Source organism: Drosophila tropicalis, unplaced genomic scaffold (assembly GCF_018151085.1).
Source record: "Drosophila tropicalis isolate 14030-0801.00 unplaced genomic scaffold, ASM1815108v1 contig_158, whole genome shotgun sequence".
NCBI classification, from domain to species: domain Eukaryota; kingdom Metazoa; phylum Arthropoda; class Insecta; order Diptera; family Drosophilidae; genus Drosophila; species Drosophila tropicalis.
Window position 1 is genome coordinate 11444709 of NW_027172602.1, and position 51707 is coordinate 11496415.

At 38.5% G+C, this 51707-nt stretch overlaps 5 protein-coding genes across 9 annotated transcripts in view; 2 read left to right on the forward strand and 3 right to left on the reverse strand.

The window, feature by feature from the left end:
- The first annotated feature begins 5137 nt into the window (after positions 1 to 5137).
- Positions 5138 to 32030, forward strand: Tbh (Tyramine beta hydroxylase). Of its 4 annotated transcripts, none has more exons than XM_068302086.1 (8): positions 5138 to 5280; positions 8665 to 9139; positions 27193 to 27551; positions 27608 to 27762; positions 27826 to 28217; positions 28726 to 29075; positions 29145 to 29332; positions 30140 to 32030. In XM_068302086.1, the coding sequence occupies exons 2-8, from the start codon at positions 8845 to 8847 to the stop codon at positions 30438 to 30440; spliced, it is 2040 nt and encodes a 679-aa protein (XP_068158187.1). In that variant the 5' UTR covers positions 5138 to 5280; positions 8665 to 8844; the 3' UTR covers positions 30441 to 32030. The 4 variants fall into 4 exon arrangements, with proteins under 4 accessions (XP_068158187.1, XP_068158190.1, XP_068158200.1 ...); XM_068302089.1 differs by having other exon boundaries at positions 8720 to 9139; XM_068302099.1 differs by having other exon boundaries at positions 8740 to 9139.
- Positions 32031 to 38411: 6381 nt separating this feature from the next.
- On the reverse strand, positions 38412 to 42829 carry Zw (glucose-6-phosphate 1-dehydrogenase Zw). 2 transcript variants are annotated; one of them, XM_068303253.1, is made up of 4 exons: positions 42460 to 42829; positions 40355 to 40467; positions 39921 to 40285; positions 38412 to 39852 (listed from the first exon to the last, which is right to left on the reverse strand). In XM_068303253.1, exons 1-4 carry the CDS (start codon positions 42476 to 42478, stop codon positions 38793 to 38795), a joined length of 1557 nt encoding a protein of 518 aa, XP_068159354.1. In that variant the 5' UTR covers positions 42479 to 42829; the 3' UTR covers positions 38412 to 38792. The 2 variants fall into 2 exon arrangements, with proteins under 2 accessions (XP_068159354.1, XP_068159355.1); XM_068303254.1 differs by lacking the exon at positions 42460 to 42829 and adding an exon at positions 40651 to 40827.
- A 371-nt stretch (positions 42830 to 43200) lies between these two features.
- Ssu72 (Ssu72 CTD phosphatase) lies at positions 43201 to 44796 on the reverse strand. The gene is made up of 3 exons (XM_068302664.1): positions 44485 to 44796; positions 44135 to 44393; positions 43201 to 44062 (listed from the first exon to the last, which is right to left on the reverse strand). Exons 1-3 carry the CDS (start codon positions 44709 to 44711, stop codon positions 43961 to 43963), a joined length of 588 nt encoding a protein of 195 aa, XP_068158765.1. The 5' UTR covers positions 44712 to 44796; the 3' UTR covers positions 43201 to 43960.
- Positions 44797 to 45574: 778 nt separating this feature from the next.
- Positions 45575 to 49466, forward strand: LOC137571901 (ras guanine nucleotide exchange factor E). The gene is given in 4 exon segments (XM_068283595.1): positions 45575 to 46096; positions 47094 to 48089; positions 48091 to 48206; positions 48265 to 49466. Coding segments are annotated over 3 exon segments (1857 nt in total). The 5' UTR covers positions 45575 to 46096; positions 47094 to 47295; the 3' UTR covers positions 49212 to 49466.
- Positions 49467 to 50786: 1320 nt separating this feature from the next.
- Elys (AT hook containing transcription factor 1 homolog) overlaps positions 50787 to 51707 on the reverse strand; it is a 6543-nt gene continuing 5622 nt past the window's right edge. Inside the window, 1 exon segment of the mRNA XM_068300469.1 lies at positions 50787 to 51707. This exon segment is cut by the window's right edge and continues 1406 nt beyond it. Within this exon segment, the coding sequence (XP_068156570.1) occupies positions 50924 to 51707 (784 nt within the window). The 3' untranslated portion in view covers positions 50787 to 50923.

The window sequence follows — 51707 nt, forward strand, 5'->3', positions numbered from 1 at the left end:
TTCAACTTTTATTATAGTCAACGAGAAAGTGAGTTTTATTTGTTTTCGATGTAAAATTTACTGAGTGGCATATTCTCAATCATTCAACTTGATAACTCCCGGTCAATTGTTTCGACTGCGACCCTTAAACCTGTTCAATTGCAGTGCCCTTTGATGATAGCATTTACCCACCGCCCACTGCACCGTCATAAACTCAACTAGAATTCGATGACCAAAACGGAAATTATATACAATGACCACTATTGGCCTAGATTGGAGCCCAAATCAATTGGTAGCCACTTTCCGTGTAATGGACAATTTCAATTTGCATGCCCAGCCACATACACACACACACACACACACACGCATACACAAAAAATGTGCGAGGTAATGGAAGTCATTGAAAACGATTGCAATACTTTACAGAGGGAAATCTGAGGTCTAAAGCTTTATGAGTTTATCCTGGAATAAACAATTTACTCTTCTTTTCACGAATTAATAAAATTTACAGAATTTAGTCAATAAACAATTCAAGAACAAGGAAATTTGGAAAGTTGTCTTGTTTTGTTGAAACCATTTTCATACTTTGAGCCGCAAACTTCTCAAATTATGACTAAGGTTAAGAAGAAGTAAATAAGACAAGATTATCTAATAAAAAATTTGCACATAGTTGGCAATCAATTTTAATTTTTGTTTAAGAATCATTTGTCCTACGACGATACAAGGACATTTTGACTGAAGCATAAATTAGGGCTAAATGGATATAGAATCGCTTTGTAAGTCTATATAGAGACCAATATATTCTGCATGTACACCTGTGGTTATAATAATATGAACACCTAGACTCAGAAGACAGAGTAAGCATGCTTCGGTGAATTCTTAAATATTGATTGATTTGTAATTGAAAACTGATGAATATGCAACAATTGAAATTAAAGTTTTGTTTGCATTTGAGCGGCTGATGCTGCATATTCGATAAAATTTGATGAAGCTAATAAATAAATTGTTATACATGCATCCAAGTGAAACGGAAACTGAAACTGAGCTCTTTTAGCCAACTGCAAAGCCAGTGCAATAATAATTACTACTCGAAAGAGAAAGAAAGATAGAGTAAGAGAAAGAGGGACAGAGAGAGAGAGACGGAGCAAGTTATGAAGCTAAAAGCTGTGGTTATATGGCATTTTCTTGTGACCACTAAGACAAAGTCAAAGTAGTATATATGTATATATATATATAGGATATGTATTTAGGTAGTATGGAATTGGTTTGAGGTCAGGCGGGTTAGCAGTTTAATTAAAAAGTTACCTGCAAAAATGTTTAGCTATTTTGCCTAGCAGCTATTGGCAAATGTTTGCCATCCACCAGTTTCGTAAGTGAAATCTATACCCAGTTATGTATAGTCAGGTATATACATATATATCTTTATATACATATATATATATTTGAGACTGGCAGAGTCTGCTGTTTGCGGCAAATGCAAGCTGGAAAACTTTCTATTAGGATTCTCATTCCAACAACGTTGTTGTTCGCCCATGCAATTGATTTCAGCGTTTGCCATCCGTAACCGGGTCCGGGTCCGGGTTCGGGTCCAGGTACAGGTACAGAATACTGGGGACAGGGTACAAAGGAGTTACGGGGTAAACTACGATTGACAGCCTGCAGCCAGTCAGCCAGGAATGCTTCACTCAATTGCAAAGCGAACGAGTGCCGAATAGAGGGACATGGACATGGCCCCCATGGCAACCTTTTGCCACATGATTTTATATTGCATTTTAATCAAGCAACTTCAAGATAAAGATATATATATATATATATATACATATATGTATATGTATGTATGTATTGAATGGTGACCCTTTTTCATTCGCATTAGTTGAACCGAATTCGCTTCAGCCAAATTGCTCTCGTTTAGAGATATATATTTTATACTAACTTGCTATGTGGCAAAGTTAGTTTCGAATATTTTAAGCGAAATTCAAGGGTTACAGACTTTTTGCAGAGAATGTCACATAAACTAGTTATCCAACACTATATTTAAAGTTCAATATAAGATATTTAAAGACAAAGTCAATAGGAGAATCTGGAACTCTAAACTGAATTCCCTTTTACTCACATCCCAGAAACTTATTACCCTTCTCAACACTGCATAGAATTGAAATTAAAGTGCAAAACAATCTAAAATTTAACAATAAACATGGAACACACAACTAATTGATATTAATAGTCAAATGTTCAAAGTAGTTAAAACAAGTTTGAGTAGTCGAGATTCCAAAAACACAAAAAGTTAAACAAACAGTTTAGCCCACAATCTGTTAACCAACACTCCATACAAGTGTTATAAATGTTTTCAATTCAATTAGTGATAAAGAGAGAATTCTATTTCTGTTGTTGTTATTGATTGAATTGCATTTATAATGAAAATTCCATAAACAATTTATATAATTTTTGAATAATTTAGTCATAGTTGGTAACAGTAAATAAAAATCTATATATGCATGTGTAAGTAGGCTTCGAATGTGTGTGTGTGTTTGTGTGTGCGTTGTACTTTAATCAACTCACTGTTTCATTCTCTAACCGCAGACACGGGAAATTTCCCCCCCAAACATACTTTTGCTCTGCAATCAATTGAACAAAAAAGGATACGTTGCAGGATTCGTCTATTGCATTTAAATATGCCCATCTATACATACAAAAGTTAGTCATTTAATTATTTAATTTCCCACAGTAAACTTGTTGTAAACTATTCGAACCACTTGCACTCAGTTAGAATTATCTCAGATAATAGTTGTATATTTATTTAAATTTATTACAGAATATTTGAAAATTTCAATTTTTTGGATCCTTAGAGGGTGGGGATATTCCCCTATGAAACTGATCGAACTTCGAGATCCAGAAACGATTTTCCCTTCGAAAAACTCCCTTCTGCAGATCAGAGATCAGCCATGGTTAAAACCAGTTCTAACTCGTATACTTTATGCACAGTTGATCATGTACATGATAGACAAGACTTTGTGATTATATTTAAAGAGCATTTAATCGTTTCATTGGGCTTAGCCCAGCCTTTCATTTTTGAAGTCAAGGAAATTGGAAAAGTGTTGGCAATTGATTAAAATATCTTGTGAATTCCAGGAGTAGTTTGTTAACATTTCTCAACACTCATCGTGAGTCTAAAAGAGCCAGTCAATGGCTGATGCAAATTTCCACTTTACTATGGGAGTACAGATCAGAAATTGAGCCATTAAGATAAACTTAATTAGAAGAGGTCATCAATTTGGTCCTTAAAGTGTATTCAAATAGCTCCCATTTGTAGGTGCTTGGATTGATTTGCATTGGAGTCGTCTCATGTGGATGATTAGCCGCAATAAGCGGCATCACACAAAACACTTGGCATAGTTGTCAACTTGGTAACTCCTTCTCTAGCCACTCCCACATGCAATATCTGTTTGCTAAATTTGAAGATTTTGCCGACATTCAAGTGAGATGTGGCTAAAACTTTGGGCCACAAAAATGCCAGGTTATCGCATTTCCGTTCTCCTCTCACACCAAAAGAAAACTTTGACAATGAAATGCATAAAAACAAAGTCGTAGAGCACGAAGGTAACTCAGCGTTAGTAAATAAATTGATAGGCAAAGAATTATATGCTTGTTTTCGATCATAAAATATTACCATATCTAGATAAACCTACAAACAAATAAAGTGCTATCTCGATATAACGAATCTTATATCTATTGTGTGAGAAATTTAAAAAAAATTTAAGCTACACTTTTATCTATTTGAAGGTAATCAATCTTCGAAATTTGTTCTCAATAAACTTGTCTCTATTCAGAAGTATTCCCTACAATTTGAGCGACTTTAATATACTCATTCACTCTATGGCTGCAGGGTATGAAGGATTATTGGCAATTTCGATCATGAATTATAGTGATTATGTGATGAATCAGTCTAAATGAATTTATTATACAAATTAAATGCAAATTTAGTGCGTTTGTGTGTGTGTATTGAGTATCTATGGCTATGAAATTTGATATTTTTATCGGTCCTTATTAATTTGCTGCTGCTGCGACTGCCGCAGTGCGTCACTTTTGCCGTTTGCCCTATGGGCAAGAATCCAGTAATATTGTCATTTATTTGTAAGTTCTATTAATGAGCTCATACACACACACACACACAGAGAGAGAGAGAGAGAGACACACACTCTGTAAATAGGTATAAATATGTATAAGCTGATAAACATATGTAATATCATACATCGGTATAGCCATTGGCCATATACACACATGTAACTACAACTACAAACAAATAAACATACATACAAAACATATGTATGCCATGAGGTTTATCCTTTAACCTGTTTACATGTAAATTACTTTGCCTGCTCATTTCATTGCGCGCACACACACATACAGATCTCTCTCTGTGTGTGTGTGTGTGTGTGTGTGGGTGTATGTAGGTTATATTCGGTGTATATTTGCATGAATAATTGAGACTCGGACAATGCATTTTTCATATTTACATTTCGCAGACAAGGAAGGCAATTGCAATTGCTATGGCATCCGCATTCGCATCCTCTTCTCTGTGTCTACTGCCAAAATAACGGTAATTATGTGTATGTGAGGAAGACGGACAAACAGTCAAACACACACACACACACACCTGCACACTCACACACACAGGTAGGTACACTTGCCGCTATAGACAAGAGACAGACATATAGTTAATTGAGCTGTAGCAGGCTTACAATTGTTGCTGCTGCTGCTGCTTCTGTTGCTGTTGTCATTAATGCGAGTGTTGGCACTTTCGCACTCCCCTACAATACACCACTCCCGCCTACCCCTTCCATTCATCCCCTTTGACTGTGGGCCCCGCACTCTCAACCCTTTGCCACCTGACTGGCCTCGGTTTGCTGGCCCCTTGTAAAAGTTTGCTGGTAAACACATTCATAAAGCAAATATGCAAACACTCGCACACACACGCACACCCTCTCACACACACACACACTCAGACTGAGGCAGAGGCAGACATATGCTAAAGCGAAAACGAAACTGAAAACCGATGCTGTTGCCGAAGCCCCAAGTCCGATGCCCGATGCCCGAAGTTTATGTTGATTGTTATAAAAGCCGCTGCTCTATCCAATTCGACTAGCATTCTACGTTCGGCTGGCGTAGGAAGCGCAACTTGTTTACTCGCTTTCATCTCTCCTTTCAAATAAATACAAATATATCTCAATTTCCATTAAGTCGTTCAAAAAAAAGCGCGCGCAAAAAACAAACAACAAATAATTTACAAAAAGGAATAAAAAGGCAAATTTCTAAAAAACAAAAGAATTGAAAAAACCAACAGTGAAAAAGACAAAAAGTCACTAGACCCCGAAGCCGACGCTAAAGCCGTTGTAGGCACTGAGTCCTGTTTACTTGGCCATTATCAGAACCGGGAAAAAAACTAAAAAAAAAAAAAGAATTAAAATTGTTTCATTGTTTTGTGTTTGTTTTTTTTTTTTGTTGGTGTTATTATTGTTGTTCCCATTGAAAGTGCATTGAAAAAAAATTAAAGAAATAGAGAGAAAAAGCCACAAAATAGAATTAAAAATCCAAAAATCAAAACAAAACAAAAACTAACTAACGCCAAAGGAAAAGGGGGGGGGGGAAAGGAAATGAATAGTGTTGCACTTATCCTATTTCCGAGTGATTAATGTTTATGTTGCTGTTGTTGTTGTTACGATACAGATTATATGGCCCCAGGTGTCATTAGTCATTTAAGCAAATTGATGTATTAGGGCATTCAATCTCGCAAACTTTTGCCATCAATTGAGTCTGCCCCAAAAAGTAGGCAAGCATTTTTAACTGTTGAATGTTACGTTGAAATTTTCCATACATTTCAATCTAGATTTAGATCGTTTGCAAAAACCATAGAAACTAGCAATAACAAATTATAATATTTGGATCTGAATGAAGATACAGTAGAATCCGGTTATAACGACTCCGCTCATAACTAAAGTTCGATGAGTGATTGGTTGGTTACAATACAAACTTATATGAAAGAGCCTCCGGTTAGTACGAAAATTGTCAGCCCCTTGATCGTCGTTATAACCGGACTCTACTGTAATTTGAAATGAATTAGGACGGATTAAGAATTCATATTACTTCTTACAGCAAACTTCTAGTATGGGTCGGCTTCGCTCTTAAGACAATCTTGTGGAGATTTGGAGATCTGTTTAGCTAAACGAACAATCTACCAACTCTTGGCTTACGCCAGACAGGTTATAAGCCCTGCTGGGCATTCTTCTAATCCGCCAAAAACTGTGGCACACGATCCAAGTGGAACCCATCGGCTCAATCTTATAAGCCAAATATTAGCCGACTAAGAAACTTGAAAACTGCAATGGCCATAACTTCCATTAGTGGAATTACAACCAAATAAAGCAAAACTATCTTAGATAAGAAAGATTTCCTTTACAAAGTAACTAAAGTCCTAACTGGACTTTAAAATACAATCCCTTTAATTAATGCATGTCAATTGTCTGAAAGATTGCCAAAATACTTAATTGCTTAACAAATATCATTATCATATTTTGGCCATATTAGCCTAATGTGGTTTCCTAATTTGTTAACTAATTTCTCATACCCAGAGTGACATCTGACAGATTATATTCGTTTTGTTTGTTTTGTTGTTGGTCTGTGATATTTATGTTTCTCCCTTTGTTGTTTATGTTAAGCATTTTCAGCTGTCATTTTTCATTTGGCAAATGGAGTAATCAAAATGGAAATTGCATTCTTAGTGGATAAAAAACGGAGAGAGAGAGAGAGAGAAAAAAAGTTGGCCAAGTTTTGCTTGAAAAATTTAAGTACTTTTCTAAAGTATTTCGTTTAGCGTTGAGCTGTCCATTCCTCCATACAACTTACCCCCCCGTTCCCCCTACAATATTCTCGTCAAACAAAGTTTGGCATAAAGCGTTTGAAATTTCATTTTAATTTGCTTTCAATTTCGTCTGCAGTCCGCAAAACATGCCAATGCTGGTGGCTGAACAGAAGCAGCAGCAGCTGCCACTCGAAGGTGGGACTAACCCATAGCCATTCTCCATACCATACCATTCCCATTCCCATTCCCATGTTGGCAAAAGAAAGGGAAAGTTAAAGTGGGTGGCAGAGTGGGCGGTGGGGGCGGAGAGCAGGCCTTTTATTTAACTGATAGTTTAAGTTAGTTGGGCAAATAAAAGGCTGGGATTACAACTAGAAGTTGAACTAACAACAACTACTATTAACTATTTACATTCCCCAAACTCTTAGGGAACATTTTCCAAAAGGTAACTAAAAGGTAAAGCAAACTCCGTGTACTCCAGAAAAAGGTGTATAAAAAGGAAACCTGTTAAATGTAGCCCATTCATCACTATGCCCTTTGTGCATTTAAGTTAGTTAAGTTAGTTTCAATAAACCAAAGAAACAATAAATAATCATTTCAATGACACTTTAATAACTATTCTTAGCTCAACAGGCTCAACAATTGTTAATGTGACAGTTCAAGCTGTTACCCTATGACTCAACCAATTTTGGCTTAAAGTTATTAATTGAAGTCCGTTTTTAAAGTATTTGAAATTTAAAGTGAACTCTGCAATAGTTTTTGAGACGTTTTTCCACTTAAAAAAGTTGCTTAAAGATCATGACGAAATTTCTTTTTGATCTAATTTAGGATCTATCCACTCAATTCCTGCTCAACTGATGATGATGGTGGTCTATGGTAAAGGACATTGGCAAAAGTAAATTCATCCAAAGAGAAATATATATGTATACATATATGTACATATGTAGTCAAAGGCAAAGTCAACCTGCTGCTGCTTGTTCATAGTGGCTCAGTGAGGAAGCTAAAGGCCATTAAATTGGATTTCCTTTACCTTCGTTATTTTAAAGGTTTTTTGGGTTTTTTTTTTTTTTTTTTTTAAACACGTAGCTTAGTCACGTTGAGAACTTTTTTAAATTACTTGGTACTACGGCGATGCATGTGATGTGAGCCAGCAAAAAGGCCATAAAAGAACATGGAAAGGCAGGAGCTCAAAAAAAGCGACACTTAAACATTAATTTTGAATGCAATTGGCCAATAAAACTTTGCCAGCGGTGGATTTTCTTCAATTAATTATTATATGACCGCCATTGGCAAGATGCGTTGGCAATTTGCAAGTCAAACTTCCACGAGGGAACGAAAAATGAATCGAATATTCCAGTACATAGAAAGATAATAGATTTTGGAATAGGAATGAAGTGAAAAGGCTTTAACTAAGGCTTACTAGGAGTATTAAATGAGGCTTTCGTAATAATCATACGCCCTGTTAGCCAAAACTTAACAACACCTTTTTAGAGGCAATGTAAGATTTGGGAAAAAAACTTTGAATAAGTCTATTTTAGAGTGGAAAACCTTAAAATATTGTTTTTTGTTAATGCATTCCATTTGACTATCTTTATACCAAGTCAAGAGAAATTTAGAATTCAAACGATCTTTGCAACGGGAAACTGTACGGAAATGAATGTTCCTTAGATAATCATGAAAATCATTTCTCTGCAAGACTCTTATTTTCATTTTAAACTGATTTCATTTCATTTGTTTTTCTTTCTTTTATTTATGCTTTTCTGTTCTGGATATTTTTTTATTCTGCTCTGGTGGCATCATCATCAATAATGTGGCACTAACAAGAGCAGCAACTGACAGAAACTGCAGCAACAGCAGCGTTAAACGATTAGCACTCGAAAACAGTTTTTATAACAAATACACAGAGAGAGAGAGAGGAAGAGAGAGAGAGAGAGAAAACACCGAAGTGAATAAGAGAAGAATAACACAGAGTTTGGAAAAACTAAATAAGACAAAAATAAAAAAAAAAAATGGCACTGCAATTGAGCAGTTGTCGTCCTCGTCCTCGTTGTCGTCGTCTTCATCAAGCAGACATTTGGAAGCAGGATGCTACTGAAACCAAAATACAACATTATCAACAACATCTTCAGCAACAATCACATTCACAGCCGAAGCATCAGCAGCAACATCAACGGCAACAGCAGCAACAGAAACATAAGCAACATCAAGAGCAAAAACAAAAACAGTCACCGCAGCTGCTGCCATTCATGTTACTCCTTGTGATGTTGACACTGCTGACGCGACCATTGAGTGCATTTTCGAATCGTAAGTACAACTGCTTTGGCTCCGGCTCCGGCTCCGGATCCGCCCATCTATTTTCCTCCCCCGAACAGGCCATAAACATCCACTGAAAATGCCAAGTAGTAAAGTAAAAACCATCAACAATCTATTCTTGTGATGTGAAACATTGGCAATGCGAGGTTTGCCCATTAAGTTGTTACAACTCGGCTACATATTGAGCAAATCTTTTCCTTGCCCATGATAGGATATGGTATTTGATTTCCATAAAGTGTGATAAGCTCCTGAGGAACTATTGATAGGTCTGCTGTGGTATATACGAAAGGACATAATTTCCTAATTATCCCAAATTTAAAATCTCAAATGGGTACACCACCAAATAAGTTAGCCACATTTCCTTCAGTGATTAAGACATTAGAAATCTACACACTCAACTTTAGTCTAGCATTCAGATAGATGAACTTGTCCATTCACATTTCTACTACTTTTTTTTTCTCACTATTTGGGTTTCATTTATCCTTTCATCCAGTGACACGTTGATATGTGAAATGTTGAGTTTAATTTGGTTAATCCCCAAATAAACAAGACATGCACAAATTTTAGTTAAATTAAGCAAATAAAAAGCAAAAGGGAATGTAACTTGCGTTTATATACACACATAAAACATACATGTATATATATATATATATATGTATATATGTAGGGAAATGTACGATGTTGGAATAAATTAACGAAATTCGAAATTTGAGTAGCTTAATTACTGTGTATGCAAGTTTTGGGCAGAAATTGCAGATGAATTTCAATTTAAAGCACGAACAGATTTTACAAGTGATGACTGCAAATGATAATGAAAATACAATGAATTGAACTGATTGTTCTTCGATGGCCTGTGCAATGGGAGGGGTTGAACGTTGCGCCTTAGAGTATGCAACAAATGTAGAAGTTTTCGTATGCCTTGTCAATCTTTGAATTTTAAATATCTCTTAAAATGATTGAAAAATATGAATGCATGTTCTACTTATTGCATACTTTAGGGGGCAAAGTTCATCACATTTCGAACTGATTGGCTATGCTAGTCCAAGAACTGACTGACAGATTGATCGTGTCACGATGTTATCACAAAATTGCATAGGCAAACAAATCGTTGGAATTGGTTTTTGGTTGAGTCCTTGTGTCATTGGCATCCTTGTTGTTACGTTTACGGTTTCCGTTTGACTCCATTTTTGGCTTACACTCTGTCCGCATGTGAAGGCATGCGTGCGGCATTAAGTTATCATCGACATATCCAGAGAGATGGAGATGGAGATGGAGCTGGAGATGTTGATGGCAAATATGCGGATTTGCAGTGTACTTTCAGTGTTATTATTGTTTGTTCTCCCTGTGTGTGTGTGTGTTGTGCTGTCTTTTGTGACATGTTTTGTTTCGTCTTCTTCATCTTCTTCTTCTTTTTGCGCTCAAAGGCATTAAAATTCACACGCACACAAACTGAAAGGCAATCTTCAATCTTTCGCATCGAGGCATCGTAAACATCGTGGCACAAGATTCGAAATGACTAGACCAATGCGACCAACAGCGTTGGTTTCCTCTTAAAGTTCAAAAAATATATAGACACAAGATTCAAGATTCGGTATGAGACAGATTGAGTGAGTGGGTGGAAGGATGGGAGGGGGTTAAGTCGGGACCCAGTGTCGTCGTTGTCGTTGCCGTTGTCGGTTTGCCAACAAAACGTGTATTAAAAATCAATAGAAGTTACAAATGTCTTCTTCATTTGAGACGAGACGAGACGCAAAGACCCGGCGGAACACACCGACACACACACACACACACATACACATACACAAAAACACATTTTGTGGCGCCGCGCCATTTGACTGGGCCTGCAATTTTCTCTAAAGGATTGGCTACAAATTTCTCCGCCACCTCCTTTTCTTGTTTTCCTTTTTGTTCTTCTTCTGCTTGTTGTTGTTATTGTTGGCTTGTGTAGGTGATTCAGTAACAGTTTCACACAATTCAGGTATGATCGATAAATTTAAGAAATTATATTTTTATTTGCATTTTATCTTAAGCAATAAAATGCAATTTGTTTAAGATTTAGCTTAGACTAGTCGCAAGATAACTGCTAGAAACTGGGCCTGGAATAGATTATTGAAACTGAAACAGAAAGTCAATGAAAGCATCTGACTTTACATTTACTAACTAGCTAGTTCCCTTTATCGGGGTCACCAATTGTCAAGGCCGTGAGAAATTATAACTTCCCCCTCTAAACCGACGTCTGGCAATGCTTTTGCTTAGTTATCCGACAGAAGAGCTGATAGAAAGTAGTGAGAGTGAGAGCTTGGCAAACAAATGAAAGACATCTTATTACTGGGTCTGGAAAATGACTTGAATTCCTTGGAAATAATATTGAGGACTGCCCTCGTTTAACATTTCAACATATTCATGCCCACTAAATCTGATCTGATGTTTCAGATGATGATTCAACTAATTTTGTTGTCACTTCGGCTTGTACTTCAACTAACGACAATGGGCAACAATATGAACATTTTTTTGCCCAAATACAGGGAAAACAAGAAGAAAAACACAAAAAACGCACACACACATAGAGTGTTAGAAAGATAAGTGAAAGGAGAATACACAAACACACTTGAAGTTCAGTGGGTCTAGCTTGGTTTTGGTCTTAATATGGTCTGGACACTTGCCTTGTAACGGTTTAATGGCCTGGTTGGTTCTTTTTTTTTGTGTTGTTCTTACTGTTGTCGTTGTTGTTGTTGTTTTTCTGAAGAATTCAATTTATTTAATCCAGTCGCCTGGTCATGTTAATATGCCAAAGGCAAAAGCAAAGGCAAGGCAGGAGCACATCGATAAAGCCAGTCTAGGGCCATGGCTCACATGAGCGTGAATTTCACTCACAAATCCATCGTAACCGGACACGGACAACAACACAAACACACACACACTCACACTCACACACAGATAGAAAGAGAGAGCAAGCAATTTTCATTTTGCTACCATTCTTTGCTTTTCAGACGCCTTTTATTTGCTTCACCTGGTTTTTGTACTTTTAGCGCCAACATTTTCTATGGTCGCTAGCTACATTCATGTTTATTTAATTCGCGTAAATTTTTATTAATTTTAATTGAAAGCTTTACGAGCGTTTAGTGTTACACTTTGTTTATTCAATTCTTCTTCCCTTTAGTTTGCCCTGCCTTTCTTTACTTTTCTGTTATTTTAATTTCATTTCTAGTTTTTCCTTCTTTTGTGTGTTTGCCCAGAAAGTTCTCATTAACAGTGATTCCAGACCCTGAAGAATTATATAAGGCTTTAATGGATATCAACCGATTGTGGAGATGAAATAATACTAAAATTCCAAAATATTTCAATTTGGAAAATTTCACGAATGTTGTTGTCGATTCATAAGATTTTCCAAGTTCTTTCCGATCAAGTCGAAACTTCGATCATAAAGGTTCAATTCGTGGTGCTTAGTAGTAGACTAAGCTTATTGAAGTGACGATAGAATAAACGTTTTAGCTATCGATACTATCGGGGGTACTATCGTAAGTTTGACATATTTAATTGCTATTATCGTTGCAATCGTTTGTAAAGTGATAAATAAGATAATGCCTAAGCTCACCCTCAGATACATATGTATACATATTTGGAAGGAGATAGATGGAGAAACAATAAACAGCTGATTATGCCAAGATATGGCCAGAAAAGATATATGCAAGAAAGTTCTTTTGATTATATAATACATAAAATATATCATTTGCCATCTGTCAATTCGATTCAATTCATAAAAAATTACAAATTAAGCAAGCGTAGAATCCCTCCCGTTGTGTAGACCATATCCGTATCCGTTTCCGTGTCTGTTCCTCTTACTGTTTCTCTGTCTGTTTCGGAGTTTGTGTGTGTCCGTGTCCCTCGTCTGTAAGTAGCCCGCAGCGATTTAAAAAGTTATTGCCATGCTTATCATTGTGTTCCATCGTTCAACCGCCTATGGCCTCCACCCCCTCTTTCTCTTTCTCTTGCCGATTCTCTGTCTTACCGAAATCCTTGGCAAATCCCACGTCAGGGTCGCATACGCCATTCTAACTCCTCCGTTGTACTGTGCCCCCCTTCCTGTCTACCAGACCTATCTACCTCATTCACCAGCATCCCCTTGAGAGAGTTGATGGCTCATTTTGGGGGCCACCTTTCTCGTATGCGGTGACGTGACAACGATAAAATGCCGCTGCTCCCACTCCCAGCTCCATCTGGATGCTGTCCTGCCCTGTGACGGCTGCCTACTAATCGAGATCGACTTGTTGTTGTTGTTGTTGTTGTTGGGTTAAGGGAAATCTTTTGTGAATGCAAAGTTTTGCTCTACCCAACAATCAAGCGAACAACTAATGAGAAGGCAAAAGCTGCAGATTTCCTTCATTCATTTCATTTCTCAATCAATAGGCCACAAAAAAAAAAGGAGAACAAAAATCAAAAGGAAGAACTTCTTGCAGATTCTCGTGTGTTTTCGCTGCTGCTGCTGGTGCTGCTCTTGTTGGTGGGTGTCATGCCAAAGTGAAAACTCAACTGAATAAATAATCAACTTGCAACATGAGAGCCCCCACCACCTCCCAACCGCCCCAAAGACTTCATCACCCTCCTTTCCCCCATAGACCCACTAGACAGGAGAACAAACTTTGACAACTTTTACGTTTTTATTTGGTAACAACAAAAAAAAAAAAATAAAACAAACACACACACACTCACAAAAAATGAAAGTAGAATGAAAGAAAAGTTTATACTTCTCTCTCGCTCTCAATGGGATCACTCAATGGAATTTGTTGCTGTGAATGTGTGCGTGTGTGTGTTTGGGCCCTAATACATTTTGACTTATGGAGAACATATATACATACATAGATATATGCTGGATATGCTGGCTATATTGTGTGTATGTATTTGTGGATTTGCGCTATGGACCAGAAGGCCAATGAGTTGGCCAATTCAGCGACGTTTGCCAATTTCGCCTCGATTTATTTAGTGGAAACCAATAAATAACCAATGATGTATGTATGTTCATCTCTCTCTCTTTCTCCCTCTTTCTCACACACACATCACATCTGATTCCCACGAGAATGCATTCTGTATGCACAGTGGTTATAAAGTGAAAGAAATGATAAACTCTCTTCTTATAGTCATGTATATTTTCCCATTTTGTTTACCTAAACATATGGTCAAGGAAAATCACACTAGCAGGAAGACTTTCTCCAAACAACAAAACTTTATACGTTTATTGAAAACACTTTTAACAGCTCTTCTTCCATCCAAGGAAACTTTTTAAAGACCAAAAACATTCATTGCATGAGATGTTCCACTTGGCAAAGGACAGTCCATATATTGATTTCAAAACTAGATTGATTAAGCATTTATTGGCATTCGATTTTTAGTTTTCAAAATTGTGTCACACTGTGCCTTTAATGCCTGCAGCAGTCCGAGAAATCCAAGGATCCGAGCATTCTTTTCTTCATGTACCTAAGTGTGTGTGTATGCTTGTCTGCAGCACGTTTTTGCCTTCATCCGAATTGAAATTCCCTTTAAACATTTTGTCATTCTTTTGCAGTGAACACAATTTAACACTTTACTGTTTGCCATGGCTCTTGGGGATGCTGCGTTGTCCTCTAAAAAGAAGAAGAAAAAAAAAGTAAGCTAAGCCAATTTTGCAAAAAAAAAAAAAAACCCAATCCGTATCAGCAATATGCGAGGTGTTGGAGATAGAGAAAGATATTGAAAAGAAAGAGAGAGAGGGGAGAGAGAGAGAGCAAATATGGCGTCATTCAACGCATTTCCGTTTACATTACACGCTCATTTCCGCTTCGTGTGACTTTATTAAGCATTGCCGTTGCCTGCATTTCTTCTCCTTCAACATTCTACCCCATTGGAGTTTTTCTCACACACACACACACACACAGCTATAACTATACCAACACATAAAAGTATTCCCGCAGTTTGCCACTTGTAGTGCGCTCAGGCAAACGAAAAAGCTGCCAGAAATGTTCTTTGAATTTGCCTTAGTTAGACGAATCAAATGTTGCTGGAAACATGAATATATATATATGTATATATATGTGTGTGTGTGTGTGTGGCTGTGTCACTTAAATTGGGCACATCATTTTGTAGCTTAGTTCATTGGAGCGTTCACGTGTGTGTGTGTGTGTTTGGAGCGATTGTGGTTAAAGCACTTAGATCGGCTTGCCGAGCAAGAGATTTCAATGATAAGCAGCCGGATAAGTATATGAATTTATTTTCTCTCTTGTGTTTGGGTCAAAATAACATACAAGTTAAGCTCTGTGGGTTGAGCAAAAGGACCTTTAGTTAGCCATCAATCAGCAGGTGTCCAAAACCCAAAAAAGTATGCAACACATTTTGAAAACTTTCGTCTGCCTGGGTTCTTATTCATTTTTATGACACTGTTTTGTGCATTTTAGAAATAGAAACAATATTAAGTTGTTGCTTTTATGCTGTCTAAGCCGAAACATTTCATTTGATGAACCAATTTGATGGCCTTGCTTGTTTATGCTACAAAACAAACAACTTTCATGTGCGGTAATTGCGGTTTGTCAAAACTATGCAACAAAATGCCAAATAAATAGACCAAAGAACCTTCCGATTTCATGGGAAACGTAAAATTGAAATAAATCTTTGCCTCGTTTGGACTTGAGTGTTAAATTCGTTATCATCTTCGATCCAACATCCATTTTATACAAGATAAAGAATGAGGTTTTTGAGCCTTAGCCTAGAGCCAAAATAACACACCAATTTCATGTAGTCCAATACAGCTTTTAGTCCTTAATCCTCTTTACAAGGGGAGGAAGAGCACTTAGCTACGTTCAGAGCTAAACTGTTTAACTAGAGGTTCTTTAGATAAATATTTAAAAACTGGCACAAGTAGCAGACTAATATTGGAATTGGAAATGAAAATTCTATCAAGTCAAAAAATATTTATCATCAGAATCCCAAAAATGACCTCCTCAGTTGTAGATAATCTTTCAATTTTCTTATATTTTTTGAAAGTTTTATATTTGTTTACCGAAAGTCCACAGATAATCGTAAATATTTTTATGTTACAAGTTGATTGAACTTAACAAAAACGACTAAAACGACTGTCGACTTGATTTATGTATATTGTGACATAAACTGAACGTATAAATAAATTTCAATCACTGTTTTACAACTTGACAAATAAACCCTTAAGAGCTGAATTAAAATATTTGATGAGCAGTTTCACTAACCCTGGTTAGTCAAGGAGCAAGCAAGAGAGCTTGGATTCAAAGGATCAGTCACATATGGAAGTTGTTTTTTTCTTTCTATTAATTGGAGCCGAAAAGAACGTTTTCCAAATTCGGTTTGCCATTTTCTGTTGCTGATGCTGATGAAGAATTGAAGAGTTGTCAATGGGACTTTTGTTGAGTTTTGCCATTTCTCTTTGGGCTCTTATCCTCCTGTTCCCAACCAGGCGAGCAACCAACCAAACTCTTCTTCTTCTACTCCTTTAACTTGGCCCAAGTTGCTCGGATGTTGGTGGCCACTTTTGGTGCTTGAGTTCTTGCATTCAACTTTTTAACTGCTGCATAAATATTTATATTGAATTCAAATTGGTTTTGCGCTTGTTTTGCTGAATTTTGTGTGTCCTCCAATTGTGGGCCGGCAAACGGGCTCTTGTCCTGTTCGTTGTTGAGGCTCTTGGAAGGCCAATCCCTTTTTGCTGTTTTCTATTTTTGGGTTTTCTTTTTCATTCTTATTTTTTTTTTTTTTTGTGCTTAAACAAAAGCTGTCAATTTGTATTTCAATTAAATTTGAATGTATTTTGCGGCACTTGGCTGCCTCAAATTATTTGTCCAGCTCCTACCAGTTGGCACTCTCTCTCTCTCTAACACTGTGTGTCTGTCTCTTTTTGGCTTGTTTACTGTTAACGCCAACTGGGCTTTAATCCATCAAAAGGCAGCCGGCAGCCAAGTGTCAAAATGCCGTTTCCAAGTAATTTACTTATGTCTAAACTGCTTCCTCGCCTGCCACCTCGAGCGACTCCTGCTCATGTTTAATTAGCTGGCAAGCTCTCTATCTCAATCTATCCCACTCTCTCTCTCTCTCTCTCTCTCTCTCTTTCTCTAATTTTCTCACTGTCTCTCATACACACAACTAGATGAAAATTCTCTGTTTAGTTGGCAAATATTTGTTAATTTGCCGTCGGCATCGACGGCAGCTTCAGCTCCATCTACCGAAGAGGACGAAAGGAAAGGGGAAGGAGGAGAAGGAGGGCCAGCAACGGCGCCGCGCATCCAATTAGCGTGGCAAAGTAAATCTATTTTAAATTGATTTTTGCCTGATTAAATTGCGTTTACCACTTTCGTCTTCAGCTCAACTTCATACATACATATATATATGTATATATCTTTTTCTCCTTCTCTTTTGGTGGGGCATAATTTCATTTGGCTTGTGTATGTGTGTGGGTGTGTCCTTCTATTCGCAGACAATTTTCCCAACAGCTGCGGGGCATAAAAGCCGAAAGCCTTAACGAAACCGACATCAAACCGAAACCTCGCCAAAATTCTCAACTCATTAAGCTTAGCTTTGACTTTGGTTTTCGCTTAAATTTCATGCAAAAATCATTTGTCGGATATGAATCCCCGTTTTTTTCTCTCCGTTATACTCTTTCCACAAAGCTTACCAACACTGGCAATGGGCAAGATTGTTACATTTATTCTGATTCAAAACTCACTAAACCAAACGCAAAAAATACTTTTCGTCTTTGTAAAAGTTACATATGTAATGAAGCCTATCTGACCCTTTCTGTAGGGCAATTTCGTTGTCAACGAGCAGTTCAGAAACAGAATTCATTAATCAGCTTAATTGGATTTCCACATCCTTGCCTGTTAAGTTGAAATTTATGATATAATTGACCAAGTTAATGCAGCGAGATTCTGTCCATTATACAGGGTATAGAAACTACTTCACAGTCAAAGGGAGCACATAATGTCCCCGCCTTCTGCTGTCGGTTCTATGTTTTTCTTTTTCTTTACGTCCTTTTTGGATTGGATTTAGGTCAACTGCATGTACGTGGATATGAAAAACGTAAAAATCAAACCCATTTCGTATTGAATATCATCAAGTGGCGTTGGCCAAAAAAAAAAAAAAAAAACGTTACCCGCATGCAGGATAAGGGGGTGGCTGTGTGGGGGGAGCTGCATGCATTTGAAACTCATTAGTCGAATCTATAGTGAAAGCTATTGGCGAGACGTCATAACGTCTTCTTTGCTAAATACTTTTGCTTTTACATCTTGAAATGAATTGAATCAAAGTGCTGACTCTGAAGCACACACGGATGGTATATATGTACATATATAGAGTTATATATACATTAACATATACACAGTGTGTGCACACACATATGTATGTACCTCCATCGTTCCTTCCTGTATCCATTGAGTGTGAGTGCGTGAGTGTGTGTGTGCATATGCAAATGTTAAGCTATTATTAAGGCACTAAAGCGCACTTGGATCAGCAAGCAGCTATATGTATACATAGGTACATACACAGTGGAGGCCAGATAATCAGGGCATCCTTTTGCAATTACCTACATATGTATTATAGTAGAATGCAGGTGTCTCTTGATTATTAGTCGTAATCTTAAACAGAAGTTTTATATGACATTTCATTTGATTTGCTCAAGGCTAAGCCATATCGAAAAGTGGTATATATATACTGCATTATAGTCTAGGAAAACTAAGAAACTCCATGGGAAAGAAGTAAAGAATCAGAATAGATTGTTATTATTAAGTTTCTGTTTTTGGTCGAGTCTACTCAATATTTTTAGCTTTGCCTGTTGACTGTGCCAAACACTTGCATACACACATTATCTCTCCCTCTTTTATTCTCTCTTTGTCTGTCTCTCTCTCCCTCTCTCTCTCTCTCTAGTCGCACATTTAATTTAATTTAATTTAGTTACATTTTCATGTATTTTCTTATTTTTTTGTTATACACATACATACACACATATACACATACATATTTTTTGTTCCATTTTAATTTTTGAAATTTATATTCCATTTTCATTTTGCTGCGCTAGCTCCCAAGTGGGCAATGCAGGCAATAGCAAGAGGCCAGGGCTGAAAGATGGAAGAACGGAGAATAGGAGTGTCGGCAGGGCCATATGAATGGTGAGAAGGAGAGTGGGTCGGGTGAGGGGAGGCGGGAGAGTGGGGCATGCTGCAGCATTAGCACACAAAACGTTAGGAAAAAACACAAGACAACAGGCATCAGCAACAGCAACAACAACAGCAACAGAATGAACAAGAAGTGAAATGGAATGAGTTAAAATGAAGTGAGATAAGGCATGGAGAGGGGCCAGAGGAAGAAGGGGCTTGCAGATGGAAGGTAGGTGATGCAAAGTATCTGTGACTTGCTCATATGCGGCGGCACACGATGACGACATGGATACATTTATATTTACAAAGTGCCTGTCGTAGGTGGGCCGAAAAACTTTATCAGCGAGTTACTTAGCCCCAAGTCTCCCCCAAGTTGTCCTTTCTCCTGTCGGTCCGTCTGTCTGTTTGTCTGTCTGTCTGGCTGTCTGTCAGTTTGTCTGCCTGACTGTATGGCTTTTGCCGCAGCAGCAGCAGCCACCGCACAATGTCATTAACCAAATGAATGGCTGACACTGCAGATTTCCACCAACACCATCTGAGCAGATGGCATAAGTAGAAAGAAAGTGGGTGAAGGCGTTGTCTTTTGGCGTCGTTTTCTTGTGATTAAGTTGGCTCTCCCTTCTATACGGCTCCTCCACCCCCCCAAGTCCCCTTCTCCTCCACCTGGTGGTGGACCACCCCAAAAATGTTCGACAAGTGCCACAACCGCCATGGCCATGGTCAAATGAGGCTCCAAGGAATAGGTTGAAATTTTGTGTGACTGATCAGGGACGGATTATCAATAAAATGATTGAAAATATGATGTGAAGAACAATCCCAACTACTGACAAAGTCCTGGAAAAACTCACTAAGTAATCGGCAAAGAAAATAATTCAATTTCATCAAATACAAAAATCTTTGATATTATTGTTAATGTTTTGGATGAGTTCTTATTGGAATCTAATTGGTTTAGACAAGGAACAGATCAAAATTTTCGTTCTGGGTTGAGGCAAAATATTATCCCATTTAGTTTGATTTGATTTTCCATAGATCTAAGCCACGGAGAATCTCTAGATTGGAATGGTGTGCAATATAAGATCACCTTTCTTTCAAGATGAACCAAGTATCAACTAAGCTGTCAATTTGCTTTTAATCCTAATCCAGCCCTGAGATGATGGCAATCTAGTTGGAGGAGGCTTGGATTGAGGTTAGTGATGACAACAACTTAGATGAAAATAACTTCGCATTTATAAGTGACAACTTTCTCGAACTGTATGTATATATGTTTGTGTGTGTGTGTGTGTTTGTGTGAATGTGGTCCATGAATACTCTTAAAGAATTTGTGTAATTTATGGGCAAGGCGTGGCAGACAAATGACCTATGTAGGTTTGTTTATTGTATGTGTATGTATGTATGTATGTACACATTTTTGTAGACACACGCACAGTAATAACTAACGGTAAATTAGTTTGCAAATAGAAACAGAGAGAAAACAAAACAGTGATATAGAGAGAGAGGGAGAGATGGTAAAAACCAGTCTAAGAGATGAAAGCTAATTTAGCCAAAACATACTCTTATGTATTTCTGGACCAAACTCAATGAGAGGGAAGTTAGTAAAAAGCCAGTTAGAAGAGCTGAGTTCTCTACGGGAGGTAGATAGGAAGTGGGATGGGTGAAGGAGAGGGAGTCTGGGAGGTGGGGTTGTTTGGTCAACGGAAGATACATACATGTACATATGAGACACACGAACAAAAAGAATCAACAAACAAATTAAGTTGCTACGCAAAACCTTGCAAATGGACACAAGTTTTTATTCTGTCAGCCATGAACCACAAAAACTTACCAGGAAGCTACCAGGAAGCAAAATTCTAATCTAAACATCAATATACATATATGCGAGGGCTGTTTCAGACATACTAGCCTTATGTGTCCTAGCCCAAACTAAAGTCTTGGCACTTCTTTCTTAAATGTTGACTTAGTTTACAAATTTGCATTATAGAGTTACTTGGGAACTATAATCAATTATCTAGGAAATGTTGCTAAAAGCCCCAAATGTTGTGCTACAGAATCTTAAAAATTAGTTTATTTTAAGCCCAAAGAAGATCTTTAGTAGTTTTGTTTCGTTTTTGCATACTTATCCATTGCATACTTATCCTGTTCAATATTCTATATGCTTAGATACCCTGTAACTGACTTTGACTGTAGATATAAGTTCAGTGTAAATTATCTTCAATATTATGGGATATAAAGCCATTTGGTAACAAGCTTTTGCTCAAAAGTTAATATATATGGGAATAATTTGTAGAAAGTTAAAAGTGATGCAAATTCAAGTCCTTCTTCTTACAGGGCATTGACTATTCGGCCTAGATTCATATAATATTTTATCAATTTCAATTTTTGGCTTTTGCGTTTTCAGCTTCATTTTGACTCTTGGTGTTGTTTTTTGTTCTGGTTGCTTTTCGTTGGCCACAAGCCAAACCAAGCAAAACCAATGTGGCTCATCCCACACCACAATCGCACACACACATGCCTAAACCTCCTAAACCAAAGGGGGCTCAGTGCGTGGCCAATGGTTTATTAGATTGGGTTTCAATGTGCCTGCTGTTGGCCGTTTTTGGTTTGCGCTGTCTGTTTTGCGTGTGCCTTTTAATTTATTTATCACGCAGTTTCTGCCATTGCCGGATTTAACTCTACTGCTTTCCGCCTAGTGGTTGGGGGAGTTGGTCTCTTTTTTTCCGCTCCTGGTGACCATGGCAATTTGGTGGGGGTTTTTGTTTATGCAAGGAGAGGTCACCGCAGTTAGGCATGTTTTGTTTTTCAAAAATGCATAACGCATGTCGCTTTTGAATGCATATCATGTGCGTACCATCGGCGTTTCCTTTACACACACCTACACACACACACACGCACACACAGATATGTACATACACCTGGTCGTCCTTCTCGAAATGTTTGCGGTCAAATTGCAAAAGCATTGCCCAAGCACAATATGTTCCAGTTCAGTTCAGCCACTCTTTGGATTGTGTGTGTTTGTTTTTTTTTCGCCGCTCTTCTTCTCCTGTTTCTGCTTGTCGTCTCCGGGTCCATTTCACTGTGGTAAACCATTGTGCAATTTGATCCAAATGAAGAAGTTGTCAAGGTAAAAACGATGTGATTAAAGTGGTCTTTGTGATATTTTAGAGTAGATTAACGAACTGGGCGGCAAATGTCATCATTACTCAAAGTGTCACCGCAAACCGCTGACGAGTCTGGGCAATTACATTAACCTGTGCACAACATCATCCACATAATCATTACCATTATCATTATCCGGTTCATCATTATCATCATCATCATCATCATTTCGAAGGCATAAATGATGGGTGCCAAGTGGCGAACCATTAAATAAACTAAACTTCATCATAAACTAAACGTGAGCTCGTTTGCTGTAGACAATCTGCCAATACATACATATCTTACATATATATATACCTATATATACATGTTTGTACATACATATGTATATGTACGTATGTATGTATGAATGTGTGTTTGCCTGAGTGCACACCATAAATCCTCAATAATTTATATACGACAAAATGCCTCAACCACATTTCTAGAGGGAGGTCCTTGGCGAAATTTGTTCAAATATTTGTCTCAATCAAAAATGTAGCTAACAAAAGGAGCAAAAGAAAAGTAAAAGAAAACGTTAAGCGAGAAAGTCATAGGAGCAAGCCAAATGTGAAAGATATATCTAAATGTGCCTATTATGACAAAGGAAGAGAAGTCAACTCCTTCACTTTAGCAGAGATCAAGATATGAGTAATGCTCACATAGAGAGTTTTAGCTCAAAAGTCGTTTTAAATGTCATTAATTTTATTCTTCATAATAAAAAGCAAATGATCAGCTTTAGTCAAAAGGAATTCACTTTTAAATCATAGATGTTAAAAACAAATTGATTGATCAAAGGACCCCCAAAAAGTAGGCTATGTATTTTTCTCTCATTGGGTAAACTTCTTAAAATTGTTTGTGTTTGATAAATATTATGCATCAAGATATTTGTGAATAAACCCTTTTTCATGAATTACACGGCGTATAAGTAATATTTTTTTTGTATTATATGGCGAAGAGAAATGTAATGGAAAAAAATGTGATTGAATTGTAAATGGGTCAATAAGTGGGTGGTTGGCACTTGCATTGAAGTCCCAACGTTTTCAATGTCATTTCATAACTCAATGTGACAAGGCGAACGGACAACACGAACAACAGGAGCAAACGCAGTCAATTTATATTATGAGAGAAAGACGGAGAGGCAGACGGAAACGGACATGGCGAATACGAATTGGACAGATGAGAGCGGAGGCAGAATGGGTGGGGAACGGATAATGATAACAGAGCACAAAAGGAATTCAATAAAGTGTTAAGTGAGAGGGAATTGGATATAAGGGCAATGGCAATGGCAATGGCGACATTCTCAAGATGCTTTTGCGTCACTTGAACGTTAGCCTAGGGGGAAATAAGAATTCGAAACGTAAATGGAAGTGGATGAAAAGCAAGCAGAAAAGGGAAAGGCATCAACCAATTGACAACGATTTGTGCATATAACATCATTATAATGACATCATCCGGACGACGACGAACAAACAAAAACAGAAGGAGAAAGCACAAAAAAAACACACACACCACACACACACACAGACAAGCTAAGGAAATGCCATTGGGTGGGTGGGCGACTTCTAGGACTGGGGTGGACGATTTCTTGGTTTGGAGTGCTAGCAAATTGTGTGGAAATGCGTCGCAGAAAGAACTTTGAAAGATGAAGAAAAAAACCAAAGGGACGGGAAAAAAATGCCTTTCGCAAGTTAAGTTATTCGCATGCAGTAAATAATAAGAAAATTCCTGTGCGCTTTGGCATGCCACTCATCTAACCATCATGGGCCCATTCCCATTGCCATTATCCAGTCAAACTATGCATACATATATATATATGTAGGACTCCACACTCCAATCCCATTGCCTTATCCATTCGGGCAGCATTGAAGAGAAGCATTCCAGAGCGTAGCGTTAAATGGCATTTCAAGTTCAAAGCGCTCAAACAAAAACTTTTTTGATTAGGATCGGGGTTTCAACTTAGAAGCAACCAGGCGGCAGCAGAGTCAAAGTCAAAATGCAATAAACTTCAAGTTTATTAAATTTACTGTCATATATGTAGACACAAACACACACATATATACTTTAGGTAAGTACGTGTGTGTAAATTCAATTACTTTGCCAAAGTGTGAAAATATTACGTATACGTATGTATGCGTGAGCAGCAGAAAGATTCCAAGCTAAACGAAAAGAAAAGAAAAGAAAAAAAAACACAACATTTAAACTGCAATCCGTTTTGTAATCAAATCAATTCGAGCTGCTGCTTTTTTGGAATTTTAAATTAACTTTCAACAATACAAAAGATGTTACTAAGAAACAATCTACCTGAACAGTGTCCTAACTCAATTTCACTAAAACAGAAACTTCCCAAACCAATTTAAACTTTAACTAAACTTTCAATGAAAACTTCATTTGCTGTGACTTCAACTATTTTCATCTATTGATTTTTAGAGCAAAAAGCTAAACCTTCTTAAAGATGAAACAACCTTCTTCTCTTTCGTTGCTGTTGGTTAATAAGCATTAACAAATATCTTAATCTTAATCTTTGGTTCTCTGATGTTTTCTTCAATGTGTTTGATGATGAAGTTCATTTCAAATTCTTTGGCCATTTGTGCACGAGTTTGGTAACAATGTAACCAATTTGTTGTATATTACCATCATCCCGTTTATTTTTTTCTTTCTATCCCCCGCCCCACACATTCCCTGTGTCCTGGGGAGGACAACTCTGTCAGCTCGATGGGTGGTGAAGAGCAAACACATTCGCTTGGTTACACGACTGTTACGGTTCGTACGTATGTACATATGTATGTATGTAAGTATGTGAGCTTGTTTGGTTCTGAAGTGAGACATATGTAGTGTAACAAATCAATTTTATACGAAACCACCAGTCTGTGTGAGTGTGTGTGTGTGTGTGTGTGTGTGTTTGGCTGTGTGTGTTCTATCCAGTTGAGAAACCAACTCGTTGGTGGCAGCATATTACTTCCGCTGAACTTGATTGAACCTGCTTGGTTGAACAGCATCATGCTGGCAAGCGACGGAAAGCGAAAATTTATTATGGCACACTGGTTCGAAATTTTTGGTTTCTTAAAAAGGACATTCGAACAACTGTTCTTCGATCTCCCCTCGATCCCGTTCTATTTTAACAATTCTGAACCGAGCTCACACTTAGAATTATCGTACTCGAGTTAGTTAGGAAATCAATCAACAGTATCTAGCTAGTCCATTATACATACAATATTATCCTTCATTAAGGTATCCCTGAACTTCCTTTGAGATTCTTAACGAATTCTCATGATTTTCAATCACACAAGTTCCTGGTCAATTTCTTGGGCATGTAAGTAACTTCAGTTTGACATATTTGAGATATTTTTGGGGAGAACAACAATTCGATAAACTTAAGCTTCTAGTTTGAAAACGGAATAGTAGATACCACAAAGTGTTGTCCCACTGTTCCAGCCGGAAGGAAAGCGAAATTCATCATGAGATGGGATAGATTCAACGAGCCCGTTGGCCGTCTAGCTAGCCTGTTCAAGCTCAAACCTAAATCATTGACCGATTCCCCGCTGCTGTCACTTTTGATTGTAATCGAGTGTTTTTACTGTCGCTCTCTTTATCCGTGCCCGATGCCCGATGCCGCATCCCCATCCCCATTTCCATCACTCCGTCACCGACTCCCCCATGTCTAGATTGTTGTTTTTTCGTTCCTTTCGCATTCCTTTTCTCATCTAGCGCCTCCATCATCTTCCATTTGTGTGCACTGTCAAACAATTTGATATACTTGGTGCACTTCACTGTGGTCCACATCTCTCAATTCACATCCACTTCCACTTGCATGTGTGTGTGTGTGTGTGTGTGTGAATGTTTGTGTGTGTTTGCCAATTGGATTTGACATTTTATTGGGTTTTTCTTTCCCTCTTGTTACTGCCGCTTCACTGGCTAGATGGCCGAATGGCAGGACGATTGTTAGTCCTGCTGACTGCTGACCGATTGCCGCAGATGAGCGGTACAGAAAGAGAGAGAGAGAGGGATGGGGGTGAGTGAAAGTGGAATGAAGAGGTAATAGCAGAAGCCGAGTGAAGCGAATCAAGTCGGTCAGATTGAAATCGCGTGTTTCGTTTTTATTTGGGTAATTAGTACAAAGCAACTTGATTATCGTAACGCCCAATACATACATACATACATACATACATACATACATAAGTATGTATAAAGGATGCCATCTGCATCTTTTATATTCTCGCAACTCGTAACTGGAGACCATGCTTTAATTGCCACATTAATTTCAAGAGCGCGTCATAAAACGTGGCAAGAACAGTCTGGACAGATAAAAGTGTCGAAAAGAGATGGTTAGCAAAAGAGGAGTAAGCGATTGGGAAAAGAGGGAATCGGGGAGTCAGAAGGATGCGTTTGCTGGCCCACAGGCCAAAGCCCTCTAGACGTGATTCAACTTGAAATCGAAGAAAAGATGCAAATTACTGAAATCAACTACAACAAATTGCTTCAATAAAATGTTGATTAAAGTCGCCGCTCTGACCAATAAGCGGAATATTACTAGACTCAATGGTCCCACGAAGGCAACTTGTGTTTCTTCGTAGATAACTTTTGTCGCCACAAAGGTTTTAAATGAAAAACACTTAAAACATGGCTGTGGCAGAGTGAAGAGTCGGTAACGGATCTGAGCCTTACATAAATAATCAAAAAGTTTAGCTTGTTCTCCTTTGCCACTCATTCACACTTTGAGAACTTGTGTAACTTCTTTTTACTAAATCCATGGTATATCTCTATTTTCTTAAGGTCTATCAGATACAAAACTTCATGAGATCTATCTGGATGATAAGGAGATAAAACTCAGCTGGATGGTCGATTGGTATAAACAGGAGGTACTTTTCCATTTGCAAAATGCATTCAATGAGCAGCATCGTTGGTTCTATTTGGGTTTCTCGAAACGTGGCAGTCTGGCGGATGCGGACATTTGTTTCTTTGAGAATCAGAATGGTTTCTTCAATGTGGTAACAGACACATACACCAGTCCCGATGGTCTTTGGGTACGGAAGGATTATCAGCAAGATTGCGCTGTCTTTAAAATGGATGAATTCACTTTGGCATTTAAACGCAAATTCGATACATGTGATCCACTCGATTTACGTTTGCATGTGAGTATAATATTCTTTGATATCATTTATCCATTTATTTATGCGTGGTGTGTTAGGAGGGCACCATGTATGTGGTTTGGGCACGGGGTGAAACCGAATTATCTTTGGAGGATCATCATCAGTTTGCAATGCCAAATATAAGTTCGCCCAATGAAGCAGGCATGAAAATGATGCAACTATTGCGTGCTGACAAAATACTTATACCCGAGACGTAAGTAGTTTCCTAACTCTATTCCAGCTAGCTGCACGGTAATCCATTCCATTGGCTTTTCAGAGATCTGTCTTCCATTGAGATCACTTTGAACAAGGCACCCATTCCAGCTACCGAGACCACCTATTGGTGTCATGTGCAACGGCTAAACGACATCACCAAGCATCGCCATCATGTTGTGCAATTCGAGCCAATAATTCAAAACCCACACATTGTGCATCACATGGAGGTGTTTCACTGTGAAGCCGATGAACATACCGAAATTCCTCTTTACAATGGGGACTGCGATCAATTGCCAGCCAAAGCTAAGGTCTGCTCCAAGGTAATGGTCCTGTGGGCCATGGGTGCCAGCACATTTACATATCCGCCAGAGGCTGGCCTTCCAGTGGGTGGTCCGGGCTACAATCCCTATGTCAGGCTTGAGGTGCACTTTAATAACGTTGAGAAGCAAACAGGTGAGTGTCGTATTTCTCTTGTTTTCAAATGTGTAACATATACTTTGGTTCTTTAACTCTGATTCCTTCTATTCGACACACTTTGCTAGTGTTGATTAACTGTGTTAATCATTAAATTAGTGTTAGCAATGAACGAAAATATTTCAAACTGACCTGCTCTACATGATGTAAGGTATATGTATACCCAAAGTTGTCTTTTTTAAATTAACTTTTTGGAATGTTTTATTACTATGGCTGCTGTCAAAGAGAAAAGAGAGAGAGCGAGAGAGAAAGTGTCATCGCAATTTCATTAAAACTTTTATTTATACATTTATGTATGTCTATATATGTACATATGTATGTATGTATGTATGTACTTGTCGCAAGGACAGCAATGTCGTTATCCGGGTTGATTTAAGTGTCCTTTTGCATTTCAAACGAACAACAATTACAACAAAAAGAGAAGAGAATGTTGAAGTGGGGGAAAAATATTAATCATATGCCCACTTTTTCTCTTGCTCTCTTGCAGGCCTTGTGGATAATTCCGGTTTTCGCATCAAAATATCGAAAACTTTGCGTCAATATGATGCAGCTGTTATGGAATTGGGCCTAGAGTATACTGATAAAATGGCCATACCACCGGGCCAACAGGCATTTCCTCTTAGCGGTTATTGTGTGGCCGATTGTACACGGGAAGCCTTACCAAGCAATGGCATAATTATCTTTGGCTCGCAATTGCATACGCATTTGCGTGGACTCCGTGTCCTTACGCGACATTTTCGCGGTGAACAGGAACTCCGTGAAGTAAATCGTGATGATTACTATTCGCATCATTTCCAAGAGATGCGTACATTGCATTATAAGCCACATGTAATGCCGGTGAGTCACACTGACGGAGAGAGAAAAGGGGAGACAGATCATGACAGACTTATTCACATTTCTTTTTAGGGTGATGCATTGGTTACCACTTGCTATTACAATACCACGGCCGATAAGAGTGCCGCTTTGGGTGGATTCGCCATCAGCGATGAAATGTGCGTCAACTATATCCATTATTATCCAGCCACGAAACTTGAGGTATGCAAAAGTTCTGTATCAGAGGAGACGCTCGAGAATTTCTTCATCTATATGAAACGGTGAGTGACTAATGGAACTGGGAGACCCTCTTCTTTATGTTGGCCATTTTTCTTGGCATTTCGGTCAAAAGCATCAAAGGTTAAAAGTTTGTTTTCTTCCCACCACGTTACGGTGTTCATCTTTTGTTTGCTTTTTGTTTTTGTCTTTGGGCACGCAGGGAATTTCACTTTATGTTTTGACGACAGGCTGTATTCAGGCTAAAAAAGGTGTTCGCTAATTGCCAACTTTAATGGCATCTCAGCAGCAACATAGAGATGGAGAGAGAGAGCAGATGAGCAGGGCGGAAAGGAAGGAAGTGCGGTCGTTTTATCAAAGTTTATATTAGATTAGCAAACGGCGGTAACTCGCTGGAATTTGCGGTCGGTTATGAGAATGTGGCAAAAATTTACACATAAAAGCTTAAAAACAAGAAAAAAGAGCAATAATTACTAAAGTAACCCAAAGAAATATAACCAAGAAAGGTCAACTTTTGAACAATTATCAATGATTAGGCTGAAATAAATTTCAAAAAAAAAAAAAAAAAAAAATTATCCCAAAATGTTAGTATACAGAATTTGTTAAAAAGTTTTTACAAAGGCTTCCAAAGGAAACTTAAAATAAGCATTTATTGTTCACACTGATCTTTAGTGTTGATTGAGAAAATATTAATCGATAAAGTAGATCAGTAACTTAAAAGTTAAATCTAAATTCGTTAGTTAACGACCATTGAATTGAGTTAGTGGTTCATGGGGCATTTCGTGGGAATTCGACAAAAGTTTCAGGCAAATTAATTTGACTTCTCGTTTTTCGTTTTTGTGGCGGCAAAGCAAGGAGCATCAGCGTGGCGTACATTTGAATAGGGCACGTTCAGCAAATTATCGTAGCATCGAATGGAGCCAGCCACGCGTCGATCAACTGTATACAATGTACATACAGGAGCCGCTTAGTGTGCAATGCAACAAATCGGATGGTTCACGCTTCGAGGGACACAATTGGGAGGGTGTTGCTGCGACGCCTGTTCAAATCAAAATGCCCATACATCGTAAGCTCTGCACCAACTATAATCCGTTGTGGCTGAAACCGCTGGAGAAGGGTGAATGCGATTTACTGGGCGAGTGCATCTACTAGAATGACACAGACCAGACAAAAGGACAGGAGGAGAGAGAATGAAATGGGAAATGAAAATGCAGGGCTTTAGCCTTGGGCACGATGATGGGCACATGCACGTTTAGCACACACACACAAAGACACACACACAGAAACCCACACAAACATCCATATATGTACGAATATAGTGTTGGTTTCGCTTTCGGTTTTGATTCTTGTTGTTGTTTTTTTTTTCTGGTTTTATATGGTTTTTAATTCCTTTCATTTTCCTTTTTGGTAGTTGCCCTTCATCATCATCATCGTCATTATTACTATTATTATTATTATCATCAGAGACAAAAGGCCACACAAATGTTTTCACTTTGTTTTTAAATATCTAATGAATTTTTGCCTCGCTCTTTTGGCCTTTGAAATTTTGCCGACTAAGGCAAGCAGCAGCAGCCGCTAGGCTATAAAACGTTTAATTCAAAGCATCTGCTTTGCCCCACACACACACACACACGCACGCATACACACACGCACGTAGACAGAGAGATACACATACGCAAGAAATTGTAGCATACTTTTGTGAGCTTGTTTTTTTTTTTGGAAATGGACACCAAAAGAACAGAATATAAAGAAAAACATAAGCAAAAAAAAGAGAGAATGAGAAAAAGAGAGAGTAAATGATGATGCCGCCAAGAACGTCCACTTGTCCTGGGGCTAGATAACGTTTTCAATGAGCTAAAGGCTCTGTTTATACAATATAAATGAGCAAACTTTGAATGCAGCCAACCAGCGGATGAGAGACAAAGTTCTACCTGACTATGGCTATATACATACATACGTACACACCTATAAGGAAATACTGCAAACTGGTCAGAACATGAAGAAGAAGAAGAAGATGTCAACTCTAATTAAGAAAAAAGTGGCTAAATGTTGGTCAAGTGTCACCGAGACAAACAATTTGCCAAGTCGTTTCACGTGTGTGTGTGTGTGTTTGAGTGTGTGTTTGCTTGTTTAAGCACTGAAGATGCATTTCAAATGACTGAATACATAAACGGCTACAGTTCCCATTCCCATTGCAAGTAAATTTATTCACAACTTATTTTGTTTTTTCTCCCTTTCTGCTCTTTGTGGCCGAAAATTTGTAGATTTTTATTTAACAAAGGGACTCAGACCACTTGTTTTTTATTACGAAGAAGTTTTTCATACAAATATTAACCAATTTGAATGAATTTATCTAATTGTGATTAATTTTATGAATTTTGATTTAACATAATTTATGGATTGGTTGTATTACTTAATTATTTACGGTTTTGTTTTATGACAATGATGACGATGATGGCTTTGGCTTAACCACCAATTGTTTAGCACACACACACACCCTTACACCTATACATATGAGAAAATATATAATGGATACGTTTAAGTGTAGCCTCTATATATGTAGATATATATATGTATTTATATATACATATATATGTATGTAAATGTATATTTAAGATGTGATAATTGTTCTATGGCTCCAAGAAAAAAACAAACAAAAAATTAAACAAAAAAAAACCCTAGAAGAAAAATTTATAAAACAAAAAGAGAAACGGAAATGGAAAAAGGAAAAAACTAAACACTGACATTCACGCTGAACCAAGAAATGTCTCAATATATAGATATATATATATTATTATTATTATTATTATATAATTTAAATATATATGTATGTATGTATGTACAATTTATCAAAAGAAAAAAAACCAAAAAGAAATAAAACAAAAACAAAAAACGAACAACAACAACAAAAAAAACGACCACCATACCAGCAAAAAGCAAATTGATAACATTGTTTTATTTATTAAATTTTAACTTTTACTTCTAGTCCAACTCAACTGAAAATCGAATTGAATTCGATTCCACTTTAGAGCCAGCAGATTTAAGCCATCAATGTGGCAATTTTAATTGATTTTTCAGTTTAACAATGCACATTTACAACGCGCCCGCGTCCTGCCCCCCACCATAACCTACCCCGACAAGCCCATCCACCCATCCAGTCATCCCTCCATCACTTGGCACTTGGTTTTTATGCAAACGTATTCTCTGACTCTCAGCGTTATTTGGTTGGGCGTTATGAAAGTATTAAAACGGCTGCAATCCAATTAAAAGTTTTTAACATAACAAATATTTTTAATATTCATTGGCATCGAACACACACCCGCACACACACACACACACACAAAGGCACAAAGGAGAAAGGGGTAGAGGACTGTCTGGCAATTTAGCCAACTAAATTTTTATTTATCTCACAGCGGGTAACAAAAACGATTAAAAAATTCTTACTACAGACTTTGCCAATACCCTGGATGAATTGAGACTTCATTTAGAGCTTTTTTAGGAATTATATTTCTCTTATAAGACGATTATATCAACAGTAACTAAAGTAAGTATTCGGCTAGCAAAGAAAAAGTGTGTAAGTACAAAATGTAAATTCAAAATTGAGTGGAATACTTGAAATTTCTCTATTTAAAATGAGAGATACATATGTCTCATGAGAACTTCTATATGGACATATGTAGGTACTAGGGCGGATCAAGTTAGATGGAGCCAAAGCATTTTGCAATATCAGATTCTACTAAGAATCCTTACAAACTTTCATCAAGCAACATGATGTCTTAGGTGAATTCCTAGCCCCCGCTAAGTAGGATGAAATTTTTGTATATATTGATTTTGATTTTCTCCTGCTAACAAAATATAATTGTATCAACCTATTTACATATTCGTAACGTTAATTCATTTCATTGAGTCGCCTTGTTAATAATTTGTGATACGTTTTAAACAGTTTTTGTTCTTAAGCTAAATATTTGGCAGTCTTTGATAACGTATACGCATCGTGGGCCACACTAAAGATAATTGTAATAATAATAAAAGGAATTTAAGACAAAATTGTTGCCAATTTGAAATGAGATGAAAGTTTGGAAATTTTAAAGGCACGAAGATAATACATAAATATAATTTCGTGAACCTATCTGTTAGATATTTAGATGTAGATAAATGTATGGATATGCATTCCCCATGGAACCTCAAATATCTGATACGTGTTAAATACTTTCATAATTCTCTCACTCTTCTGATCGAAATGAAACTTTCCCTTTAACCGAAACATGCCACAGGAGTCGACCGCAACGAGGAAGAAGATTTCTTGTGTAAAAGGAAAGAAGAAAAAAAGTCGGCTCAACAACTACAGTAACGCACGATAAACCAGCGAAGCATGCTTGAGTGCGAGCAACAGAGACAGAAGACAGTGAGTGAGTGTGTGTGTGGGAGAGTGAGAGCGAGAAGAAAGTTTGTTAAAGCAAATTCGTGACTGACTGCAAAAAGTCAAGTGGCGGCAACAACGACGTATGCGTAACGTAACGTAACGGTAATGGCATACGTGGAGGCAATGCATTAACATGTATATGTATGTATGTGTGAGTGTGCCAGCGAGAGGGAGCGACGAAGACTGTATGTGTCTCTGTGTATCTGTGTGTGTTCAAGTGTAATCGACTTTTTCGGCAGAATGAGAATGGTTGCTGTCACTGCATTTTCACACACACACACGCACACACACACATAAACGGAACATTTAATCAAACCAACCCCATGACCGTCGCCGCTAGCCCTGGCTAAAGAGCACAAAAACGAAGAAAAAAAGTATAAAAACATTCAAAGTTCATACAGGAAAAGGCATATAAGTTCCTTTGAAGATTGGAACCGAAGGGAGGAAACTTTCAGTTCATAGGATTCATGTAAATTAAAGTTATGCCCGATCTGAAGAATCTCAATTAATAATAAATCTGAAGTTTGAGTTGTTGTTGTCGTCCTCACAGTGGCTTGTTAGTCAGTCATACCTTTTCAATACTTTTCAGTGATTTCAACTAAAAATAAAACTAATACTGAATTGAAATCTGAATTTCTGTTTCTTCTTGCTATGGTCTATGGTATCTAAGGTGTCAAGGTCGCTCACAAAACTAAAGTTCCCCAATGGGAATTTTAGTGCCAAATATTTGCAGAGTATTGTCAAGTCGTTTTCTTTTGTTTTCTTTCATTTTGGGTACAGGTACAGTTTGTCTTTTGGGTTTCTGTTCGGGTGGCGGGGTGAACGGAGATCCGTGTCGCGGGGCATCATTACTGTCATCGTGTCATCTTCATTTTGCTAAAACATTTATCTAAGCGCCAATCGCATATGTATGTGTGTGTCTCTCTCTCTCTCTCTCTCTCTCTGTGCGTGTTTGTGTGTGTGTGTGGCGGAAGACAACAAAATAAAAAGAAAAAAACAAAAATTTAATGTCACAAACTTTTGATGTGTTCTAATTTATATACAAACTGGCAAAAGGCAACCTTTCCATTTCACTCTCGCTCTATCGTTTTCTATCTCACTCTTAGCCATCTTCTACGGTGTTGTGTGTGTGTGTGTGTTTTTTTTTCTTGTGCCTCGTTAAAGTAAATTTGTTTTTACGCTTGATGGCAAATTGCGCGAGTCGAGCCCCACCGCTAACCTTTCCAGGATCCTACCCCATCCTGACTGGTCCCTTTCGCTCCTGCCCGGTTGCCAACGTGCGTGCTCTCTCTCTCTCTTTCAGCCATCCTTTTGGTCATGTTAATATTTCATATGTCATCGCAGCTCAGAATAAACGAAACAAAAAAATGAAAAACCTCATCTTCAGCTCTTTCAGGACCCCAGCAGGAGAAGGCCTTAAATCGTTGCGTTTAAAAATTTGATTATGAGCGAAAAAAAAAAAAAACCGAAAACTGAAAGCTGAAAACAAAAAACGAAAATACGAACCAAAATGAACGAAAGGGAAATTAAATTTATACACAGATTCACAATTTGTGTGCCTTTTTTGCTCCTGCTCTTTTCTTGCTGTTTTTTTTGGTTTGTGTCGTTGGTTGCCGCCTCGTCGAGTCTCATTTTTTTATGACGGCTTTTCCGCATTAAAAGAATAAAACAACAACACGGAAAAATAATCAAATAAAAAGTCAAAAGGGAACACAGAGAGAAGATGCGGTTAACTTAACAAAAAAATTGACGGCCAGCTGAGAATACGAACGAACCAAGTCACATTCCATCATTCGCCACGTAATGAGGGTTCATTAAAAATATGCTTGAGTGTTGCCAGATCGTTGGGCGATCACCAGGATATCTATCATCATTAAAAATAATAACAGAACATTCATGTCTTTGTCTTGTGTGTCCTTTATAAGTTAATGATTGTGATTTTGCTTATTTTTCTTGAAATAAAAACAGAAATACAATATTTTTGCTAACGTTAGGCCTATTTTCATTGGAAACAACGTAACCTAACCTAAAAGGTGACCTATTGAATATGAAGTATAAAAAGGACATTGGTATCTCGATGTCCTTCTTTTGTGTTTTGCTTTGTGTGAGCGTGTGTGTGTGTGTCCTATGCAAGGGTATGTCTATATGTAATTCGATCTTACTGTGCGTGTGTGTGTGTGTGTGTGAATGTTTGAGTTGGTTTGTCTGTGCGTTAAGCGACTTAAAACAGCTTAAATGCCGCACTGACTCACTAAAGTATCTCAATCTCCTTGCTGCCTGTCAGACGATCCACAGATTCCGGTGTATATAATGCGAAGGCTATGGAGCTTGAAGTTGATGAAGTGAATGGCAGTGGGGGAAGTGAGTCAAAGTAAGGAGGGGCAGTGACATTTGCCAGTTTTTGGAAGAAAAAAACGTGGAATGGCGGGAGATATGTATATTTCATTGGGCGTTTTGTAAAAATGTTTTGCGTTTTATGCATAATTTATGTAAAGGACCCAAAAACAACAACAACTAGAAATAATAATAACAACAACAACATTGGCAGCAAATTGACATTAATCAGTATGCTTTATTGACTTGAAACTTGCTGGCTCTTCCTTTGCCAGTGATGCTTGGACGTTGGTGCTTGTAGCTGGAACAGAGAGAAACACACACACACACGCACACATACATACACGGAGGAATGAAGCACAAATGAAATGTCAGAGACAGACAATGGCGCGACATTCATGCCGGTTGCTCCGTTCTCTTCCACACCCACTCCCTCTCTCTCTCTCTCTCTTGTGTTTCATTCCATGGCGTTTTTGTCAGTCTGCCTGTCGTGAACCCACATTCCTATAACTTAATCAAGAAATTCTTTCCGTTACGCTTTCCTCTCTCTTGCCTGGCATTATGCTCTTCTGTCTCCTCCTGCAACGGCGCTTATGTGTTTGTAGCTGTTGTTGTTGTTGTCAGCCGTTAATGGTCCTCGTTCTTATTGTGGCTTTGTACCGTTTTATTTTGTTTTGTCTTTGTTTTGTTTCCCTTCACTCTCTCTCTCGCTCTCTCGCTTTCAGTTCCACTCTTTGCAAAACTCCGTACCTACCTTCTTCTTTATACCCTCTAACACTGTGTGAGGAAGAGTATATGCGTTCCATCTCTCAATTATCATAAAGTAATTGTGCCTCTTGAGTCATCCTATTACCTCTTGTTTAGTTTTCCTTTGATTTCGTTTGAAGTTCAACAGAAACTTTTGTTCTCTAACGTCATCATGTTGAATAGTGTTGGAAAAGGTAATTGACATCAAATCAATAATTAAAGAATAGTTGATATCTCAACTTTATTTTGTTTTTTGTGTACATCAACCAACTGAATTAGAACTCCAATTAACAGGATATCCGAATATCCTTTTCAAATCCAAATATCCTTTGCTAAAGAGTAAAGAGCTTCTTTCAGTCTCAAAGCATTCATCCTTTCGAGTAGGTCGAGAAACACAAAGCAACGATTATTATTATATCCTCCTTCGTTCTTTTTTCTTTTTTTGAAGTGCCTCAAGTCCTTACAGGATACTTCAAAGTCGGTGTACCGAAACTCATACATACATATGTATGTATTTTTTTCTTGTCCGATAATGAAAGTGACTTTGACATTCCGGCTCTTGTGGCTCTCGTGGCACACATTGGCTTTTCCTGGTCTCTTTTTATTTTTTTCTTATGCTTTCTTCCTGTGTGTGTGTGTGTGTTTCTCTTTTTCACTTTTTTTCCAGCAAAAGGAATTTCAATAAATTGCTGGCGTGCCAAAATGCCACAGCTGAGCAGAGTACCAAAAAAGCCTAAGGAGACGGGGCAACAGGACGAGTTAAGATTTTTTGGCTGTGCTTCCTGGTCCAAGGATATTCAAGAATTGGTAATCCAAATGTCACTAGTCCGTATTATATTTATGTTGGTACTGGCTTCCATTCGAAATTGCCTAGCAATGTCAATCTATCTACCTATGAGAGGGGCTTATCTTATCATATAGACAACAAAACTTACATATGTATGTAGGTACTTTATGTATGTGTGTTTATGTGTGTGAGTGGGTTACTTAGTTAGTGAATAACTATTTTTTCCCATTTCCGCATGCTCGCATTAATCTGAGAACATTGACAGCTGGTTAAGCTGTCCCTTTTGCACAAAATACATAAATACTAGTACGTATGTATGTACATACATACATATATAGTATACCTACATATATATATATATTTTTTGTATAAACTTTAATGATTTCAGCCGAGAGCTAAGCTACTGAAAGACCCTATAATAATTGCTTGTATATAAAGCGATTTTAAATTTAAATACGATTTAGTTGGTAAACCCAAAAATAGACAGAAGTTAGTAAGAAATTCAGTCTTTTTGACAGTTTTCTAAATGTCAAAAATAAAACTGGTTTTAGTGCGTATCAAAAAGTGACACAAAAATTTGTTTTTTCTATCACATTTTGTAATTTTACAAACGATGCAAGGTTTTAGCAACTAGTCCTAGATAAAATCGTTAAAATCTTCATTCAGGATAACTGACAATGTATGATATAAAATATTAAATGGCTTCTTTTTGTTGAAATTCATAAAAAGTTAATCTTATTTTCACTGAGAGGTCTAATGAATTAATTAAGCAACTTTGAGGAAGACGTCTGAATACCCTAGAAACAAAAATGTTTAATTACATCAATTCTAATTTAAATGTGGGGTATAGAAAAAAAAATTCCCATATATGTATTTAATACAAAATTAATTTGTACAAAATCAAAAAATTAAAGTAGAGTAAAACAAAATTAATAGAAAAAAAAACAAGGAAAAAAATTACAATATAATGATCAAAAGTAATTGTAACTACTAAGTAAACTTAGAAAAAGCCCAAATAAATGAAAGTAACTAAAATCAAAAGGTAGTCAACAGTTATTGGTGTTAAACGTCTGGATTTCAGCTGGGTCTCTTTCATTATCCTTAAAGCCTTTCAATATAAACAAAATCACAATTATCATGTGCTCCCATGTACTAAACCGATCCTCAACAACTTATTCAATCTATCCGATCCGTAATTATTGCTACAACTCGCTCATTTGCCGCCATGCCATTTGTATGAGCCGGAGTATAGGAAGTTGCTGGCCTCGCACTTGCGATCGGCCTCCTTGGGTCCACGCGATCCATACTGATAGGCAATCGGTTTGATGTGCTCCTTCTCAATGCGATGCAAAATGGGCGTGAATATCCGCCAAGCCTCGCGCAACTCGTCGGAACGAACGAAGTGCATTTGGGAGCCGCAGAAGACATCCAGTATGAGACGCTCATAGGCATCGGGCAAATAGGAATCCTTGTAGCGATGCTCATAGGTAAGATCCAATTCGGTTTCCTCAATATCGAATGTAATGCCAGGACTCTTGGTCATCATTTTGAAGTACAAAGCCTCGCCCGGTTGGACACGAATGACAAGCTCATTACGCTTGCTGCTACCCTCGAATATGTCACCGGGCACATCCTGATATTGAATACGAACCTCAGCCTTGCGCTCGTTTAGCGCTTTGCCGCAACGCAAAATGAAGGGTACACCCTGCCAGCGTTCGTTGTTGATCTTAAGCACAGCCAGAGCATACGTTGGTGTGGTTGAATCATTGTCAACAGTCGGATCATCTAAGTAACCAGTACGCTCATCCTCGGTGCGACCCTCTGGATTGCCAACATATTGACCAAGAACCATATCATCCAATTTCAGGGTCTCAATGCTCTTTAGCACTTTGACCTTCTCGTCGCGTATATCATCGGGATGACAGGTAACTGGCTTCTCCATGGCCACCAGCGAGAGTATTTGCAGCAAATGATTCTGCATCACATCGCGTATGATGCCGAACTCATCGAAGTAACCACCCCGACCCTGAGTTCCGAATGGCTCCTTAAAGGTTATCTGCACGGAGGCAATATTCTCGCGATTCCATGTTGAGCTTAAGATCTTATTGCCAAATCGTATCGTCATTAGATTCTGAACCATTTCCTTGCCCAGATAATGATCAATGCGATACAGTTGCTCCTCATCGAATAAACCAGCCAAATGATCACTCAACTCCTTGGATGTGACATCGTCCCGACCGAAAGGCTTTTCCACAATTATACGATTCCAGCCACTAAAAAGAAATCGAAATCAAAAATTAGAAAAGGCTCAACTTAAGCAATTTACTCCAAGTTTACATACCAAACCGACATGCAAATCTCCTTGACATTGGACGTGACCTCATGGAAAACACTCGGTGGTAGGGCTAAGTAGAAAATTCGATTCGCTCTATTTTTGTTCTCCATAATCTCCAGCTGTTGATTGAGTAGCTCAAACCCAGTTCGTCCATCGTAGCTACCAGCGACATATTCATTGAGTGCCCAGAACTGATCATATTTGCCCTGTTCATACGGTTGGAGTTTCATATATTGTTTACAATTCTCCTTTAGCTTCTCAATGGATAGCTTGGAACGAGCATAGCCGCAGAATTTTGTTGGCTTGGGCAAGAGATCGTCGCGATAAAGCCACCAGAGAGTGGGATAAATTTTCTTTTTGGCCAGATCTCCCTAAGAGTTTTTATTCGATCAATAAGCAATTGTCATTTGCAATGAATTGTCCTTCTAATTGACACTTACCGAAGCACCGAATATCACAAATGTATGGGGTATCTTGCCATCGAAATGTGTCCCCTCACATACCATGGTGGGGGACTTGAGGGATTTGATGATTAAATCCAGGGCTGTATGATCTATGGACAACAAAAAGTAATAATTATTACACACAACTTCTTTGAGTGCCTGTTTAGAAGTGCAAAATTGTTGGCCTTCGTCTGACCTTATATAGTAAGTACAAGGAAACGAAAATTCTTGACTCTGCAAAACTTTACGAAATTGATAAGCTATCGATAAGATCCAGCTTTTTTGACACTCACAGTTATCTGATGTGCGTGTGTGTGTGTCTAATCAAAGTTTCGTGAGCCAAGCCAAGATTTGACCGTTTTCTTAGAGGTCACCACAAGATCTCTCCCTCTCGCTTGTTGTATCTTTCGATGCGATTGCAATAAACGTAATGAACAGCTGCGCTTGACTTGGCTTTGACTTTGAATTGTCTAAGCAGCAACGATGACTACAACGACTACAAAATTGACCGAACAAAGTACAACCAGGTAAAGTTACGAGATAGATAAATAGATAGATATCTATCAAAACTATCTGAACGTTTTGAGAACTAGCAAGCTGTAACTACTTATCTATCGATCATCTATCGACTGTTTTAGGGTTTTAACAAGCAGCTTATTCACTTGGCGCGTCTGATATGACTATTCGAAAACATCTTGCAATTTCTCCAAAACATTATTTTCTGTTTTGGCTTGTCATCATGACGAAAATGTAATATTAGGTTATAATCGGTAATAATGATTGTGTTTTCAAAAATTAAAATCTACGAAGTTCGAACAACAAATTAATAGTCGGCAAAGTTCAGTCATTAATCTAATGTCAAAGAAAATTGACAGAAAGTGAAAGTTTTGTTAATTACCAAATTTAAACAATCAAGAGTTTGATTTCTAAACTATTTTAGTTTAATTGTAAATAAAACTGTCTGCTTGACAGAATATCAAAGTTAAATAATGTAACTAGAAGTTTCTATTAACTTTTAAGGATCCAGAAAGGATGCCACATTATTTACTAGAGGTGAAATATCATAATTTTTGCAAATGGCGTCGTATGTCATTCATTTGACAGCTACAGCCGCCATGGAGCGACAAATAGGACTCCAAAAGATCTTTCTATTTACTGTTTGTATTTTGTAAGTAAACTTTATTTATATTTTATATTTGTATATAACTAAACTAAATTAAATATGTACTTTTCTTCAATGATTGAGCACAATTATATGCATGAGAAACTGAAAATCGAAAAAAAAAAAAAAAAAAAAAAATTGAAAGCGAAGTCACGAATTGTGACATTGACATAGAGTCAAAATGTGAGGAAGTTGTTTCATTTAAAGCTAAAAATTGAGAGATTGAAAAACTGCCAATTGGATGGAGTCAATAAAAATGCAAGCGAGTGAGTGGCGAGGCAAGGTTTTATTTATACCTGGGATCTAAAATAATTTATTTGGAATAAATTATTAAAAATAATTTTGTTTCTGAATGGATTTAGAAAGTAATTCCACACACACACACATAAACAAACGCACGCATACATGGAACTAACACGCATTTGTGCTAATTATTTACGTGTACAAATGATTTGTGTTTCAATGTTTCTGTTTCTGTTTCAATGTCATTAACTTTGTTAGCTAGTGTTTTTGTTGTAGTCACATTCATACATACATATGTATGTATGTGTATATGTATGTAGTATAACTCGCAAAGGTTATTGCTATGCCTTCTTCTTCCTCCTCCTTCGCTCTTCTCAACTAATCTTGAGGAGCCAGCAACAACAAAAACAACAACAACAACAATGAGTACAATAACAACAACTTAACGTCATCGGTAGATAATTGACGGAGTGAGGCGGTAAGATTGAATCATTGCGGTGGTGTATTTTCATTGTTGTTGGCTGTGTGAGTTGTGTTATTTGTGATAAGAGTTTTGTAGGTGACCCTCTAGCCAAAGAAGAACACATTTGAAGGGCGCTACGATCGGCCCGCTCTCTGCCAGTGGTCAATGAAAGTCAATTCCCGTTATATGCCACTCTCACCACACACACCCCCGCAGCAGCAGCTGTCAACTTACCATCTTTCTGAGTTGCCATCTCTGTAAAGTTTTGTTTTATGTCGTTTTTAATTTTTTTTGTAGTTAAGCAGTAAACGTTTCAAAAACGTCTTTTTTTTTGGATATTGTTTGGAATTTCGCAAAGATTGCTGCTACCGACTATGCTGAATTGTTTTGTTAAGCAGCAACAATAACTAAACACTGCAATTTTATTTTAGGTAAACGTAAAGTTTACTTGGTTTCTTCTCGTACTAACAACGTTCGGTGCGTACTGCGTTTTGTTATTTCTTAAGTTACTCGTTTTGGAGTTTTCTGTTTTACAATAAAGGGAACAAACAAAAAATTCCGTAATGAAGCTTAGCACGATCGCAGTGTGACTGCGGCCAGGTTGACCGCACAAAGCGTGCATGAAGCCCCAAATCCAATGAAAAGAGAAAATAATAACAACAACCTACAAGAGCAGCAGCAGCAACAACAAATACATACTTAGCATTGGCAGCAGCAGCAGCGGACGCTTTGTAACCAACCAGTATGAGTACGATCAAGACAGGAGCGTAGTGAGGGCATTTCAAAAGCTTGGGTCGAGGATGATAGGATAATTTTTAGCATCTGTTTAAGTATGAGCCCAGCATTTTTTACATTTGATTTACTTTTTGTTTATTTCGTTTCCATTTTTTTTTTTTTTTTTTTTTTTTTTTAACTTACCGCGCACAGCCTACAAGTGGTTTTCTGATTTACACTAAATAATTACATCGTATAAGATAGAAACAAGTTGGCCACCCAATCTAGGCATATAATTAGATGTAATAATTACATTGTATAAAATAGAAACAAGTTGGCCACCCAATCTAGGTAATTAATTAGATAAAACGAATAATATAAGTAAACACAATCAGTATTAATTTAAGTCAAAGCCCAACCAGCGGGCAATTCCGCTCCTGCCAAAATTAGCCGGCTCTCTACACAAACACACACTCCCATAACAAACATACATATGCAAACTTACTGTAAACATGTGTGTTGGTATGTGACTCCACAAAAAGAAGAGGGTGAGGGTGGCGGAGGGCGGATCGTTAGCCAGCCAGGGTTGCCACACAACAAAAGGAACAATAATAAGACAATATCAAAATTTAAAAATCAGATGGAAGTGAAGAAAACAAATGTGAAGCTAATTTGGACTAGACATTGCCGGCACATATATATACATATGCAGTAATATATCTATATATATATATGTATATGCGCGTACATACATACATACATACATACACAGAGAGTAACTTCATATAAATTGAACAAATGAAGTCTCTATACTGTACATTCATAATTTGCAAATTCGATTTGTATACATACATATAAATATATATGATGTACATTTATAATGTATGTAGCCATTGGTGTGTGTGTATGTGTGTGTTTGGGTCAGATAGTGTGTTACCCTTCTTTCTTCTCATCTATTTACAAGTTGCAATTTCATTTGTCGCCGTTTTTTCCAGGCAGGATTTGGGATGACAGGTCAAGGTCAGTAAAAAAGGACTGAATGAAGAATGACACGATTGCGACGTTCCTCGAATTCCTGTATCATTTCATCAATATCATTATCTAAATCATTAGATTTGACCATCTGCAAAAAGGGAATAGATAAATGTATTCATATTATAATTGATGGTCTTTTGATAGAAACGATTTAACTTACTAAATTAATCATATCTGTTATAAGAAACGCCCCCATCAACGCATCCTCCGCATTATCTACGACATCAACATTTAGTACATGCACGGGCCGATTATCCACAGAGTCCATTGATTCCATATGAAGCACCACTAGATCATAAACACGCTCCTCCACAGTGACAATAATATCAAATTGCTCTTTGGTCTCCTGAAAACGTTCAGGACATTTTTTAATCCGACGATTGCGGTCGAGCATATGCAGCAGGCCGTTCTGTGTGTAGCTAAAAATGAATGCAATGAAATGTAAATGTGATATTGCATAGTACATTCTAGAATTGCTAAAAGACATAATGCCAAGGCAGTCACACTTACAACTCCTTATCCTTGGCTTCAAGATCCCGGTAGATATCCTCGTAGCTGGTGCCAAATTCATAGACATTTGGTTTATCTATAGCTACACCGGGCAGTCTGACCCGCTCGCCGGTACCATAGGACCGAACACTGTAGCCCTTCTTGGCCAGGAAATTGTGGGCTTCCATTGAGCGATTCATGTTCGAGGAACACACAACGGCAACGGAGAATTTACTTGGATCAGTCATAATTATAAATTATTATATTCTTTGGCAGTGAAGTGACAGTGCAACTTAATAACAAATAAAAAGCAATTGCGAATTCGCCGTACTGAATAATCGCTCATCCAACTTGAATATTTTCGCTTATAAACTATCGATAAATATTTGGCCGCCCACATTTGTAACAGGGTTCCCAGTACACTTACGTGTCATCACTACAACCACGTTCATCTATACGACCGTATCTGGCTGCCTTATTTTATACAGTAGTGGCAACGCTGTGATTTTCAAATGTTAACCTATAACGGCCAAAAATTTTTATTAATTTACATATTTCTCAGGTATATAGTGAGAAAGAGGGGTAAAGCTAGACAGAGAGAGAGAGAGAGAAAGAGAGTTAGACTGAGATAAACAGAGAGTGATCAAGCGAGGGGAATGGGGTTTATGAATGAACGTTTGAAAATAATAGGCGGCAGATCAGGTTCCATGAGAATGCGTGGTATGCAGAGAGCCGCAGCAGCACATCCACATCCAATCTAAATGCAAAAGAGCGAAGTGCCGGAGCGCCAGTGCTCCCGCCTTCCATTCCAGAGACTGAAAAACATGGAATGCGGCTTAACAAGTTAAAGACGACGTTGCTGTTGTTGTAGCTTCTGCTGTTGTTGGTGGTTTTTCGATATTGCTGCTGCTATTTTTTACCTTTTACCTGTCTGTGTGTGTGTATGTGTGAGAGTTTTGATCAGGTTAGCTGCACAGTGGCATCAATACTATAACTAACTGGACATATTTAAGACTTATACTTACTCATCTAAAATTATTGTTTATTTGTACATTTTTGGCCCACAGTAGCTCTTGACGGCGTCACTTGGTTTTTGTTGCTGTGTTTCATGGCTCATTCTTGAACTGTTTGTGTGTGTGTGTGATAGAGAGAACAAGAAGAAGAGAGGGAAAGAGGCCGCCCGTTCACTTGTTAACTGGTTGTGCGAATAGCTACCATCATCGCTCGCTCGGCCTCGGCCCCTGCGGCTAGAATCAACGGCAAACGGCAACTTCAACGGCAAAGAAGGCAAAGTCAGCGGCTGATGCGGACTCTTGGCTATGGATTCGGACTCGGACTTGTACTTGGACTGCGACTGATAGTCGTAGTTTTGTCACCTAAGATCGCGCATCATTGTCCACTGGTCACTAGCCACTAGCGATCGGTACCGTTCACTTGTCCGCGTCATCTCGCCCACCAACATCATCGGATTTGTGGTCACGTTTTACTCGCGTTTACTACATTATAACTGCTTCCCATTCTCAAGCAATCAATGCAAATGCCAAATTCAATTAACTAAAAAAATCATCATTATGTAAATGTCATCGGGCCAAAAACGTAAATTAAAAAACATCAACAAATTGTTAACTAAAAGGTAAACTTGTTTTACAACACAAAAACAAAATTGTTTTTGATAATTTCGTTTTTTTGAATGTGTGTGTGTCTGTGTGTAAAAGTGCTTGTGGTGCAAGGAAAGGGAAAAATGGACCGAAAAACCAGTAAAAAAAATGCATTGATCAGCATTAAAGTCAAAACAAATCGACAACAAAACAAAAGTAATAATTACACAATTTCCAGTTAATGTGCCAAGGGTGGATGACGTTTGCCGCCTAGTGGGAACCTCTGTAATTTTTGCAAATGCATCAGTTGCATGTAGCAGCATGTACATATGTGTGTACATACATACATAGATACATACATACATATGTATATATGTATGTAGGAGGAAGAGGAGGACCGTTATAAACCTCTTCAGACCCATTATAGCTGGATAGCAAACGTGCTTCAAGGCACTTTAATGCAATTTCTATTTCAAGCTGACCGTGCGACTTATGTACATACATACATACATCCATATGCATTAATATTGTGTTCTCTTCTTTCATGTTGTGCTTTTCCTTTTATCTTCCACTTAATTGCTCAATAAATGCATATCAAAATTATGGGAAAGTGCACATGATGCACATACAACATGTAAAATGAAAGTTACCAACCAGTAAAATTTCAAATGTTAAATTAATTTTGAATCTCAGAGATCCGTAAGATAGATTTTTTGACATAGTCCATGAAGCAGCTGATCAACAGCTGATCCATATTCCATCATAAGACGAAACTCGGAACACATATGTATGTATGTATGTATGTACATAAATAAACCATTATCAATTATTGATTGTATTTAATATATGTATTTATCTTAAAAACTAGTTGATCTTTACAACATTCAGCTTTAGAACAAAACAAATCCTGTTTCAATCTTTTTTTATTCTTGCAAACGGACCAAGTTCCGTTTAATAACAAGTTATTGGCAAAACATTCAGTTTTATAAAAATGATTTACAAAGGCCTTTTTTCAAATTTCTGACATTTCAGTTCCACTGGCAAACTCTCAACTGTCTCCCAAATATGTGAACTCAGAGAGAGGATTTCGATCTCAACCCAAAACACACACACGAACACTCACATATACTTACAAACATTTATACAGGTGCGTGAAAGATAGAAGGAGTGAGAACGAGACCGAGAGCGAGAGCGAGTGTGAGTGACGAGGGGGTGGAGTGTATTTCTACAGGACATGTTAAAACACGCGTCAAATGCGACCGTGGCTGTCAATGGACAGCTGCTACGAACAGCCACCACAACCACCACCACCACTGCCAATGCCGTCTCTGCCGCCAACGCCAATGTCAATGGCAATAACAACACCACAACGACTACCAACAATAACAATAATAGTAACAACCACAATGGAAGCAATGGAAGTGGCAATAATACACCCTGTGCCCTGGTCACAACAGCAGTAACACCAACAACAACAGTTAACGGCGGTTCCGTCAACTCCTCAGCAAAGGGCACTTCCCCCATACCTATTCCCGCACCTGCTAGTGCTGCTGCTGCTGCCGCCGCGGCGGCTGCTGCTGCTGTTGCAACTACCGCACGCAATATTCACCTGCGACCGCCTCAGCCGCAACCGCTCAATATTTCCGCTTTAAATGCATCCACCTGCAGCACCCTGTATAATGGCGGTGGACGAACGTTATTAAATATTGCCACAACAACGACAACAACAGCAGCAATAACACCACCATCAACAATAACAACAACAACAACAACACCCTTAAAACCATTGCTAACACCCCTAACGCCCTTAACACCCAATGGTCATTGCAATAATGGCAATGGCAATGGAAATGGCAGTATCCATCATCATACCTATACCAATCAGCACATTTTAGCCAGTAGCCAACTGCAACAGCAGCAAACACTTCACCAGCATTCACAGCAGCAACAACAACAGCAATACCAGCAACATTTTCATCATCATCAGCAACAACAACCGCTCCCTCTCCCCTCCACCACCTCCTACATTCTCTCACAATTTTAGTAATTGCAATAATCTGACTGGCAACACACTGATGCAAAAGGTCCAAAAACATGGTCCGAGTCCACGTGAAGCCCTCAATAGTTTGGGGCTATTATGCTTAGGTAAAATCAACAACAACCCAGCAAATAAATAGCAAATTAATTTTGTTTTTACTTGCAGTTTCCTTATTACTAGCGCTACTATCATTGATCTTCCTTTTGAAGATCTCACCGAATAGCCGCGAAGATGCCTTTGCCACGACGCGAACAACAACAATTAGCAATGAGGACTTCATCATTGTCTACGATGTAACCTTAGCACTGTGCGCCCTTTCCTTGTCCTTAAACCTATGCTGCTTACTGGTCTGCGCCATACAGTTCCTGTTCGCTGTCAAGCTACGCTCTCCCATGTTCGATGGCAGGGAGAATAAATATTTGGAGAAATCGAGTGCCAGTCGGACATGTGCAGTGGGTGGATTCTTTATATCCATACCCGTATTCTTAACTGGCATCATTCTATATACATTCAATCATTTTCATTCAACGCCAGCGATAATAACGAGTATTCTGATCGGTTTGGGCATTGTCTTCTGTGGCGGAGCCATGGTTCACAATGTCTTTGTATGGCAGAAGGAGAAAACAATGAGCTATAGAAGTGGTGGTGGCGGTGGTGTTGGCGGTGGTGGTGGTCCACCATTTGTAGTTCCGTTAAATATGTCTCTATTAACAGCAGGACAATTACCATTGTCCCCCGTGCCACACATGCAATTTCAAGTACCATCATCGCCGCCACCGCTCCCACCAGCAGCAACATCATCATCGCTAATGCCAACATCCCCCATACCTATACATGGACCGCAGCAACATTATCCGGTGGGTGGTCAAGCGATTTCTGTGACTCCCGTGTCGCCAAATCATTCGCATGGCAGTTTCAATCCATTACTGTGTTTGGGCAGTAATAATCTAAATGGCGGTGGTGCCATCAATTCATCATTTTTGGTACGCACAGCCACTGCCACACCGCCCACACCAAAGCCGAGTGGTTCAATAAGTCCGGGAATACCAGCGACTCTCGATATGAGTAATATTACGAATATCTCTTTACATGAACTCTCCACGCTTGTCTAGACGACGACACATCCGACCACATAAGTTGATAAGTATTTTTTTTTTAGTTTTTAAACGACAAACGACCACCGGGTTCCATCCATCCAATATAGAAATTCTTGCCTTAATGCTTAAGCAAAAAATTCTGTTGTACATATGTGTATATATTTATATCATCATATTATCTTTCTCTGTCTTTCTCACTCTCTGAACTATTCTTTCCTTTTTTTCTTTTCTATCTGCTTAATTATAAGAAAATACAAAATATAACAGAAACATTTGAACATTTGTCTGGCACTTTAAAAAACCGAAGGAAATAATTGCGGGGTTAAACCACAAACAACTTGATTATTTCCACAACAAACTTTGATGAGAAAGAAAAACGATATGAAAGTAAAGAAAAAGAAACGGAGATGCAGTTTCAGATCCACCTAAATGGATCTCAAAGAGACATGGACACTGAATTAAATGTTGTGGAATATGAGCAGACAACACATTAAAATGATCATGCAATCTTATTTCTAGGTCGTCCGCGTTTCTTGGGCGGCACGCTGGCTTCATTATTATCTACTGAAGGATCTAGAAAGAGAGGGCGAACATTAGTTTTGGTTCTGAAGTTAAATCCGAATTCTTACCATTTGATGTTGGGTTGACGTTAAGTTCTTCTGTAGACGCTGCGTTGGGTGGCGTTGAAGCTCTTTCAGATTCCGATTTCCGAACACGAAGCACTCGCGCGTTTGGTCTTGATGTTGATGCCCGATCGTCAAGTGCCGCGAAGGTGTCACGTGTGGCGTGATCTGATGGTTCCTCTGTGGAGCTTGGCTTGCGTTGTTTTCGGTTGCTTTTAATAGGTGCCTTAGCAGTGGCCTCCCAGACGTTGGAAGTTGGCGGCTCGCTGCTGCTGCGCAACTTGCGACGATATTTTGGAGCTGCTACTGCTGCTGCTGCTTCTGCTGCTGCTGAAGGGGGAATAACCGGTCTCGAAGTTGTAGAATTGGAACGTTTTGCTGTACGAGATTTGTAGGATGATGTCGACGAAGACAACGCCGCTGTTGATGCTTGTGGTGGTGGCGGAGCTTGTTCCGCTTCTAAGCTTAAGCGACTACGGGAACGAGTTTGTGGCCCAGGTGATTGGGTGAAATCTCTGGAATTGTTTTGTTCATCGATGGCATCGAACAGATGCTTTTGACTCGATATACGACGTAGACGCCTGCTTGGCGTTAAGCCAGATATGGTGGAGGATGGTGGCGTCGATGTGGCGCGAGTAAGGCGACTAGATGATGGCGACTGCAGTGGACTTGGACTGATTGTGCTTACATCATCACTATGTAGCCGTTGCCTAAGACGCCTTAAGCCAACGCCCACGCCCGCGTCTACTGTCGGTGTGGCTACACGATTGCGGTCATGAGAGCGAAGAACACGGATTGGAGTGGACGGGAATGAAGTTGGCTCACTTTCATCCTCAGAGACAGCCAATTTAAGTGGAGGATCCTCACTTTCGGAAACCGGTCTGTGCCATGCCCAAACATTTTTATTTTCTTCAGGCATCTCTTGCAATTCATCTTCTTCTTCATCTTCTTCCTGAATTCGCTCCAGCACTGGATCCACTACTAGAGACACTATTTCATGGGACAAAACTTCTTCTTCTTCGCTTTGTCCGAGCTGTTGACTGGTCATCGATTCATTGTCTTCTTCCTCAATTCGCTCCAGCACTGGATCCACCACTAGAGACACTATTTCATGGGACAAAAGTTCTTCTTCTTCGCTTTGTCCGACCTGCTGACTGGCCATCGATTCATTGTCCTCTTCCTGTATCTCCTCTTCCTGGATCTCCTCTTCCTGGTACTCCTCTTCCTGGTACTCCCCTTCCTGGTACTCCCCTTCCTGGTCCTCCCCTTCCTGGTCCTCCCCTTCCTGGTACTCCCCCTTCCTGTATATAACCTTCCTGGATCTCCTCTCCTTGCATCTCCCTCTCCCTGCATCTCACCTTCCTGCATCTCCTCTTCCTGCATCTCCTCTTCCTGCATCTCCTCTTCCTGCATCTCCTCTTCCTGCATCTCCTCTTCCTGCATTTCCTCTTCCTGCATTTCCTCTTCCTGCATTTCCTCTTCCTGCATTTCCTCTTGCTGAATCTCCTCCAGCGGCTGACTAGACACTATAAAAACCGAATCACCTTCTTGGATATCATCCCTTTCGTCAACTATAGCAACATATTCATTACTGTTTAGTTGGATAACCTTATTAGATAGAACTGTCATGTCGTTATTTATATGTTCATCATCATCGGTGTCCAGATTGATAGTTTCTGCAATTACGGAATCACTGTTGGCCGTGGCGCCCAGGGATAGCGAAGCGTTTGGTCTAGCAGATCCCAAGGCTGCCGCATCATCATCCTTGAATGCAAATAATTCAGCACTAGAGCATCCAGCGGCCTGTTGTGGCCGCGGCACGTAACCTCGAACCTCAGTACCATCCAGGGCGATAACACAATCATCCTCATCCTCAACCTGCTCCTCA

Bases quoted from the DNA above. Each gene is read 5' to 3' on its own strand.
- Tbh (XM_068302086.1), top strand. From the start codon at position 8,845: ATGGCACTGCAATTGAGCAGTTGTCGTCCTCGTCCTCGTTGTCGTCGT. The intron at 9,140-27,192 runs GTAAGTACAACT...TATTTTCTTAAG, and splicing joins ATTGAGTGCATTTTCGAATC to GTCTATCAGATACAAAACTT. The intron at 27,552-27,607 runs GTGAGTATAATA...GTGGTGTGTTAG, and splicing joins CACTCGATTTACGTTTGCAT to GAGGGCACCATGTATGTGGT.
- Ssu72 (XM_068302664.1), bottom strand. From the start codon at position 44,711: ATGACTGATCCAAGTAAATTCTCCGTTGCCGTTGTGTGTTCCTCGAAC. The intron at 44,394-44,484 runs GTAAGTGTGACT...ATTCATTTTTAG, and splicing joins GAAGCCAAGGATAAGGAGTT to CTACACACAGAACGGCCTGC. The intron at 44,063-44,134 runs GTAAGTTAAATC...CCCTTTTTGCAG, and splicing joins TAACAGATATGATTAATTTA to ATGGTCAAATCTAATGATTT.
- Zw (XM_068303253.1), bottom strand. The intron at 40,286-40,354 runs GTAAGTGTCAAT...AAAAACTCTTAG, and splicing joins TTGTGATATTCGGTGCTTCG to GGAGATCTGGCCAAAAAGAA. The intron at 39,853-39,920 runs GTATGTAAACTT...ATTTCTTTTTAG, and splicing joins GAGATTTGCATGTCGGTTTG to TGGCTGGAATCGTATAATTG.